Genomic DNA, 53,895 nt, shown 5'->3' on the forward strand with positions numbered 1-53,895 from the left:
ATAGTTTGACGGTCGGTATGTCTCATACGTTGAGCCAATTTTAGCGTATGTAACATAATACAAATATAGTGTAAAGTTATGTACATACTGACCATATTAACACTCAGATTAAGATCTTTCTTAAAGCTGAGTAAATCTTCGTGAGAGATTTTTTACCATATTTACATCTCTTTGAAGGACTTTCAGTAGGCCGATTTGACAGCACATCCCGCCCCTGCTGCCACCCTGCTCATGCCGTTAATCACATTTCATAAAGGAAGTGTAAAAGAGAAAGAGATATCGCAACAAATTCTCTCTATCATACCTGCTTTCTAAGACATGGAGTGAGAGTTGTTCCACCAACGACCCGATGAGACAGCTTATAGAAGTTAAATACATTCAAATTAATACCCCTGTCCATTTGGTTTTTCCTTGATTGCGTTGAACTTCGATGAAATTCTTCAATTTTTTCTGATGGTCTTAGAACTTTTTTTAAGTTCTCAGAACGTCTCTGAGTCTTGTGAGACGTAGAACTTATCAGAAGGACATTGAACTCCTCTGAAGCTCACAAAACGTCCCTGAAGTTGGCAGAATTTTCCTGAGGTTTATAGAGCTTCTCTGAAGATCGAAGCACATCTTTAAAGTTTGAAGAATTTTCCTGAACTGAGATCAATGAACTTCTCTGAAGGTTGTTAAACTTCTCTGATTCTTTTGAGGAACTACAGTTCCCTATAGTTCGCAGAATTTCCTAAAAAGTCGCATAGCCTTCCTGAAAGTTTCCTTAGACAAAATATGGGAACTGCAATGAAACTCTAGCAATTCTGTAGTAGTTAAAGGTGAAGGCTACCTAAACTCACTGGGCAAGAGCAGCTAATATCATGTGAGTTTCATTCCTGTATTATCGGCATTATCTGTTAACCGATTTTCAAACAACTTCGTCATGGATTCCAAAAATCCAAACTAATTATCTATCCCCCAGGGTTGTAAATGCCACCTTCGTCATCAGCTGAGTACGGGACACAAACATTTCAGATACCTACTAACTCTTTTATTGAACTCTGATAAAAATCTTTCAGCAAACGTCGCTACTAAAGTGGCGTGATTTTGTTTTTTTTTTTTTTGACGATCGCTTTTCGAAACACAACAAGCGAACTCTCTATTTTCTTCGAGAGATTCAAAAAACACTCGAAACAGGCAGAAATTCAATGCCTACTATGATTACGTGGCTGTATTGGACTGTCCTGCTCTTTATTTCTCTTTTACTCTTATGAGGGAAGAGACATTAAACAAGAAGTTGTTCTAGCAACAAATATTAATTGATTTTGCGCAAAGTCGACGTAATCAATACGCATCTTGCTTGAGAATCAATGCCATTTGGATTAATTCAATCAACTTTTGAACCTGATTCAACAGCATTTGTTCAATTCACAATAGTTTTGTATCGTCAATAGTCCAATATACGCCTTCGTTATCGGCTTTGTAAACTTCAAAACACCATTTCTCAAAAAAACCCAAGATGAAATATTTTCAAACCATCACAGAGTTGATTGTTAGGATCAATACTAACATCCTGTGAAGAAAAAACTGAGGTACATGAATATTGCAAAAAAAGTGCCTTCAGACATAGCGTGTGAGGTGACTCGCCGTGCAAATCAAATGAAAAGTCACCTCACTAGTGACAGCGAGTCACCTCAGCTCACTCAGGGCAAACAATTCAAAATGAATCTCACACTAGCGCCGCCTGGTGAGTGAATTCTGACCTAAACTCTTTTCCTTAAGATAGGTCTTGTCCATCTGAACAAATTTGCTGAAAACGGAAATCATTCATATGAGCAGGATCTGTAGACAGCGTTATGTAATGTGTGTATAAGATGGCGCAACTTGATCATTTTCGTTTTAGCAGCCTCTAGTGAGTAAACTATCCATAGTTTTGGAGACCTTGTTTTTCGCGAGGGGGGCGACACATCTAAATCTCAAGTTTAGATGCTCAACAAATCTCACACTAGCGAATCAATCTTCGAACAATCTTCTTTCATTTGTCACATCTACTTGCATCGCTCATCAAGTTTTTGCAGGAAATCTTCAGAATCGTCATCAATCTTCTTTCTATCTACTCCCCGTGCGCACAGGTAGCTACAGCAAAACACAATCTTTTATGCATCGTAGATAGAGTCGTCCCCCTCGGTTTTTCGGAATATCTTTGCAGAAGGAAGAAACATCCTATCCTAACTATGAGCGATCCGCCTTCTAAAATAAACTTTGATAGTTTAAACTGAAAGTAAATTAAATTTACGTTGGCATTTTACCATTTGAAATTTCAAAAATCCGTTGAACCTTCGCTGAGATATGACAATTTGAATTTATGGTCAAATTGGCCCCATGGTACAGACAACGTTATTTTTGTTTGGCACAGACGAATGGTTAAATAAAAAAAGTTTCTGATTCTTATTATAAAGATTAATAATAGTATTCACAAATCATTTACAATTGTTTGAGTGGATTTGTGTTTCTAGATTCTTCTAATTATGAATAGATCTCATCTAACCTACTCAGTTAATTAAAAAAGTAAGAGGTTGTGCCCAATACACGACCGTAGATTTGACATATGATTACGCGCTCGGTATCAATATTCGGCGACTGTGTTAGGGAAACCACTTTTTCCCATCACGGAAACGCCTCGTTTTCTGAGAACAAAATTACGCATTTTCGTGCTCGGAATTTTTGGTTTATTCAAAAGACAATTAAAAAACCGAAAATTCAAAGAAGGAATTTCTAAATCATATAAATTTGATTTCTAGCGTCCTGGAGAAAACCTTACCTTAATTGGAAGTGTTTCTGGTTAATTAACAAGGTCATGTCAATACAAGGTCAATACTGTTACGCATTTGACCACAAACGCTTGGTTGCTGGGTACATTATCAAAGAACTTTGGGGGTGATGTGGTTGGCAGCCAGGCAAGCGAAAAAGTCAATGAAAATTAACTCTGTGTAAAGTCTGGCAACAAGAGTTGCGAACAGATGGGAATTCTAACTGTCCAATTGGTGTTTACTGAATCACTAATGATTTTTTTTCAACTCCGTGATTTCGACATTCAAGTCCGTTATCTTCAAAATATGCCCAGATTATATAATTTCTAGATAGACTACTAGCACACTAGCAAATAGACTAAAGGGTGATACGGTCAAAATTTGGTCAAGGGAAAACGCGTGTAAATCGGTGAAATCGTTTACTTAAAAAATCAAATTAAATTTCTTTTTCAAGTTCAATTAGTATAAAATTCAGGAAAAATATTCAGTTAGGCTTCCGCTTTTCCAAATCCGAATTTCCGGGCCTTACGCTTGACCCCTGCCATCAGATTTTGTACAGCCACCTTGTCCACCTTCTTCGCCGCAGAAAGCCAGTTTGCCTTGAACTGCTGCTCGCCCTTAGCAGTTTTTTTGGTCTTCTTTAGGTTCCACTTGACAATAGCCCAGTATTTCTCAATTGGGCGGAACTCTGGCGTGTTGGGAGGGTTCTTGTCCTTGGGAACCACCTGCACGTTGTTGGCGGCGTACCACTCCATGGCCTTTTTACCGTAATGGCAAGATGCCAAATCCGGCCAAAACAGTACGGAACAACCGTGTTTCTTCAGGAAAGGCAGCAGACGTTTATTCAAACACTCTTTCACGTAAATTTCTTGGTTGACAGTCCCGGAAGCTATGAAAATGCTGCTTTTCAAGCCACAGGTACAGATGGCTTGCCAAACCAGATATTTCTTTGCGAACTTTGACAGTTTCATGTGCTTGAAAACATCTGCTACCTTTCCCCTTCCTTTTGCCGTATAAAACTCCTGTCCCGGAAGCTGCTTGTAGTCGGCTTTGACGTAGGTTTCGTCGTCCATTACCACGCAGTCAAACTTCGTCAGCATCGTCGTGTACAGCCTCCGGGATCGCGCTTTGGCCGTCGTATTTTGTTTATCATCGCGATTTGGAGTCACTACCTTCTTGTAAGTCGATAGTCCGGCTCGTTTTTTGGCTCGATGCACGGTTGTAGACGATACACCCAGCTTATTTGCGGCATCTCGGAGAGAGAGGTTAGGGTTTCGCTTGAAACTACCGGCAACCACCCCGATCCAGACTTCCTGGCTGTCGACAAACGTTCCCCAAACACTTTAATTACATTTGTAACGGTTGATTTGGCAACTTTTAGCGATTTTGCCAACTTTGCGTGCGAGTAGCTCGGATTTTCACGATGCGCGAGCAAAATTTTGATACGCTGCTCTGGACGGCATTTTGACAACTGAAGAGTGAATTCCAAAATCAAAATAGGAGCAACATTCTACACACACACACCTTCAAAATGAGGGGTGTTCAGGTTTTTTAAATGCAAAATTGAAAGAAATACGTCAAGTTGATATTGACCAAATTTTGACCGTATCACCCTTTACTAGCACAGCTTGAAAGGCACACTTTTGGAACTTTCTAACGCTGTCCAATATATTGCAGTATTCCTTGATAGCATGGAACATGCATCCAGAGCAGGCAATAAACCTATATGGATATGCAAAAGAACATTTGGAAAGCAGTGGGGACTGATGATGATGGATTACCACCTATTGTAGCAAGGTGCCTGCACATAGAATTGGACTATTCTTACCACATGACTTGATCAAGATTTGTTTTCTGGTCGTACTCATCATACTCCTGTGTGAAGGGCCAAAAACGGTGGGCGGACCCGTAAACAGAGACACTTACGCGAAATCTACGGAAGTGATGGAGAATCTTCTTCCAGAAGTAAGTTCATCCCAATAGGCGAGGAGAAAAGCCCACCCTCAATCCACGAAATGTTAGCAACAGAGAGTTGGCAATCCCACTCTTCCCATCCAAATCGCTTCAATCGGGTCCCTCCTGGTCCCCGATAATTGAAAACTTTAGTTGAGCAAGAAGCACCCAGCATGGTCTTGCTTCGTAGCTGCGCCGTTAACGACTAAGAGGAGGCCCAACTGCGTACTTTTTGATTTAATAAATTTTGAATTAACCTTACACTGAAAAATGTTTGAGTATACCTCACCAACCACTTACCTATGTTGCCATTAACATTTTTCCATGGACATATATCTACTTCGTTTCCGTAAGTCAATAAGAGCTATTCTGCGCCGCGAGTGAATAATGTTTGTATGATGAAAATAGACAGTGCCCATCTCCGGGTATTTTCTTAACGAGCATCACCCCATTGTCGTATCGCATGTGCTCCATTTTGCTTCTCTCCTTTCACTTTTACTTTCTCCATGGTTTCTTTTTCAAGTTCAATTAGTATAAAATTCAGGAAAAATATTCAGTTAGGCTTCCGCTTTTCCAAATCCGAATTTCCGGGCCTTACGCTTGACCCCTGCCATCAGATTTTGTACAGCCACCTTGTCCACCTTCTTCGCCGCAGAAAGCCAGTTTGCCTTGAACTGCTGCTCGCCCTTAGCAGTTTTTTTGGTCTTCTTTAGGTTCCACTTGACAATAGCCCAGTATTTCTCAATTGGGCGGAACTCTGGCGTGTTGGGAGGGTTCTTGTCCTTGGGAACCACCTGCACGTTGTTGGCGGCGTACCACTCCATGGCCTTTTTACCGTAATGGCAAGATGCCAAATCCGGCCAAAACAGTACGGAACAACCGTGTTTCTTCAGGAAAGGCAGCAGACGTTTATTCAAACACTCTTTCACGTAAATTTCTTGGTTGACAGTCCCGGAAGCTATGAAAATGCTGCTTTTCAAGCCACAGGTACAGATGGCTTGCCAAACCAGATATTTCTTTGCGAACTTTGACAGTTTCATGTGCTTGAAAACATCTGCTACCTTTCCCCTTCCTTTTGCCGTATAAAACTCCTGTCCCGGAAGCTGCTTGTAGTCGGCTTTGACGTAGGTTTCGTCGTCCATTACCACGCAGTCAAACTTCGTCAGCATCGTCGTGTACAGCCTCCGGGATCGCGCTTTGGCCGTCGTATTTTGTTTATCATCGCGATTTGGAGTCACTACCTTCTTGTAAGTCGATAGTCCGGCTCGTTTTTTGGCTCGATGCACGGTTGTAGACGATACACCCAGCTTATTTGCGGCATCTCGGAGAGAGAGGTTAGGGTTTCGCTTGAAACTACCGGCAACCACCCCGATCCAGACTTCCTGGCTGTCGACAAACGTTCCCCAAACACTTTAATTACATTTGTAACGGTTGATTTGGCAACTTTTAGCGATTTTGCCAACTTTGCGTGCGAGTAGCTCGGATTTTCACGATGCGCGAGCAAAATTTTGATACGCTGCTCTGGACGGCATTTTGACAACTGAAGAGTGAATTCCAAAATCAAAATAGGAGCAACATTCTACACACACACACCTTCAAAATGAGGGGTGTTCAGGTTTTTTAAATGCAAAATTGAAAGAAATACGTCAAGTTGATATTGACCAAATTTTGACCGTATCACCCTTTACTAGCACAGCTTGAAAGGCACACTTTTGGAACTTTCTAACGCTGTCCAATATATTGCAGTATTCCTTGATAGCATGGAACATGCATCCAGAGCAGGCAATAAACCTATATGGATATGCAAAAGAACATTTGGAAAGCAGTGGGGACTGATGATGATGGATTACCACCTATTGTAGCAAGGTGCCTGCACATAGAATTGGACTATTCTTACCACATGACTTGATCAAGATTTGTTTTCTGGTCGTACTCATCATACTCCTGTGTGAAGGGCCAAAAACGGTGGGCGGACCCGTAAACAGAGACACTTACGCGAAATCTACGGAAGTGATGGAGAATCTTCTTCCAGAAGTAAGTTCATCCCAATAGGCGAGGAGAAAAGCCCACCCTCAATCCACGAAATGTTAGCAACAGAGAGTTGGCAATCCCACTCTTCCCATCCAAATCGCTTCAATCGGGTCCCTCCTGGTCCCCGATAATTGAAAACTTTAGTTGAGCAAGAAGCACCCAGCATGGTCTTGCTTCGTAGCTGCGCCGTTAACGACTAAGAGGAGGCCCAACTGCGTACTTTTTGATTTAATAAATTTTGAATTAACCTTACACTGAAAAATGTTTGAGTATACCTCACCAACCACTTACCTATGTTGCCATTAACATTTTTCCATGGACATATATCTACTTCGTTTCCGTAAGTCAATAAGAGCTATTCTGCGCCGCGAGTGAATAATGTTTGTATGATGAAAATAGACAGTGCCCATCTCCGGGTATTTTCTTAACGAGCATCACCCCATTGTCGTATCGCATGTGCTCCATTTTGCTTCTCTCCTTTCACTTTTACTTTCTCCATGGTACCGGAAAAGATATCCAGCTTTCCATGCTCGGTAATGGCGCCCTGTTGTATGAATAAATGTATCCTTCACTGTGCTTTTTAACACTAACTGCTGTCCACCGAAAAAAGTTTTCATGTAGCTTCCATTGCAAAAGCACATGATTTTCATCCATAATCAAAATTAATGGAGTTCATCTGAATTTCACATAGCATTTATGCGATCACATTAATTTTATATGATTTTTCATATGAATTTCATCGGCCTCATATTATTAATGTGATTTTGTGATGGGGTTTGCAGCGAGGGGGACGACTCTATCTACGATGCAGGAAATATTGTAGTAGATAGAAAGAAGATTTATCACGATTTTGAAGATTTCCTGCAAAAAGTTGATGCGCGATGCAAGTAGATGCGAGAAATGTGAGAAGATTTTTCGAAGATTTATTCGCTAGTGTGAGATTTTTTGAGCATCTCGGTTTGCAGCTATATGATCACAAGAAAGCTATGTGAAATTCACATGGATTTCATCCATTAGATATGTGATAAATTTTTTGAGTGTTCCATTTTCTTCTGTTCCTGAGAGAGGGAAAGGGAGGGGACAAAATCCGAACCTCCAGATAGTGTCAAAAAGCACAGTGAAGGAAACATTCATTCATACAAACAGGCCGCCATTACCTAAAGTCCTCTGAAAAAAGCTGTTTCAATCGAGCATTTTGATGGTCCGTCCACAGACAAACAGACGTAACTCTTTGAAAAAGTTTTTCTTGTAAACATAGTATCTCAAAACATTGGACCTCAGTAACGACATCTCTCGGGCTTTTCGCGGAAAACAAGCTTGCTCGCTAACTCGCAAACAATATTGCATAAAAGTTCTATAGAATGTATAGAAACGTCAAAGTGATCCGATGCCAGCGCTGCGGCGAGTAGTTCGCGGAACTGATAATATTCAAATCAACCGTTAAATGCGTGAACGAAGATACACAATGAAGAGTTACGTCTGTTTGTCTGTGGTCCGTCCATACTTTTACTGTAGGGCTTTACAATGACCGAGCATGGAAAGCTGGATAGATACAGTCAAGATTGAAGATAGATAGTACGATTAATAGGGACCGCACAATAGGAACCAGCATTAACGAATACACGTAGCATATGAGATTAGTTCTTATGGGGGACAACCATTTATTGTAGGGTAATTTGAAGAGGTAACTTTCTGGTGTCTTCTGAAAAGTTATTAACAAGATTATCAACAACCTCCTTTTGGGAAAATTTTGCATTCGGAAAGTCAGAAATCTGGTCCTCCGGAAGATCCAGAACATCGGTAAAAGTGGTCGATTCATGAAACTGATCCTTGAGCTCCGTGGTTGTTTTCTAAACCATTCATAGACGTCTTATCAGAATGAATTCGGAGTTTTAAATGGAATACGGACGCTGGGGACGACGGAATGGTCCAATAGAAGAACATCCGTAAAAGTGGCAAATTACTTAAACAGATCCTGTAGCTCCGTGGTTTTTTTTTCTAAACTACTCAAAGACGTCTTATCAGAATGAATTCGGATTTATGACCGGAATATGAACACTGTGGACCACGGGATGGTTCACGTGTAAATCCGGAACATCCGTATAAGTGGTCAATTCATGAAACTGATCCTAGAGCTTCGTGTTTTTTTTTTCAAAACCGCTCATAGACGTCTAATTACAATTAAATCGAAATTTTGACCAGAATTTGGACTCTGGGAACTACAGGATGATCCACCGGAAGATCCGGCACATTAGTAAAAGTGGTCAATTCATGAAACTGATCCTAGAGCTCCTGTTTTTTTTTTTCAAAACCACTCATAAATGTTTAATCAGAAAGAATTCGGAGTTGTGATCGGAATATGGATCGTGGGGACCACGTAATGGTCGACCAAAAGATCTGGAACATCCGTAAAAATGACAAATTAAAGAAAATGATCCTGTAGTTCCGCAGATTTTTTTTAACCATCCGGAACATTCGTAAAAGTGACCAATTCATGAAACTGATCCTAGAGCTCCTCGTTTTTTTTTTAAACCACTCATAAACGTCTTACCAGAATGAATCCGGGGTTGTGATAGGAGTATGAATGCTGTGGACTACAGGATGGTCCTCTAGAAGATTTGGAACTTCCGTAAAAGTGGTCAATTCATGAAACTGATTCTCGTGTTTCACGTTTTTTTTTCGTAGCCACTCATCAGAAAACGTTATCAGAATGAATTCAGAGTTGTAACAGGAATATGGACACTTGGGACTTCGGGATGGTCCACCGGAAGATCTGGAACATCAGTTAAAGTGGTCAATTCATGAAACTGATCCTAAAACTCAGCGTATTTTTCGAAACCACTCATAGACGTCTTATCAGAATTAATTCGAAGTTGTGACCGGAATATAGACCCTGGAGACCACACGATGGTTCACCGCAAAATCCGGAACATCCGTAAAAGTGGTCAATTCATGAAACTGATTCTAGATCTCCGCGGTTTTTTCGCAACCTCTTAAAAACGTTGTATCACAATGAATTCAGAGTTGTGACCGGAATATTACCCATAAGGACCACGGAATGGTACACCGGAAGATCCGGAACATCTGCCAATGAGTGGTCAATTCTTGAAGCTGATCCTAGAGCTCCACTTTTTTTTTCAAAACAACGCATTGACGTCTTATCAACATGAATTCGGAGTTGTGTTCGGAAAATTTACCCTTGGGTCCACGGAATGACACTCCAGAGGATCCAAATCATCCCTAAAAGAGGTAAATTCATGAAACTGGTCACTCATAGATGTCTCATCAGAATAAAATGGGAATTGTGACCGGAAAATGGACCCTTGGGACCACGAGATGGTCCACCAGGAAGATCCGGAACATCCGTAAAAGTGTTCAGTTTTTGTTTCTTCTCTCCTTGAAATTCTAGTGAGAATTAAATGGTAGCTCTTCTTGTTTGAATTTTCCTCTGAACTAAAGGTTGAACACGAAAATCTTGTTAGGGGTTTAAAAACGTTTTATTTTTCATAGTTCAATGTAACAACTATACATTACTAGGTATTATGCTTATTATAAGACCATTGTTTCAGTCTTCCTTCTTACCATAGGGCATTTTGCTCAAACTTTTCTTCGTACACGGTCCATCATGTTCTGCACGAGCCCTGCTCCCCCTTGTTTGGCTGCCAAACTCCATTTCCGCTTGAAATCCTTCAGGTCAGTTGCAATTCTTCAGTATATGCTTCACAATTGACCAGCATTTCTCAATTGGCCTTAGTTCCGGAGTATAGGCCGGATTCATATCCTTGGGAACTATTGTTACACCATTTTCGCTGTACCACTGTTTGGTGGAATTTGAGTAGTGGTAGCTTGCCAAGTCCGGCCAGATTAGACAATCCACCTCATGCTGCTCCAGAAAAGACAGTAATCTCTTCCGTAGGCACTCCTCCTGGTCAATTTGCTAGTTCATTGTCGCAGAAGTAGCGAAAGTTCCACTTTTCAGGCCTGCAGATGCCTGCTTGCCAGACAAGGAACTTTTCGGGGAATTTCGACTTCTTTTTTATTTTACATTCTTCCGGGGCACTCTTCCGGTCAACTATTATTATAGTCACTTTAACACTCTTGGGTCATTGATTACTTGTCCGGGGGTGAGATTTGAACTCGTGACTTTGGCGTGAGAGGTATGGATGTTAACCACCGCGCCGGGGTCACCCCCAACCGAGATATAAAATTGCTTTCATCGATTTTCATTTCGAGTGTGCAGGATCGTCGCAATGTGCTTGCTCCGGTGAAGCCATGATGTAAACAAATGAACTAATCCTAACAACCAATGCCTACTGTGATTCTATACACTAGCTCTAGCTTGATTCAGTGAAATTTTTAATGGCAGCGCTTTTAATGTGTCTGGGTTTCTCCGTGTTCAACCTTCACTTACATTTTTCTTCGGGGGCACTTTTAGTCAATTTGAGCATGTATTTCTATGGGTCACTTTTGTCTGAGTTCGGTGTATGGAGGATTTTTCCATGTATGAGGTCTCACACATTTCACTGTTACACTTTCTAGAATTTTCCAGCCCCATAATCTTGACCAGCTTTCTTCGATCAGGATCTAAAAAATTGTTATCAATCGAAGTATCAGAATCTTGGAAAATTTCTCAAGCTTCATACCAAAACATATTAGGAGATAATATCGGGATTCCCCTCAAAGTTCCTAGAAATGTTCTCTCTGTGGAATTCCTTACAGAAAACTTGAAATTCACTCTGCATCCTTGTAATTTTAATTATTCTCACGAGACTTTGCTGCCCATAAAATCATAACTGTCCCATATGAATAGGAAATCAAGCCAAGATGAAACAATTATGCGAGTATCGGCAGTTTGCTCTCCATATTTTTCTTTAAAAAATCCCTTGAAATATTCCCCATAAACCTCTTTGTATATATCCCTTAGAATTGAGAAAGTATTCTCCCGAAGTTCTCTTGAAAGTTTCCTTCGAATTTCTCCAGAATCTCCTGTAACGCAACTCAGAATTTCTTTGGAAGTATGCCCTAAATTTCCTTGTGAATTTTCTTTGGATCCCTTGTCGAAATTCCATGAAATTCCCCCAAAACTAACTTGAAATTCTTCAAATTGTTTGTTTGAGCTATAAGGTACACCGGGGCAAGTGGAACCGTGGGGTAAACAAGAACGGCCATTTTCAAATCCCGAATGCTGAAGTGTTGGTGCGATAAAATGGGAAACTCAATTGAGTCAAGAACGTCATCATTAGTACATCATTGGCACCAAGGAGTTTCCTTCGCACCCACACTTTAGCATTTCAGATTTGACAATAGCCGCGAGAACGACCCCACTTGCCCCCTGTACCTTATAGCTCAAACAAATAATTTGCTGTACTTCAAGCTAGTTTCAAGGGAATTCCTGAGAGAATTCATACGAATGTTGAGGAAATTTAGTGGAATTTCTACGAAGGGTTCCCAAGACGAGAGGATACATTCAAAGATATGCTGAGTTGCGTTACAGAAGATTCTGAAGAAATTCTAATAGGAATTATGGGCCTGAATGCCGCAATGTGTCGAATCTCAACTTAAGTTCTGTACCATTTTTGAATTAGTATTATTCACCCGTATTTCCGTTTTCGGATAGTGTATAGCATGGCATGTACGATGATACTCTATGCCCAGGGAAGTCGAGAAAATTACCAACCCGATAGATTCCCTCGACCTGGCCAGAAATCGAACCCACTCCCTTCGGCTTGGTAATATCGTGCCATGAGTTTCACTTGGATGATTTATCGTGCTCATTTCGGTTCAATTCTAGAAAATCGTGTTTCATGTTGCACAGAATGTAAAAATCATAATACCTGATTCGGAACAATTTCAATGAATTCATAAAGTAAAGGGACTCAGAATGCCAGAATGCGGTTTTGTCCGATGATGATCGTTTTCATTGAGGCACCATGATCATGATGTCTGTGCAAGGGATGTTTGCTTCGACAGTCAACACGCAGGATTCGCTCAACTGAAAGCCAGCGATCGGCCGGTACAGTTTGGGTGCATATTGAGGCACTGCATTTAGGCGTATTTTAGTTTAAGATCGCGAAACACACGAAAACAAAAATCTTGTTCGATTTGGTCGGCAATTCGTCACAAACAAAAACGTGAACCACACCAGCATTTAGAAGTTTCATTTCCCGACAACGGAAATCCTTCCGTGTAGCAAAGAAAAAAGCTTCCAAAACCAAGAAAACCCCTACAATAAATCAAAATATCACGTCATCGTTTAACCTCAAAACACTAGACGACAATGGCGAAATATCAGTACATAACTGCTATTCTTGAACAAACAGATGAACGCACGTGTTTCTCCAATGCAAATTATCGAAAAACAAACAACTACTGTAGATAGAGACAGTCGAAGGAAAGGGACAGTGACAAAAGTTGACCTACAATCCAAATTCAAAACTACACACCTACTACAAAACTAAACACAAAAAAAAAAATGTATCGAAATTTTAAGATCTCATTTTAGAATGCCACAAACAAACAAAAAACAAATAAGCAGAAAACAGCAACAAAGAGCAAAATTTTATTTTTTAGCTAAACAAATAAAAGGGGCAAATTTCTGGACAAAGTCGTGCAGAAAAGAAAAGGGCGAAAGCCGGTTATTTTTTCATATTGAGAATACTATTTAGGACGGTGCATAGCGAAGTAAAACCAAATCAGTGAGGAAAATTTATAAATATGTCGAGGGAGGAGAAAGAGGGACACCACAAAATTGCCATGAATGAATGTTTTTGTGTTATTAAACAAACAAAAAAAAAACAAAATTTTGCCGTACATACTCGCCTTGTTTTCTTTCGGGTTTTTTTTTTTAAAGTTAGAACAACAGCCAAAAGGCGAATATGGTTCGACGGAACACTCTGTTGTACAGCTCTGAACTTATTGTGTAGCGCGCCAAGTTAAGTTAAAGTTCTGTCTGTCTTTGTTGTAATGGAAGCGGAACGAAATATGGGATGGATTTTACATCTAAATCTCATAGCAAAACAAAAATAGAAACTACTGAAGCTCTGAACCACAGTGGGCAAAACAAAAAAAAATGAAATTTGTAAATCACTGATGATAATTATTATGACTTTTACTGCCATATTTAAAAGTAATGATTTGACGTGCGAGTGCGATTGTTGGGCAATGCAACAAAGAATCTTTAACAGTGCTTGAGGAAAGTCGTGTGCAAGCAAACGCGTGGTATGCACGAGAAATAAACAATCTTAAATGTAATTTTAATTGGTTTTATATTCCTTAGTTTGATTTTTGTAGCACACACAAACACACACACACACAGACAGACTAACAACAGGCGAAACCAAGTGTATCATTGTATCAAAGAAGAGTAAAGAAAGTAACCGAATATACCTAAACAGACATAGACACACACAAGCAAACAAACAAACAAACACACTCGTACGTGTAAACATATATGTTAGTAGCTATTTGCGTGGGAGAAAGAGACACATGACTTTGTGTATTTGTAAAATAAAAATGAAATGTGTGACTCATCCGTAAGCAAGTGAAACAACGTTATGTGCTTGCTAGAAGAAAGCAAACAAATGAAAGGAAAAAGGAAACGACGACAAACAAGCATTGAAAGAAAATGTAAAGCTATGTTAGAAAAAAAAATACTGAAAGAAAAACAATTGCATAGAAAACAACAAAAACACAATAGAATTATACCGAGTATATAACAAAATATAATATGAATTTATTATTATTTTTTAAAACTGATATGAAATAGGTGAAATAAAAGGCATAAAATAATAAAACAACGAACGGGTTAGTCATCCGAAAAGTTCCATTTCGCTAGGTGATAAACGGACTCACATGGGATCTACTATAAGTAATCCACCGCCAAGAATAGCGCGGTCAGTTTCGAAGGGTAAAAAAAGAGCTCACGAAGCGGAAAGACAGCATTACGGCGATCAATCACTCATCAAGAAAACTGGCAACTCTTCCATTTTATCATATGACCGCTATGAGACAGAAACAATCGCGTCATGTGCTGCTCAAAGGTAAACGCTTCGAACGAATTTGATAGCAAAGATTACAACATCAGAAGAAAGGTACTATGCGCTAATTCCACCTTCACCCAAGTGCAGCGCTACTGTATCTGTCGCTTGGATTCTGGCAAAGTTGCCAGTCTTCTTGATATGATGTCTTCGATTACGGGTAATGTGCCTGTAGAATGGACACTCCACTCTGGAGTGGTACATGACCAGTGAGAATAACTCATAGCAGTGTTGGCAAAATCATCAATCAAATAATATTTTTCCCCTCTCATACGCTCTCAATATCACGCTTGATATTGGAACAAAATATCATGCTTGATATTGATTTTACAAGCTCCTTTTTGATATTGCGAGACTATTCACAACGCGCAAAAATCAAGCTGAGAACTGACTCGACACAAACGGAATCATGTTCTACATCGTTTTCTTAAGGTTCAATAAACCATCATTGTTTTTTCTATCATCATCAAAAAATCAAAAGCAGTTTTTTTCGTTCAAACTCAAAATTCTTCCTACGAAAATGTCATCATTGTATTCTACTGGCCTACCGGAAAACAGTGATGACATTTTCATTGACAGAATTTTGAATTTGAACGAAAAAACTGCTTTTGATGATTGAAAATTCAATGATGGTTTGTTGAATCTTAATAAGAGAAAGTATAGTTTGCTATCTCTTTTTAATCTTCACCGATGGCAGACACAAAGGGACTGCTGCCAACCGTTATGGAAGTTTCGGTTCCATTCGGCAAAGCAAAAATCATTAAACTCAATCTCACCACAGTTTGGTGAGATTTGCAGTTGGTGAGTTTTGTTAGCTTGATATTCCGAGCTGCGATATCAACCGCAGATGCTTGCTTGTTGATTTTTGTCTACGAAAATCAAGCGTGATCTTGGTCATTGGTGAGATTTGATTTTTTGATATTTTTCCAACACTGACTCAGAGCGAGAGTCACTTCTACCATAGAGATAACTCTTACACGTATCCGGTATCCGGGGCAACTGTGAAGCAGATCATCTCGCTGCCACAGATCGCTCCGGCCGGATGGCCACCACAGTTGTACCCAGTCAGGACGTAAAAAAATGGGTGAAAGCATCCCTCCGAGACGCCTGGGCCCGGGAGTGGTTCGCAAAAAGGAGACCGTTCCTGAGAAAAATAAAGAGCGACACCTCCAAATGGAATGACATTACGAGCCGATGGGAACAACAGGTCTTATCCCGGCTTCGATCCGGACACACCCGAGTGACCCACAACATGGGTAGTGCTGCCTCTTTTCGGAAGTTTTGCGACTCCTGCAACACGATTATGACAGTCGAACCTGATTGTTATCTGTCCCTGCTTCCATAACATCCGGCTCCTCTATGGAATACCGAACAGCATACGTAACGCCCTCTCTAACGAGCCGTCCACGGAAGCAGCCCTAATAGTTTTCCTAAAAGATGCTGGACTGTTCGATAAAATATAATCAATATATGATTGGAGGCAAGTAAGAGTTATCGCCATTCGAAAACCAGGTAAACCCGCGTCGGATTATAACTCGTACCGTCCCATCGCGATGCTGTCCTGTATACGGAAATTGTTGGAGAAAATGATTCTTTCTCGTCTAGACAAATGGGTCGAGTCGAATGGTTTACTTTCAGATACGCAATTTGGATTTCGGAGAGGCAAAGGAACGAGCGACTGTCTTGCGTTGCTTTCAACTGAAATTCAACTGGCCTATGCGCAAAAACAGCAAATGGGTTCAGTTTTCTTGGACATTAAGGGGGCTTTTGATTCTGTTTGTATCGATGTCCTTTCGGATAAACTCCACGATAGTGGGCTTTCACCAATTATGAACAACTATTTGAGCAACTTGTTGTCTGAGAAATATATGAGCTTTTCTCATGGAAACTCGACAACTTCACGAATTAGTCACATGGGTCTCCCCCAGGGCTCATGTTTAAGCCCCCTTCTTTATAATTTTTACGTTAAAGACATTGATGGTTGTCTTGATGAAAATTGCTCGCTAAGGCAGCTTGCAGATGACGGGGTTGTGTCCGTTATAGGGCCAAGTGCACCGGACCTTCAAGGACCATTGCAAGATACCTTAGACAATTTGTCTACTTGGGCTATGAAGCTGGGTATCGAATTCTCTCCGGAGAAAACTGAGTTGGTTGTTTTTTCTAGGAAGCATCATCCTGCACAGTTACAGCTTCAACTAAAGGGTAGAACAATCACTCAAAGTATATCTTTCAAGTATTTAGGTGTCTGGTTCGATTCCAAATGCACATGGGGAAAACATATTGCGTATCTAAAACAAAAATGCCAACAAAGAATCAATTTTCTTCGTACAATTACCGGAACTTGGTGGGGAGCACACCCGGAAGATCTTATCAGGTTGTATCGAACAACCATCTTGTCGGTTCTAGAGTACGGTAGCTTCTGCTTTCAATCCGCGGCGAAAACACATATCTTGAAGCTGCAACGAGTTCAATACCGTTGCCTCCGAATCGCGCTTGGCTGTATGCACTCGACGCATACGATGAGCCTCGAAGTACTCGCGGGTGTTCTCCCACTGACAGATCGTTTCGCTGAGCTGTCTTTCCGGTTCCTCATCCGTTGTGAAGTATTGAATCCTTTGGTAATAGAACACTTTGAGAAGCTGCTCGACCAAAATCCTCAAACAAGATTCATGAGTTTGTACTATGAGTACATGACGCTGGAGGTTGGTCCTTCTTCATTAATCTCCAATCGTGATTGCTTCCAAGCCTTCTATAGTTCCTCTGTAAATTTTGATCTGACCATGATGCAAGAAATCCATGGAATACCAGATCACCATCGGTCGATGGTTGTTCCCTCAATTTTTGCAATCAAGTACCACCATGTAAGTAACGATAAAAGATTTTTCACAGATGGGTCAACCATAAATGCTTCCACTGGATTTGGTGTATTTAATCCATTTCATAGCGCCTCCTATAAACTGCAGAAACCATGCTCCGTATACGTTGCGGAACTCGCAGCTATATTTTACGCAGTAGAGCGAATTGCCTCACTACCTTCTGACCATTATTTCATTTTTACGGATAGTCTTAGCTCATTGGAGGCTATTCGTTTAATGAGGCCGATGAAGCACTCCTCGTATTTCCTGCCTGAAATACGAACTAAACTGAGTGCTTTATCTAACTGCTCCTATACTATCACCTTAGCTTGGGTCCCATCTCATTGCTCAATTCCGGGTAATGAGAAAGCGGACTCATTGGCTAAGGTGGGCGCTATGGAAGGCGATATTTTTGAGCGACAATTCGCCTTCAACGAATTTTTCTCCATTGCTCGCCAGCAAGTCCTCATCAGTTGGCATCAAAAATGGAATGATGGTGAATTGGGAAGATGGTTACATTCTATTCTCCCACAGGTGTCGAACAAACCATGGTTCAAAGGGTTGGACATGAGCCGCGACTTTATACGCGTTATATCAAGGCTTATGTCCAATCACTGCTCGTTAGACTCGCACTTCTATCGAATTGGGCTCTCAGGCAGCAATTTATGTGCGTGTGGCAGTGGTTATCACGATATCGAGCATGTTGTTTGGTCGTGTACCTTACACCGTGTTGCCAGATCTGAGTTATCCACATCCCTCAGGGCCCGAGGAAAACAACCCGCGATACCCATTAGAGATGTCTTGGCGAGCCGAGACCTTGACTATTTGAATTTAATTTATGTGTTTTTAAAGCGGATAGATTTGAGGATTTAGAAGTTAGTGTCATCTTGTGTTCTCCCAAGTTGTTAGCTACCCATCGGTGTACCCCCATGTTTGTCTTTTTCATCAGAGTGTCGCCTAGTTCGAGATCAAGAGCACATTGCTCTCCAAATCTTGTGTTCACAATCCCTACCCTGCCATCCATTTGTTACAATTTGTTACCCCTAACCTCGAGATAGCCGCGAGTAATCGGCCCCGCTTTACTAACGTTAGTTTTAAGTAATTTTGTTATCTAAACAATGAATATCGGCTCCGCAAAGCTACAGCAAATGAGCCTGGAAAAATAAACGAATTATTAAAAAAAAAAAAATGATCAATATATACAAAATGACTACACTTCGAACATGGACACCACTGGAGTAAGCCTGGATATCACATGACGATTACCTGACTGCCTTCGACAACGACCACCGCCATTCACACCATGATCCGCCAACCACGCTAAGAACCAAGACAGGAACTATAATGAACTCTGTTTAAAAATACTCTGTACTAAGGGGACTCCCTTCTGGAGCTCCACCAACCTCTAGGAGAACCCCTTCTGGGTTCTCCACAATATCAACTATGTAATTAGGGAAGCCCCCTTCTGGGGCTCCCGGAGATGAACCAGCCTGCGGCTGAAAATCTCCTAAATAGAGATAATAATAATAATAATAATAACTCTTACACTAGAATGTCCCGAAAAAACGTGCTCAACTTTTTGGCTCAGCTCTAATACCATAGAGGTAACTCTAAGACTAGAAGGTCCCGAAGAAACTAGCTCTACTTTTTGGCTCAGCTCTGGTACTATCTTCGGTCCCAAGCTAATCGATTCACCCCTCGAAACATAGGAAATTCCACTAACCCCTCAATTTATCTGTCAAACTTTCATAGCGAATCAAAACAAACATTGTGTAGGACTAGAATTTTGACTAGAATGGGGTACGTTAATCGATTTGCTTGGGACCAATAGGCTAGTCAAGTAGTGAGCCAATTTCAAATCGATAGTTTCGTATTGATTGTTGCTAATACCATAGAGGTAACTCTAAGACTAGTAGGTCCCGAAGAAACGTGCTCAACTTGTTGGCTCAGCTCTGGTACTATCTTCGGTCCCAAGCTAATCGATTCACCCCTCAAAACCTAGGAAAATCCACTAACCCCTCATTTTATCTGTCAAACTTTCATAGCGAATCAAAACAAACATAGTGTAGTACTAGAATTTTGACTATAATGGGGTATGTAATCGATTTGCTTGGGACCAATAGGCTAGTCAAGTAGTGAGCCAATTTAAAATCGTTAGTTTCGTATTGATTGTTGCTAATACTATCTTCGGTCCCAAGCTAATCGATGCACCCCTCGAAATTTAGGAAAATCCACGAACCTCTCATTTTATCTGTCAAACTTTCATAGCGAATCAAAACAATCATTGTGTAGTACTAGAATTTCGGCTAGAATGGGGTACGTTAATCAATTTGCTTGGGACCAATAGGGTAATCAAAGAGTTTAATCGCTAGTTTCCACCGGTTGTTTCTACTCAGTTGTATGAAAAAAATATAAAAACTACAGGTACTCAGCGCAGAGTTGCTGCAGTTTTAGAAATGTTTCCATACTTCTGAGTACAAGCAACAATCAATACGAAACTAACGATTTTAAATTGGCTCACTACTTGACTAGCATATTGGTCCCAAGCAATTCGACTAACGTACCCCTTTCTAGTATAAATTCCAGTACCACACTATGTTTGTTTTGATTCGCTATGGAAGCTTGACAGATAAAATGAGGGGTTAGTGGATTTTTCTATGTTTCGAGAGGTGAATCGATTAGCTTGGGACCGAAGAGAAATACTCAGAGAGATAGGCGGAGAAAACAAAATACAATTCGGCAGCAGGGATTTGTACCTAAATTATCTTGCAACCCTTGCTAGAAGCTAGCATTTCAAATTACTTTTATTTTTGATTCGATTTACGTGCAAAATAATAATTGATTGCATTGCAATATTTTGCACATTTCTTGGTGCCATTTATTAACCAACGAAGATCATTAATCAATAGAGTTAGAATATTGTTTTTGGTTCCAAAAACTAGTTGAATTTGAGAAGCACACACTGAAACAAATCGACATGTACCGTTTATTGGATCCATCTTATAACATAGCAATGTCAGCAGATTTATTCATTCTATGTGATGATTGATAGATTCCATTGGATTATCACTTAAAAACTATGACTGCGATATGTAATGATTTCTATCGTAATTTCACATACTTAGTACTTGATAATACTTTGCTTCCAACGTGGTTAGCGAAGGTAAGAAGTATATGAATATTGTCTGATATATTTCATGGTGAAAAACTGTTGATATGTCATGGGTGGGAACAGACATCTAGAAACTAATGGAAAATCATATAAGTTTGCACTATGAGAAAATTCAGTAAAATATACCTGTTTTCATGATGAATATTGCTCACTAAAATATATATCTTATAAGATAATCATGTATATTTTATTGGAGTTGCTTTTCCTGATTTTTGACGTTTGTTGATATGTCGCGTGTAAATAGACATGTAGAAACTATTGGACTGTCATTTAACTTTGCAGTATAGGAAAACATGTATATCTCATTGTAATAGCTTGCTTTGATTGTTGACGTTTAAAGATTGTAAACAGATCTATCCCAATCATTAAATAGTCATATAGAAATGCCTTTTAAGAAATCCAACAGCAAGCATTTGTTTTTGCATGTTTTTCTGGGATGAATATCGCTCCCAATAAAATACATCTTACATGATTGTTCTTTATAAATTATTGAAACAATTTTCAACGATGTTAACGTACACTCATTCATATGATAATTGGTTCCAGAAAAGAATGTATTGAGATTGAAAAAAAAAATTATTCTACTGTAATATTTACTTTGCTATGATTCTAATTGTAAGCCTTCTACACGGCTAATTCAGATTCCAGCCCTAAGTAGTACTTGAACTTCATGAGCCAGTTCTATCAAATCATATAATTTAGTCGTTGATTTATTGCACACAGGTGCATTAAGAAAGATTTGAACAAACCACACCACCGAAACGGAACATAAATTTGTCAGTGCTATTTGTCTTCACTCTAGCAAAACGAGCATAAAGTTGCACTACATTCCATGTCGGGAGAGCTGTTCTTACTTCATGCTATTTGAACGAGCTCAATCTTGAAGTCAGCCGTGGCCCAGTGGAATCGAGCACAGACACCGAAAGCATCACACCTCAACAGATCTTGATCGAATCCCAAATCAGCTACAATAAAAAAAAGGCACAACTGTGAAAGCTCACACTGCCTGATGTTTATTTTTCGAATTTATTTTTAGAAATCGATTAAATATATGTGTCAAAAGAAGAAGTAAATTTCATGTTATTTTCACATAAACTTTACTTCGATTGATTTATGACACATATATTATATTGTGGTGAAAAGTATAGCTTATGCTTATGGGTTTCAAATCCATTTCAGTTAATTATTATAATTTAATCGATTTTCATTTATCATATGACGATCATATAAAAGTTACCAAATTATCAGCATTGTAAATGTATCAGATATTCATATATAATTTACCTGACACATTTTCAATCATATCATTTTCAATGGATTATCTTATAGCGCAAATTTATTAGACTTCCACATAACAGGAATATGTCAAATTCGTTCAGTGCACAAAACATAATCAAATTTATTCTAGTAAGAATAAGAAATCCTCGGAAAAAATCTAATTGGAATGTTCGATTGGCTCAGATTTTGACAGTTCATTTGGCTCAAAACATTTTCTCCGCCCATCTCTCCCTCTGAGTATTTCTAGGATCACATATGCAGTACGGAGAGTGCTTTAATCGATGCCTGAAGAATTTCGCAATGCCATGGGTATTTTTTTAATTATCGGACAAGGTGGGCCGAAGGGTCTCCGATTTCTATGAAATTTCGCCCATAGGTAGAAATTAAAAAGATATAGGTTGCCGATTTTCCTGGAAAACTCAAATTAAAGTTTTCCGCTTTTTTCGGACATCACAAACTTCAAAAAATCATAAGTTAATAAAATGAATACCTGAAAGTTACTTGAAATTTTGGTAGCTATTCATTAAACATTCAATTGCAAAAAAAAAAAATCGCATGAAAATTTATACCAGTAAAGAAAATCAAAAAGAAAAGTCATGGAAAATATCGTCTGTATTATGGATTTTTTTTTTCAAAACAATGTGTTTATGTTCGGAAATTTATAAGCTTTTTTCGATATATCCGAAAAACTGACGAGTGGTGTACACTCAAAAATATTACAATACCAATATTGATTAAATTTTATGCATTTTATTATTAGTTAAAATTTATACATTGGACCGCTTAATATTTTCTTTAAAACTATACTAAGTCCGATTATCGGAGTGGAATTCGATCAGTGTATACTAAAATGTTCAAAAATGACAATGTCAAACACTATGGCCATAGAGGTAAGTCTAAGACTAGTAGGTCCCGAAGAAACGTGCTCAACTTTTTGGCTCAGCTCTGGTACTCTCTTCGGTCCCAAGCTAATCGATTCACCCCTCGAAACATAGGAAAAACCAATAACCCCTCATTTTATCTGTCAAACTTTCATTGCGAATCAAAACAAACATTGCGTAGTACTAGAATTTCGACTAGAATGGGATACGTTAATCGTTTGCTTGGGACCAATAGGCTAGTCAAGTAGTGTGCCAATTTAAAATCGTTAGTTTCGTATTGATTGTTGCTATGGCACTCGTAGTCGTTTTTCAGTTCACGTTGAAGGTGGTAACGTTCTCGAATTGTTCTGCAAACATCGTCCGCTCATTGATCGAAAGAAGCATATAAGCCTGGAAGTGGAATCGAAGCCTGCCATGAATGGCAACCCTGTATAGATTAGCCAATAAACTGCTGACGGATTTGACTTAACGGCCAAAGCGTTGAATATGACCATTCCGGGTGGACCCAAGCTGCTTATCAAAGATCGAAACGTCGAGTAATGATAAACCTGGGTTTCTATAATGATAAGTGTATGGTACTGCTTTTGCTTTAATTACAACTTTAATTTTTATTTGAAAACAATAATAGTAAGCATTAAACGAAAAAGATGCAGAAAATACATTCCCTCGAATAAACAGTATGTATGCATTGTAAGCATATTTCGATTTTATACTATGGCAGGCACAAATAATTTTTATACTAAGTCTGTATTCTCTCCCTTTATACCGACCTTAGCGTCGGCACGGAGAGTTGCGATTTAACGTAACTTTTCTAGTATTAAGCTTTCAATATTTTTTGAGTGTAGCGCTCCTCTTGAAAAAAATTCTTTGTCTTCGCACGACGTCCGTACTATAGTGGCTATATTCATAGTCTGGCGGATAGAATCTCGGGAACCAATTGAGCTGTCAAATAGCGGAACCAATCGAGCAAATCACGACCAACAGCAGAAAAGAGCACATCAGCTATTGCGAACAAAACTTCGGAAACCGTTTTCTCGTAATTCAAGGCTCGCCTACACAAACTAAAGTCATCTTTAGGTTGTGGAAAGTTCCCCTATCCGATGATGCTGGTAATTTACCTTCGATTGGCGAGGAAAGAACAATCAACGTTTTTTTTTTATAAAAGTTCATAGTCTTTTCAATTGTTGGTCTACAAGGTATTGAATTGGTTCCGCTTTTTGATAGATCGAAATTCTATCCACCAGACTATGAATATAGCGACTAAACATCCGTACACCTACACTGAACCAATATGACATATTCCTCCTTTCTTTTTTTTTATTTAACGTCGGTCTCTGTTCCGAAATCTAGTGCCAATCACCGACGGACATCGAATGCCATCCATTGACATTGACGGCAATCGAATGTGCAGGAAGGCCGCTTCCACACCTGCGTAGGATATCGCACCCATTCAAACACACATGGGCCGGGACCAACGGCTTTACTTCCCTTCCGAAGGAAGACGTGACCAGAGATTTTTATGCCTCAGAAAAATCCCACCGACCTTGGCTGGGATTGAACCCCCAGACCCATTGGGGTGTTAGAAGCAGTCACGCTTACCACTACACCAACGGCGCCGGCATTTCATCCGTCAGGTCATGGTAATTCTAACTATATCAAAATTTCTTCATTCCATCCATCAGGTAATGAAAATCCTTATCTACCATCCATTAGGTCATGGTAATTATTATTTACCATCCATCAGGTAATTCTAACAATTTTGTTTGATTACTCTACCATCCATCAGGTCATGGCAATCATTTTACAAAATTTCTTCATTCATCATGGCAATTCCTATTTACCATTCATCAGGTCATGGTAATTATATCTACCATCCATCAGGTCAAGGTAATTTTTAACTATTTCAAAATTTCCAACCGTCTTGAATGTATAGCCACAGACAAACAGACATAACTCTCGCAAGTTGTTCATCGAACAAGCATTTTACGGTCAATTTAAAAGAATGCTAGCTGATAGTACCGCCACCTGAGGCGCGCATAGTCAATTCCTTTGCGTTTGACGTTTGCACACTACCGCCATCTGTAATGTTTTAACGACGATGTTTTACAGTGAGAAATATTCAATTTGTTATGTCTCTTTGTTTGTGACATAGCTGTTACATTGAACTACGAATAATAAAACACATTTTTGTATGAAAAATACGATTCGAATGAAAACAAAAATATGGGTGTAAGTCTCTAAAATGATGGCTTCTCTTTTCCATAAAGTTACGATCTTTAACATTTGGAAATGAAAAACATAAACTTTGATTCGCTTCCTTTATTTCACTAATACAATGTGACACGATAACAAAATACATTCACTCGTTTACTCTCTTCTCAATACAGAACAACAAATGTACGCTTCTTACAAGCGGAGCTTCCTCATCGCTTGGGACCGCCCTCGAATCCCTGGATTGATGCCGTTTCCGCCGCGCTAAACTTCAGAACAGCCGCGATGGCATTGATCATGTGCTTCTTACCGTCGGCATCCTGCGAGATAAGAAAGCTGAGAACCACATTCTTCAGGTACTCCAGATTGGCCCCTTCGCGCGATTTGCAACGTTCCCACCGATCGATTTGCTCCTCCAGGTTGACAATCTTATCGTGCAGTTCCTCCTGCGAGGAGACCTTATCGTGAAGCGCTTGCCGCAGAGCGGTTTCCGCATTATTTTTCGCCGTTCGTAGAGCGGTGATTTCGATCTCTTTGCGGGCAAGTTCGTGAGCATAGTGCAGAATGTGGTGCGTCTCCGGATTCGAGTTGGGTTCCGTTTTGAACACTGAATTGAGAGCGCTGATTTTTTTCGACAGCGCCAACGGAAGGTTATCAATGGCATCTGGATTGTTGGGATCTGAGCTGGATTGTTGCTGCCCCCCGCTGGAGTCGTGCATCAAAATGTCGAACGACGTACGGAGGGATTTGATTTCTTCTTCCTTCTCTTCGAGCAGCTGAAGTGACCGTTCACGTTGCTTCTTGAGTTGCAGCTCCAACTGGGAAAGTTTCGATTTGAAATCAGACTCCAGAGCGCTGATCAGCTCTTGGGTACGGATTTTCTCCCCCTTCAGTACGTTGTTATGCTCAATCAGCTTGTTCTTGTACTCCACTTCTAGATCGTCAATGTTCCTATTCAACACCTTGATCTTCTCCTGTAATGTTTTCGTATTGTTTTTATGAATTTGGATGTTAGCTTTCAGGGCTTCGTTCTCTTTCATGGTCTGCTCAAAGTTGCGCTGTAGATCGCGATAGTTGGCCAGTTCACTGGCCGGGTAGCTGACAATCTCCTCGACAATGGGCTGGATCGAAAATAGGGAAGACAAATCCAGTGGCTTCTCCAGTTTCTCATTTTCCGCTAGAAGCAAATTCTTCAAATAGCTTATCTCCTCTACAATCCTTTCCACATTGCTTTCCTGACTAATGCGCCTCGTAGATGCATTATCCAGACTCAATTTTGACAGCTTGTCCTTCAATTTGGAGATACTGTCCTGATCGTGCTGTCGCAGTCGATCGTACGTTCCAACCACCTCGCTTAGTTCAGCCAACCGTGCCTCCAGGTTTGCAACACGTTCTTCGTGAACTTCCTCCAACTTTTTGCTTCGGTCCTCAGCGATCATCACCCGCCGTTGTTCGTTCCGAATAGCCGCAGCATGCTGGCGCTTCAAATTATCTATTTCACCCTGAAACTGCTGAAGCAAAGTCGACAGCGCAGCGTTTTCCTTTTTTGAACTCTCCAACTGCTCCGCGCTCAGCTTGGTAAACTCAGAAGCCTGTGGCATATCGCTTACACGTTTATCGGAATGTTTCTGATTGAATTGAATCTTTAGATCCCTCAATTGCATCTCCAGTGTCTCATTCAAGTGCCTCTCATCCAACAGTTGCTTCTGCAGTTCACAAATCATCACCAGCTGTCCATTACACTCCTCCTCCCGATCGTGCTTTAGCTTCGTCTTACAATTCTCCAGATCCGTTTTGATCGTATAGTTCAAAGCTTTCACTTGATCCTCCAGATCTCGAATTGCAGCCTCCTTATCGGCGATCACCTCCCTCAATTGCTTACGCTCGCTCTTGAAGGAAATTTCCATCCGACCCTTTTCCGCGGTTAGTGTCGCCAGGGAATTCATCAATGTCGCCACCTGCTCCCGCAGGCCTTCGCCGCCCTCCCCATCGTTTGGAGGAGCCGAAGCTTGTTGCTGTTGTTGATGCTTTTCCACCGAACCGTTGCTAGTAAAGGCAGCAAGACTCGATTCGAGTGCAGTTTTCTCCTTCAACAGGCCCTTGTAAGCGGTGACAACATCTACAAAGCAGACAATAAATTACGTAAATTGCAATTAAATTCATTTGAACTCATGAAACATGCAACTCGGGTAAATTACCTTTAAGGCGTTTTTCGTAACGTAGCAGTTGTTCCTTTTGGGAGTTGACCACCGCTTCCAAATCCGGATGTTTCTCCATTGTAGCGTTTGCAGATCAGCACCTTCACAGTGTTCGATCACATAGCTTTTTTTTCACATAAAAATCGATATTTCGGCTGGGAAATACTGGAAAAACAATGCACGGAAGACCACTTTTTGCATACGCAACACAAAAATGCAATATTTACATTGCATGTGAAATCTGTCATTTTAATTTTATGCACACGAAAACTTTTATATACCCATCGATGATTAAAATTTAACCACTTTTTGCATTTATTTCAGGAGCAAATTTTCATTACGTCGAAAGCATCGGAAGTAACAAATATAAACAAAATCAGCATCTGAAACTGGACTACTCAAAAATGTCAAAAGTGTGACAAAAGTGCACGTCTCCGTCAAATTATTTTGGTGTCTCCGGAGCACTCATAGCTTCCCGAATAAACCCCAACCATTCGTGAAACTTCTTCAAAGTTCTTTACACAAAAATAAAGATTAATGTCGGTAATTCTTTACTTTCAAGTTTTTTTGATTTCGATGAATATATTTAAAAACCTTCATTGATCGATACTTACATTTAAGATAATTTCTTTATCGGTCACATGATAGTAATCTATAAAGATGCCATGCTAAATATCTTCTAATTTCAATGTGTCACAAGGACTATAGTTTTCTTTATAAATATTCATCTAAAAATATTTGAATACTGATACCATCGTAACGTTGAACTTTGGCAAAGAACAACAAAGATTGCCATCGATGCACATTTATAATCTCCTTGTTATCGATTTGCATCGCTGGGTAAAGAGAGTTTGATACACACTAGATGACAGATGGCAATGTTTATATTAGTTATCGACAAAACTTGATACTTTGGTTATGGATATGACAAATAAATTTTGAATTCATAGTTGAAGATGCTAACTTTCAAATAACAGACTGTAGTGGTAATTTTTATACGATAGATGGAGTAGATGAAAGTGTAGAGTTGATACACACAAAGAACAAAAATTGTTGTAATAAAAATAATTCACTTTCAAATTGAAAATTCCTCAAACTTCATAGTTTCAACAACGAATATTTTCAAAACGAAAGCTATTTTTTTGGTTTGAAAGTTTTTCGTTCATTTATGACTCGTAATTTTAAAAGTGCATTTTTTTTAAATGAAAATTGGTTTACTGTCAAAAATACCTCTAAACACCAACACTTTTGGCAGCACTGAAATTTTGCCGCTAAATTTTAAGATAAAACATGCAAAACAAAACAGAAGCAGCAGCAGTAGTGTCATATCAATCCACTTCCCAAACATAGATTCTGCCCGTCCCTAAAATTGGCTTCCGGTTTTAGATTTCCGTGAATGGTTTTGAAATGTTGGATCAAATCAAATAGGCCCTACTCGACGATCCAGTAAGTGTTTTTTTTTTATATTTTTAAACAACCTTTATAAATGCTTACTACTTTCGCTGTTTACAGTATTACCTCAAAACGACCCAAAATGAACGTTTCTTGGTTCGCACCATCTGCTGGTCAAACTTGGCCTGGAACCGTTCATATTATCCCAAGATACCACGATCGAGTGCCGCACCGATTGAACTTTAGCAATCAATTACTGCCAAAATAAATGCGAAGCCCGAGGCCTTTGCCGGATTCGTTTCCCAGATTTAACTGTTCCTCGGACTGTACAATGTGCATCATATTTACTGTAGGTGTAATCTATTTTCTCAATGATTTTGAATTATAGACCCTTCAACATGTTCACAGGTTACAAGGATTATCAATCTTCAAGGAAACCTGGGAGCTGGCCTGGAGACTACTGGCAGAGATAAAAGCAATGCTTACAGTGTGCCAAATGCATGATATCTAACGATCCAAAACCGTTGATACATACTGTCTGAGTTCATCAGTTCATCACGAGCCATGATTTGATATCATAATAAAAATAATAGATATAAAATTGAATAATAAAAAAAAACTCTACATGTCATACTGACAATGCTGGTATTTAAAATGAAAATATTTTAATTGTTCAATTCAAAGTGAAAAAGATCGTTTCAATTAGACCACACTTTCATGATAAAAATTTGTTTTGAATTTAAAATAATCCACTTTTTATTCCAACACTGCCATGCTTTTGTTTTGACAGAAGTACAATTCGTTTTGAAAGTTTGAACTTTTAAAAGTAGGGAGCGGTTAACTTTTGAATTGATAGTAGGCGAAATTTTATTTTAAATTCTAAAGACTTTCTACCAAAAAGAACCAACGCAAACTTTTAATTCTACCAATGGTTTTTTTAATTTTATTAACGATTATTTTTGTGTGTAGTTCCGTTAGAGTACGGCAGTGTGAAAATTGCATATAGATAGTAGAATCAACAATCAATACGAAACTAACGATTTTAAATTGGCTCACCACTTTAGTAGCCTATTGGTCCCAAGCAAACGATAAACGTACCCTATTCTAGTTGAAATTCTATTACTACACTATGTTTGTTTTGATTCGCTATGAAAGTTTGACAGATAACATCAGGGGTGTGTGGATTCATGCAGAACATGCAGGGGTGAGTGAAATAGCTTGGGACTGATTGGGACCGTTGTTCTGGTACTGAGTGAGCCAAAAATAATAATGATTTTCTTCGGGACCCAGTGGTCTTAGAGTTACCTCTATGGTAGAATAGCGAGCTAGGACAACTTTAAATGAAGGTACGAATCGGTTTTTTCATCTCTCTTTACCAAACTCCCCATTTGGAGAGGGATGGTGAGGGGTGTCCCCCCCCCCCCCACCATGCTTGAAAAGATGTACATAAATTTCAAAACACCATATACTAGAGTGTGATTGCCAGTCGTTAAAAAGCTCATCAATAGCAGCTGTAGACCCGAGGATTAGCTATCAACAAAGAAATCAGTACACCCTAGATGGCACGGGATCGAAACGTAGCAATTATGCAGATAAAAAAAAATCCCAAAAATATCAGTACCGTGTATTGTTATTTTGACCTGACAAGAGAAATCGATATTTTGATCTGGCAACACGAATCGATATTTTTACATAGGTAACGATTAGTAGCAACATTTTGATAAAGATGTTTATAAATGATTCACGATCAGGCTTTTAGTATCTTTACATTTATTCATTAAATGGTGACGATCGCTATCGATTTTTCATATGAATGTCTTTGAAGATCGATATATCGAAAATTAAAGAAATTTAACGAAATGGTTGGTCGGGGCCCTGCCAAAAATGGTTTATAACCCCTGCTAAACTTTAACCACAGGCAAACAGACATAACACAATCACATTCTTCGCAAATAAGGTTTTAGTTGGGAATGTGCTTGCATTTGTCATGGTGGCGCCACTGAAGCGTTAAGCAAGCCAGTATATAGTATATACCTTTGCGTGAATCCTCGTGCTACTAGCCTGGCTTTGTAGCGATCCTCTCCGTTGTTTTCACTCCGCTTCAACCGGAACACCCACTTAATCGAGACACGACCTTTTGAGATCTTCGTCAACGACCAAGAGTTGTTCTTCTCCCCGCAGCTTCTGCACATCCGGCTTGTGACCTTCCCAAATTTCGAATGGGGTCTTCTTCGACTCGAGCGCGCTCGTTGGACTTCGGTTCGTCAGAAACGCCGCAGTCTGAATCGCCGAATCCCAGAATTTCTTGCTGATTCCGGAATCCTCCCGCATAGAAAGAGCTTTTTCTGTATTCTCCGCCATTGTCACAGCAGAACCGCGAAATCTTGCTGCCAAATTTGGCCGAGGAAGATCTTATCCTCTTCAGGAATTGGCGGCTCAGCATTGGCCAATTCTAACGATTCATTTTGAGTCTATCAGCTTCCTCTGGAAGTTTCTTTTAACTTTCTCTGTAAGTTTTTTTTTCTGACAGCTCTGTAAGCTCTTTCCAAACACTTCAAAAAATGTCCATCAGCATCCATTGGAAATTTCTTCTAATTTCCCGGGAATGTAATGTTTAGAACTTTACCGGAAAGAATGTATATTTAGCATGCTTTTGTTTTAACTGTTTCGTCTCTAAATCGAAATAGCTTCCATACAATTTGGTTAAATTAGTAGAAATTGATTCCCAGAATGCCACTGGGACTACAAAAAATATATGTTTTTAATTACTTTAAAACGAGGTATCTTTGATAATGCGGGTAACTTTGATCGTATAATATAAAGATTAAATTTACACGCTGCGCTTTTTCCAAATTAGGAACATTGGTTCCATATTGTAGCTTAGGGCATTTCCGTTGATATCGTATATAGTTTTTATATAGAATGTGTTACACATTTTACAAACATATTAATAAACAATTTTCGTGTTTTACGCCTGTTTGAAAAAGCACTCAAACCATCACTTATGAAATGTATTACCAATACAGCCATCACAAATTCAATGTTGTATTCTTATTGCTTATGATGTTTTATGATTATATACTCATTAAAAGTTTCATATTTAAAGAACGAAATTGTTTGAGTTTCAAGCATTTTTTTCTACATGCATCGAGCATTATCAAAGTTACCCCAAATCAAAATACTGATGTTCGGTCAGAAAACTAAAAAAAAAAAAATAGTGCAAATGGGTTCTATAACATTTTCCAGAAAAGATGATGCAATTGGGTTGTTTAGCTTCGAAAAATATACAGATTTTTATACATCATCTGGTAGAGCTTCGTTTTCTAAGCATAACGATATTTTTATCAATCCCGTAGACATTCATCTCGATTTTTAAAGCAAGATTTAAATTTTTGATCGTTGACACTAAATCTATTCGTTGACAGCTCGTTCCCATATTGAGTCCCACCAAGGGGCGCTAAGATGGTGATTTTTGCTAATGTAATCGTACTTATTTAAAATAGTTCCAGTGTACCAAAATTGATGAAATTTTGGATTTCGGTTCCATTTTTAATGCAGATAACGAATATGTATTTATCTCAATACCCCTAAACAACCCAATTAGTAATTTTCACTTTTCTTTCTTTTTTACTATTGATAACACACTATGTTTACTTTTATGGAACTATGCTGGGGGCAAGACAGCTTTCGATCACGAGTAAAATCGGAGTTAATTTTGAGTAACTCTGAGCAACTCGCGTTGGTCAATATATTATACACATAGCAACTTGAATGCTGTATTGAAAACAATTTTGAAACTGATGCTGTCAAGCAAATTAAGTTGACGTATTTTCCAGTTTTGATTGATGAGCCTCGAAGTAAGTATTAATTAAAAAGAAAACTTATTATTTATTCGAATTATATTCCAAAAGTGCAGAAGATTAATTTGTCGTTTCACTTACGCAGGATTACTTCTGGGAAAAAATCCAACGAGACGTTGGAAATGTTCTCCCCCACATAAAAAAAAACATTCTGAAGCTAGAGGGGCTAGCAGAAAACGGTGCGCTTGCAATGCTCACCCGGGAAGACATTTCGGCGATAGAATTGCAAATGCGTTTTCGTATAGGACGTGTACGAAATGAAATGCAAGCTGCCCCTTCAAAGTCAATGGAAGATTTTTATGGCGATTATGCCAAACAGCCAGAGATGTTCTGCTTTACTGCCGGTGACGTTCGAGTACTGCAAACGTTAGCAGCCACAGTAAGCAAGAACGGGTTGAGTAAATACATTTCGGCAGAGAATCAAACTGCTGATGATGAGCATGGAGTTCCCAGCCAACAACGATATGTTAAGATTATAAACCAAGCAAATGAGCAGACTGAGCTCATCGGTCGACTCAAGCAGCATTATTCTAATTGGTATGGTTTTAATAGTCGTAAAATTTGCCATAATATGTACATTAACCAATCTAAAACAGTACTCTAGATTATGAAGAATTGGAAGACATTACGCATTTACTGAACTCGATAACCGTAAAATTTGAAGGAGCCTCCGGTGATAAAACTATCGCCTTTGTTTCTTGCCCAGTTTACCATAAAAAAAACAAGCGGAAGGAACTGAAGGTGGTTAAAGAACCTGCAAGGAGCTGGCCATTGTACAACATGTTGCGGCATTTTAATTCACATTTCCGGATAGCTGACATAACATCCAACCGAAAGCGAAATCAAGGAGACTATTCGGCTCATCTGAGCAAAAGGTACCGCAATAAAACAACAGCCGTAGATTCAGCTACTACCATTGAGCCAGTTAGTATCGAAACAACTACCGTTGCACCGGTAGAAATTGAAGAAATTGAATGGCTTAACAATGCATGTAGTGATAACGAATTTGAAGAAGAATCTATTGTTCAATCATTCATCGAAATAGGTATGGTTTAATAACAATAAAATTTAAACACATACAGGCATAAACAAAGTTTATTATTCTAGAAAGTGAACATTGTATCAACAATTGACCACTTTGTCAAGCAGTTTTGGCGTGACTTTCTACCAGCGATTTCACATAACTGGACCAAATAATTTCTATTTTTTTATGAAACGCACAAATGTTGGCTACTTTTCTCGAGGTTCTAGAAGAAAAAGTCTCAAAATAATGTTTTATTTCAAAGTTCGAGTGGTAGTAAACGTCATGTTAAGTGCTCGAATGAAGTGGTTAATTCCATTGATCAAAGCTCAAACGATACCGTTCTTTTCCGGGAAATAAGTTCTATGCATAATAGAATCAGTGGATCAAACCCACATGCTAGAAGGTATACCGAAATAGAAAAGGACATTATGGCGTTTGAATACCTCACAGCTGGTAATTCATACTACGAATATACTACTGGGTTGAAAAAGTATCTTGAAGACAACGATTATCCCTTGGTAGTGGCATTGTGTGAAGATGCTACAAGAATAACCGCAGCCACGGAATATGATTATTTGACGGATTCGATTAGAGGCTTGGTAGCACCATTTGATTCGGACGGGTTGCCTAAGCAACACTTGTTCAAAGCATCAACACCTCAAAAAATGATGGAGGATGTGAAAAGTTATGCTTTTGAAAACTACGCATACATTCAGTTCGCACTGCCGCTAGCTAACGAGGCAGCACCGTATGTATTATACCACGCATGCTCAGATAATAAATTCGGATACCACGATGTTTTGAATAGATGGAAGCGCACGGAAGATTTGCTACGCCAAGAAGGCATTAAAGTTGTCGCACACGCATCTGACGGTGATCCTCGCTTGTTAAAGGCTATGAAGCTACGGTGTGGATTAGATAAAGAAGCCACAGCATCGCCTTGGGGATGGTGGTTTCGGGTTGACCAGGTAGAAGGAATGCCAGTCAGTGTTGGCAAAATCAGAAATCAATTGATATTTTTCCGCTCTCATGCGCTCGCAATATTACGCGTGATATTGGAACAAAATATATTGATTTTACAAGCTCCTTTGATATTGCGACGCTGATTGTTTACAACACATTTTTGTCTTGTTACAATTAATATGTATTTCAGGACAGCTAATTTTATTGTACGTGCTTGGAGAAATTGGTTGAAGGATCATTACAATAATGTCAAGCTTTGTGTGTCAACCAATGCCTATCATTGTATGGAACTAAACGCCCATAGCCTTATTATGTTCATGCAAAATTGTCGAAACAGTGGGGCTTATTACGGATGTCACTTCACGGTGAAAACTTGTCACTTGTCGTCACGGTGAAGTGATTCCCATTTGATTTGTACGGCAATCACGGTGCTTATTCTGAGTATCACTTCCTTATCACCGTGTAGTGACACCCGTAATAAGGCCCAGTAATGCACCTGAGCAATTTGTTGTATCTTATTTATCAAGCCAACCGTGCGAAAAATTATTTCGACAGCTACGGTCAATGGGTACTACTCAACAAACGGTTATCAACTTTACTGCAAAAGAGCTGACGGAGAAATTAAAGAGAATTCACACTAAAATGCGAATAATGCATACTCGTAAATAATACATAAATTTTTCATCCATGAAACGACTACAAAATAAGCGAAGAGAGGCACACATTCTTCCTTCTGATGAGAGCATAATACAAACAATTGAAAAAGCTCAAAAAACAGCTCGTGTCGCCTTGTTACAAATAGGAATCAATGATGGAGATATAAATATGACTGATTCAATCAATTTCAAAATGAATGCACCAGGAGACATGTGGAAGCTGAAAATTTTAACATGGAAGATCATGAAGAACTTGGAACTGGAGGTGACAACATGGATAGGGAGGTTAATATTGGTGAAATAGAAGATGCATTCTTTAGTGAAACTGAAGATCAGAATGATCCGGAAGATAATGAGGATTATAATAACATAATTTATGATGCAGGAGAATTGATTCCTAATTGCAATGACTCTCTAAATTTGAAGAGCAGTTCAGTTGGAGGGAAATACTGTTTCCGAATTCGAGACTGCACTGGAACAGTAAAAGTTGTTAAGAAATCAACCTTTTTATGGTTGCTTACAACGGGCAAATATTCTTTTGTCAAATGATAGGACTCGACGTTTTGTCCAAACAGAATTTAAGTGATATATTTAACATGGTACCAATACTTATGTTGTTTCTTTTACTAACATATTTAAAAAGAAATGCAATACAATTATTTCAGTAACTTCTCATATGTATAACATATTCACATTTAACAGTATTGGAACTGCATTGGATTTTGAGCTCAACATCGACGATCGCCACCATCGATAACACGTCGAGTAACACGTAGCAACTACATTCACGCAGTTGACGACGCAGCATATACCTAACAAGAACAACGAAGAATCACCATCGTGGACCTCGGACCTGGACGACTCAGCAGAGCAGCAGTGGGTTTAATTGGAATTTCTGTGTAGGAACTTGTAGTGCGGTTCGATAGGTTCGAATTAAGCTAAAATTATTCAATAAATTCATTCTTTGTGTAACGTTAGAGCAGTGTAGTTCGCATTTATATTTTTTTATAAATCCAGAAACTAGGTGAAAACGTAATTTATACAAATACATAAATATAATAGAATACATTCCTGTATGTTATTCAAAAAGATCAGAATCCAGTGCCTTCCCATTTTTGGCAACATATGATTTTTGTCTATTATGCAATCTATAAATTCATAGAATGCTCTATTCGATTTATGATGTTACTCGACCATTATTTAGGGATTAGACGCTGGATATACAGAAAACACGGGCGAAAAATTGAGGCAATAAACAGATGATGACGACACTGTATTTAGTTGTTGGCCATGGCATGATTTTTAATGTTAACAAACTCCACGAAGCTGGCCAGAGCTGTCCTAATCTGGTCTGAAATTAGCAGTTATATAATATACCACAATCAACAGCGTTTAACTTGTGCAAAATATCGAATCTTGTGGATCACTACAACAAAACCTAACGATTATATCATTCCTGTTTATCGTTTTAAACTTGTATTGAAAACCAAATATGTTGTCAGACGATATTTTCTTTGATTAGAAAATCGAGACTACTTTGTTAATTTTTGAGTAAATGTGAGTAACTCAAATTTACTCGCTGCAAATATATTTACTCTGAGTACAGCTGTCTTGCCCCCAGGAACTATGTATTTATCAATACCAAACCATTTTTTAGCTTTTTATAAAATGACAACCTTCAAGTTTTCGAGCACTTCGTTCATCATTTAATAAGTCAAAGGGTCTATTATGCAATCCAATTCAACCAGTCGGAAACTGTTAAACCTTATCGAAGAATTGTTTGACCTGAGTTGAAGAATTTCTCGTGATGGATTAAAAAATCGGTGCATGGAACGTTGAACTACCGATTACAAATTTACAACATTATTCCACTCGTTATTATCCCAAATGGTCATTACCCCGAATCCCTTGCGAAAAGCTATTGATTATATATTTTCCTTATATAGGGGAAAAGTTGTCTTCGGCAATACCTTAACCTATTATCGTCAGGGGGGTAAACAAAGTCCTTGAGAGCTCAATTTTGATATGTGGATACAATGTGTTTCAAATTGATTCTTTTTCGGTCAGAAATAAATTTGATAAAATGCAGTGTTATTTGAAAATTTTCCATCTGTCGAATTCAGTTCACCAAATTATGATTTTGAGTTCAATTCCATCCGGAAAATAATATTTTTCTTGAATTCAGTATTAGTATGTTTGGCATAGACGGATTTCAGCAAAACAGGATAATAATGTCAGAGTATTTGCTGATAATTAGACAGATGTTCGAATTCCTGAAAGTGTCAGAAACATTATTTTACAGGATCTTTCGTCAAGTCCAAAATCAGCAAAATTTTGCTGACTTCTAGCGATTTAAATTTGGTGATAGAGATGTATAGATTGATGAGAATACGTAAATTCCCCTACAATCTAATTTAGTAAAATATTTTACAGGAATATACCGTTTGCTGAGCTTCTGAACACTCTAACACAATCTACCCTATTAATGCCGAAGGCATCTTCAATATCGGCTGATTTCACTTCCTACCCATAGTAATTTCTGTCGATCCGGGCTCGTTTTGAATTTCATTCATAACAACAACAAAACAGATCACAGTGTGCCCGGCCAAACAGCAAGAGTGTTTATATTTTTATTTTGAAGAACAGAAAAGTGTATCTGACAGCTGAAAAAGTAGCATCAGAAAAAAAGGAAGTCCTTCGCTCAGCAGCAGTAAGAAACAAAAAACCCTCTCAAAATGGATCTTCTGAATTCTATTCTCGGATCGATGGACAAACCACCGTCCAGGGATAAAAAGGAGAAAGAGCTGATTGAAAGTAAGTCGCTGTGAGGTACCTAATTATTGGTGTTTTCGGTTTTACTCACCCGCGAAATCGCGGTCTAATTTTAGAGCAAAAGAAGGAGCTGGAGCAGCACCGGAGCAAGGAACGGGACGAGTTAAATCGCTTCCGCAAGTACGCCGAAGAGCGCCTGGGCCGGTTGATCAAGGATCCCAATCGACCGTACATGGAATTTCAACCGTTGGATAAAGTTCACCGTTCCGTGGTGTAAGTTTGACGGTGTTGGATAAACTGCGCATGATGAAGTGTAATTGAATGTAGAGGAAATTTTCAGACATGATATTGCTGAAATTGGTGGACTGGCTGCCATGAGCTTCGGCGTTGAAGGCGTAGATAGGTACATTGTAGTCTATAAGAAAGAGCATCTACCTTCGGAAGAAGAGCTGGCAGTTCGACGGCACGGGGATCCTTGGAATAAGCAAACTGCTGAGGAATATGTCGTGAAGCGAAAGCATCAGAAGCTGCTCGATGAAGAGCGTCAGAAGAAGCCCTTGGACGAGAAGAAAGTCACTGCTCCGACAACTAACTATAAAAACAAGTACGTCCATCTGATTGGTCAGGATGCCGCTCTGGAAGCGGCGAAGAAGACCGAGACGAACAAAACCTACGGTTATGGTAGAACGCATTGTGTTCTGGAAGAAATGATAGGGAGATTAAAGGGCTTTCTTTTGCAGTTCCCAGCGAGAATAAGCGCGACATCCGCTCGATCGAGCAAACCATGGCCGACATCCAAGCGAAGAAGAAACTCAAAATCCAGCACGTGACGCTATGTGCGGAACCGGATGTCGACGGTGGCTCGTCCGGGCAGATTTAAGGGTTCATGTTGAAGCCAAAGAATTTCGTTTTAATCGACCTGCTGTACTGGACAGATGGACAGTTGAAATTTTAGCAAATAGCTTTATACTTTTGTGTAAGTAGTCTTTAGAACTTAGTTTTAGTTCAACGTCCACCGAAAAGAGAGATTAGGAATCGATTTTTAGATTGCAATCAGCTCAATTTTCACAATCACAGCATGTCCCGTCCCGGACATGAGTTAGCAATAAATTATCCTGAATTAGACTTATCAGAGTCGACTGACTCTCGTCGTCGTTCTTCCACGAGTTCAACGCGATTACCGTTGTAGGAATCACTTATTATTACTTAGAGAAAAATGAAGTGCAAACATACTTACTTAAATAAAAAAAAAAATATCTGTAGACTACCACATGAACACAGCTTTTTCGCGCAGTATCCGAAGTCCGTAGCGGGACCATTCGGCCTCGGTTAGCCACAGTTCGGTGGCACTTTCCAAACAGGACATGATGGCCGCTCCCTTCCAGGCGGTAATCTCCGCGTCGATGTCCTTCGAACTGGTCACGATGTTGTGCTCCGAGCGGTACATCAGCGGAATCTTGAGAGCCACCCGGTTCTGCAGCCAATTGCTAATACCGGTGAATTTCATACCGCCACCGACGACCAGAATGCAACCGTACATTTTCCGCTTCAGTTCGTCGTTAGCTGGAATGAAGATTATAGATATGTATGTGTTTAATTGCTAGCTAGCATTCCGTAAAAAGAAGTAAATACTTACGACACCGCTCAATACTCTGCAGCACCGCCTGATCGATTCCAATCATCTGTCCACCGGGCAGTATAAAGTCCTTCTCGTTCAGCTTTCCCTCCTTCTCCTGCTCCAGTCCTTCGACCACCATATCTTCGTCCTGATTTTCCGCATTCGCAATCCCGCTCTCGTTGGCCGTCTGTTCTAAGTTCTCCTTCCCCCGTCGACCGGTTTCGCGTAAATATTCTGCATCGAAACAATCCTCCGGATTTGGCTGAGCTCCGGACGGTTTCTGCGTTATGGGGACGGACTTGTTTGCTCCCGTTACGGATAGCAACTCCGTGTGGAACAACCCTAGCGGAGCAACGATTGCTTCGTCGCCGATTTGCAGGGTGAACTTACGCCTTTCCTGCTGAGGTTGATTCACTGTGAAAGTCTTTTCCTGCGCACCACAAACATCCAAGTTAACGTGGCAAAGATCTTCTTTAAGCTGCTTCAGCAGAAACGCATCCTGGGGACGACTTTGGTCGCATTCTTTGTACGGAAAGGTGCACTTTTGCAGCATCCAGAAAAAGGCTTGCGTTATATCAGCGCCTCCGTAAGCCAATCGTACCCTTGTGTTGGGATGGGAAATTCCATCTTCCACGCAGGAAACCGACGTCTTCTGATCTCCAACGTCTACGACGCAAGCATAGCCCAGACCTGCCCCGAACGTAGCTGACACATGATCCTGCACCAGGAAGCAACATCCGAAACCTATCTTGTTCAACAACAAAGTCGTCAGCTCTTTCAAATGTGCCCTATTGTAAATATCCGGAATTACCAAAACCGCCTTGTACTGTTTCAACTGTTTCAAATCGATTCGCAACCGATGTCTCAACACGTACTCCCAAATGTCTTGAAGGTCGCACATAACTCCGGACATGGATCCACCAATATTCTTGTGCAGATTCAACTCCCCCCGCTTAACCGGATAGTGTATATTAAATTCTCCACTGGGATTTAACCCCAGCACTTCCTCCCCAAATACCGTATCACCCGGTAGGTCATCTTTCCAATCAACTCTGGATCCTTGCACGACTTCCGGTGTCGATCGCCGGTTGAATGCGGATATCTGCTGTGGCGGAGTCGCATATCTTCTTCGACCATCCGATTGAACACATGATTGCAACGTATGCGATACCTAGAAATAGAAAAACAATTTTCAAAACATATAAACTACCACCCCGGTACGGTTCAACACTAACCTGTAACCGGCACTCATCGAATTCCGACAACGGTTCCTTCGGTTTTGCAACTGGTGTCGGGAGAATTACGTCCCGATAGACTTGACCATCAGGCTTGCGCCGGCGGCCAATGGCGTGCAGTATTCGACAGGGATTCACATCCGAAGCTCGACCTATCCGCAGGTACAGCGACCCCGGATGAATGACGATGATGTTTTGGGCTTGGAGGTGCTGATTATTTCAAGGAAGTATGTTCGGTAAATTTAAAGTTTTTCAATAGGAACATTCTTACCTCCGGTGTTTCTTTATTGTTAGACATTATTTTCAAGAAGCTTACTTTATAGTGCAGAAATAATAGGAGAAACTATTTTTGAAATAGCATACCACCACTTTCCTTTGATTTCATTTTAAACCCAAAAACAAAACAAATGTGTGTAATGTTAGCCCTTAAAATGCTACACAGAAAAATAAAACTAACCAAAGTTTTAGTGTTTCAAACCCAAATTTTAGTTTAGCGACCTCTTTCCGTTTCATTCCCTCTCACTATGCACACAGCAAAAAAAAAAAATACAAAAAAATAATATCGATCGTCGTAATTCGAATGGATCAAATGGATCGAGCTAAAATTTTACCCGTCAAAAATAAATTTGGGGCTGTTCATAAACTACGTAGGCAGTTTAGGGGAGTTGACAATTATCCACGGCCCATACAAATTTACGTAGTTAATGAACAGCCCCTTATTGTGTTCAAAAATCCCTCTGGTTTTGATCGTCCGATTATCAAAAATGTGTTTGTTAAATTTTATTCATGTCAGAAAAAAATAGTGCATTTTTTTGTTGCATGAAATGTAACGTGTAATGTGTATCCTAGCCACGAACACACATACTAAATGTATGAGTTGGTTCGTGTCTAATCTATTCCAGGCAAAATATTTTTATCTAGATAAAAAAATTCTATGGTTTTGACAGATGGGATCGCTGCACATTTGAATCCGCCGTTATGGATTCTCGATCAAGAGTTAAGTTTTAGTTTCAACAATTTCAACAATAACATTTCTAACCAAAGCACACTACTGACATCTGGCTCCGTGTTCGCCGGGAATATTTGGCTTTGCCATGAACCCGCATGCAAAAGTTATGAATTGGTTCGTGTCTGATCTATTATGGACAAATTATTTTTATCTAGATCAAAAACTCCCATGGTTTTGACAGTTCGGATCACTGCATATTTAAATCGGCCGCTTACGATTTTCGGGCATGAGTTAGAATTAAGTGTCATGTCGGTTTGTCGGTGGTATTAGCAACAATCAATATTTTTTTTTTTTTTTCCTTTGGTTTGTTTTTTCCGTCGATCTTGTTTTCCGTGCTGAGCACCAATGCTACCGACGTGCCAGGAAGGCAGCTCCCACACCTGGACCCTACCTATCGACCCATCAACTCATGAACTGGGGGACCAACGGCTTTACTTCCCATCCGAAGGAAGGCGTGATCAGAGATGTTATGCCTCAGAACATCCCGGCGGCGCCGACTGGGATTGAACCCAGGCCTTCTGGGGTGAGAGGTAATCACGCTTACCACTACACCACCGGCGCCGTTAGCAACAATCAATATGAAACTATGGATTTAAATGGGCTCACTACTTGACTAGCCTATTATTGGTCCCAAGCACATCGATTAACGTACGCCATTGTAGTGAAAATTCTAGTACTACACAATGTTTGTTTTGATTCGCTATGAAAATTTGATAGAGAAAATGAGGGGTTTGTGGATTTTCCTATGTTTCAAGGGGTGCATCGAATAGCTTGGGACCGAAGATAGTACCAGAGCTAAGCCAAAAAGTTGAACACGTTTCTTCGGGACCTACTCTGCCCATAATCGCAAGTCAGTCCGATCTGTAAGAAACTGGAAATGAGAAAACGGCGTTCAAAGATTTTTCAAGTTTTCTGATTTGACACTTATTTTGAAGGGATAAATTTAAAAATTAACATACAATGTGATAGAATGTATCTATGTTTACCCAAAAATATTGGAAAAACATCGTGAAATTTTTATATTACGGCCAAAATCTGAGTGGGACTGACTTGCGATTACACTTAACGTCAATGAGAAAAAAAAAACTGCAAGTAAGTCACAATCCATGGTCCCATAGAACGTTATTGAATGTTTCTGGATTTATTCCGCTGGTTCCAGAGCAATGGCCGAAACATATTCCGGTGAGTATGGGTCTTCATCAGACCAGAGATTTTCATAAACGTGCCAAACCCACCATGCGATACATCAATTCACATGAGCATTCAAAAATAAGATCAATAAGAGTCATGATGAGTGACCAGAACCAAGTTGGCCACACCCGGAAATGTTCCGGGTATCCCCGAGGAAGTGATACATCCATTTTAAATCAAAATCCATCAAGCCAATCACATGAGAATTCAAAGCCATATAAATTGGCGGTCAAACTGAGTTTCGTATAAGAACTACATTGGCCGCATCCAGACATGTTCTAGATACCCTAGGGGAAGTGGTCATAATCTGTCTTGACACAAATCTCATGATGCGATGTGTTGTCTAACATTTCTAACATATTTTTTTTCTAATGGGACTGACTTGCGGTTACTTTTCGCTGTGGGACAATTTGACTTGGTATTGTTTTTCATTTTTCTAGAACAAACCATATTTGTTCAATAGTACATCTCAAAAAACATAGAAAGATAAACTGAATAATGATGCTAACTCAAAATTGATAAAAATGCAGATGGTACTGACTTGCGTTTACCGGCAGAACTAATCTTATGGCGGTAAGCTCCAACTTGGATTAACTTTTAATACCGTCCCTGTTTGGATGATCTGTGAATTGTTTGCATAGCATCGTGCTGAATAACTCTGATGTCGACATCAATGCAGGTGGACATTCTTGATCGGAATTTAATCCGAGGATAATACCGATTGGAGCTTACAGCCATTAGAGTTACCTCTATGGTGTTAGCACCGACAAACCGACATGAAACTGAAACTTAACTCTTGATCGAGAATCTATAACGGCCGATTCAAATGTGCAGCGATCCCATCGATATCTGTCCATAGAAATGTTTTATCTAGATAAAAATAATTTGTCCAAAATAGATTACGCAACTACGTGGCTAGGATAAATATTTTCCGCGAACACGGCGGCAGATGACAGTTTTGTGCTTTGATCAGAAATTTATTTGTAATTTGTATAATCATTCATGTCGGTTTGTCGGTGGTATTAGCATGTGTGGACGAGCTACCAGTTACGCCAAATCAACGATCAAATGCATTGTTTTTAAAAGCTGATACGTCCCTTCGAAAAAGTACTCGAGATTTTATTCGATATAATCGCGCTCAAATCTTTAAAATTATTCTCGAAATTAATAATATCGTTTTTTATCGATCACAGAATTTTTTTTTAATTTCAACATATTCAACAATATTCTGTATTAAATTCAATAAAATAAATGTTGTCTCCCAGCTAACGATAAATATTGCTTAAACCAATATTTTGTTTTATTGAATTCAATGAAAATAATGTTTGCTTCTATAATATAGATACCCTAATAAAAAAATACCATACCCGAACGATAAACCAAATTAAAGAACAATTCCAAAAAATGGTTTGGATGATACCACAGAACAGAAGGGGAAGTGCAAACAAATCGGTGAATCAAAAAGTGGTTCGTTTTTCTGCTCAACAAGCGATGTGTGTGGTAGCGTTCTACACGGGATTTCTATGTTCACTCACACTATCAAAGCATGCTGCCTATCTTAACTGCAGGCAGACGATGCCTTCTACCTCTAGGTGTGCTAGTGTTCGCAAATGACAAATGGAGCCTTTTTCTGATCCGAAGTTCCACTCCTGTGATGATACCTTGAACACGTCGTTAAGCAAAATAACCATACGCATATTATATTAGGGTATCTCATGGACCAAAACATATTTTCTTTGAAATGGCGAAACAACAATTTTTATTTGTTGAAACAAAAATATTTGTTTACCGAGTAATCAGCAATGTTTTCTTTTAATGGCCAAAAAATCTTTGAAATAACATGTTTTATTTTTTTAATAAAAAAAAAAATGTTGAATTAACCATTTTTCGAGAATTTTAGTGTAAATTCTCCAAATGGAACACAGTTTTCTCAGTTTTGAGTAACTTCAAACAAGAGTGTCTGTCGAAATAGCGGATGTTGATTCTGTCAAAAGTGGAAGCGTCGCGTCTACCATACGTCAAACCGTAAACGTCAACCGCACGCCATCTTGGTCTCTTTCTATCTCTTTTTCCGGTTGCACATACTAGTGAAGGTACGACTTTAACATTTAAGGAGGAATATTTTTCGAAAAATTCGCTGTAAAACTTCGCAAATAAGGTATCAATTTGTACTTTCGAAGGCCCATCACTGCAAACTGTTGACGAAATATGAAACCGTCCTGATTGTGCTGTGTTTTCGAGAGAAAATCGGTGAAACTTTGGCTTGTCCGCGAGGTTAGGTGTCGGAAGACGATTGTACACAAAAACTAATCGGATCGTTTTGTCTGCGTTTTGTGCTCTTTCCAGATGCCAGGAATTACCGTGAAGGACGTCGATCAGGACAAAGTTGTCCAGGGCGTTGCCCTCTTCTTGAAGAAGTGAGTAGTTAAGTGATTTTAGTGGATACATTCAATAACAACAAATCGATGATTTCTCGTAGGTCCGGTAAGCTGAAGGTCCCCGATTACATCGACCTGATCAAGACCGCCAAGTTCAAGGAGCTGGCTCCCTCCGACCAGGACTGGTTCTACGTACGCTGTGCCTCGATCCTGCGTCGTCTGTACCACCAGAGCCCGTCGGGTGTTGGTTCCATCTGCCGTGTCTACGGTGGTCGCCAGCGCAACGGTGTCCGCCCATCGCATTTCTGCCGCGCTGATGGCAGTGCCACCCGCAAGGCCGTGCAGGCTCTGGAACAGATTAAGCTGATCGAGAAGCACCCCGAGGGAGGCCGCAAGCTGACCAGCCAAGGCCAGCGGGATTTGGATCGTATTGCGGCCCAGATCGTGAGCAAACAGCGAGCTGCCCTGAAGAAGGAAGCCGCTGCTCTCGTGCTGGCGTAAGGATTCCGGGGCGAAACAGTTTTTTTTCGAGGATGTAAGCATACTAAGTTAATATAACAACAAATTCCCACAACAATATGCGGTGTGCATGTGAATTGTGATTGATTTAATCGGAAAAGAAACGCCGGCTGAATTGTTTTTTTTTTTAACGTTAGTAGTGTCTTGACAAACTGTAATGTTCGTTGGCTGATGGAAGTTTGCTCTTGGGGCTTATTGTGATAATGGACATCAGGGTGTAGATCAGTGAAAGAGAAATGATCATGATTAAGGCTGGATTTCAACAGTATCAACCTCTTCGATTTATGGAACTTTGCGAATAGTGAGGGTCGCTAGGATAAGAGCGTTCCTAAAAAAAAATCTAACAAAAATTGTGAGTACATTAATTCACCAGGTATTGGATTTCTTGAGGAAAAAGAAGGCCTTCCCTTCTATGTTGGACAACAGTACCTATACTCCTGTTTTGGGAATATCGCAAAAATATCAGGTTAAAACGAATTCTTTTTGAATGTTATACCGAAGACAACAAATCAAGAAGACTGGCAACTTTGCCAAAATTCAAGCGACAGATACAGCAGCGCTGTGCTTGAGTGAAGGTGGAAGCAACGCATAGAAAAATGAGCAAATACACAAACCCTTCGTCTGAGGATGTAATCTTTGCTATCAAATTCGTTCAAAACATTTACCTTTGAGCGGCAGATGACGCGATTGTACCTGTCTCATAGCGTTCGTATGAGAAAATGAAAGAGTTGCCAGTTTTCTTGATTTGTTGTCTTTGGTTATACCCAAATAGGTCCTAATGGACTAGGTTTTAGTGATAGCAGGTTGTCTACTATGGAAAACCGGGAATTTCACTTTGTCCAACAGTTTTGGCTTGAATTTCTACCAGCGTTTTCACAAAACTGGACCATCAAATTACATTTTTTTTATGAAACGCACAAATTTTGGCTACATTTCTCGTGGTTCTTGAAGAAAAAATCTCAAAATATTGTTTTATTTCGAAATTCGAGTGGTAAATTGTCAGGGTTTCTTTTAATTCTCTTGACCTGCAAATTTTTAAGAAAGGAGTATAGTTATTGAAGTATTTAAAAACAATAATTTCAGAAATGTCAAAACACCTTCAGAGTGGCCAGTGAATTTTCATTTCTTTTAAATTCTCTCCGGTTTAAATCTTTAAAAAATCCCGGTTGATCCTCGAAGCGTTAAAATGATTGCAATATTACGTTATTTAATGGCTCTAATGTTGGCCTTCACCGAAAATTCTCATGGACTTATGCATTGAATTCCATTTCTATGCTCCCAGAAATTTCTTGGAATTATCCTCAGAATTATTCATATAATCGAGCAGTTTTTGCCACTGATTTCAAGAAAATGAAGCAATCAATTTCGGATTTTTTAGGCCTATTTTAAATAAAACCCTATTTTCTCGAAGATCTAGAAGAATTTTGTTTTTCAAAATATTGCTCCATGGTCAAATTCGAGTGGTAGGAAACGTCATGTTAAACTGCTCGAACGATATGATCCATTATCGTCAGAAATGTGAAATGTGCATGCAAAGTTTCCTCCGGATATCTTCGCAAAATTTAATTTGAATGATATTCAGGGTTCCATTGGAATGCTACTCAGAACTACGTTGGAATTCTCCATAGGTATAACCTAAAATTTGCAGTTCATCAGAAATACCTTGAAAGCAATCCATAGATTTCACACTTCCCAGAACTCGCTTGGAATTCTCATGCGAATTCTTTTGATATAATCTCTAAAGCTCCATGAAAATTCTCATCAAATTCATTCATGACTTTGTTTTAAAATCTGGAGTCTTAGAAAATGTTCAATGTACTCGACATTTTAAATACTTATCTTTGTTCAAGATTCCAGAAAATGTCTCTATGTTTGATTTGTTAAGCGAGACTTGTCGGTTTTGATTTCGGCGTTGATTGCGAGTTTATTCGATCGGTGAGGAGCTGGTGCGTCTTACAGACTGTGTACTGCATGGCTGGTAGCGAGTTACTTTTTAGTGACTTGGTCACTTTTTTCAAGCTAGTCACTAAAAAGTCTCTTTTTTTTTAATGCCAAGTCACTAAAGTCACTTTTTCTTGTAATAAGTCACTATTTTAAACTTTTTTAAATGTGAATTTATTTCAAGATTGATCAGGCCTACAGTCACCCCAGTATTATGGGCCAGCTAGTCAATATTATGGGTCAGTCAGTTCTGTGAGTTAATCAAATGGAAGTGGCCCATAATTGTGGGTGACCCATAATACTAGGGTGACTTTACATTTTGTTCTATTTTTCGAACATTTCGAAGTTGACGACCTTGTATAGAGTTTTTTTTATGTTTAATCATTCTTGTCTATCTACAGGGTATCCACTCATTTGACTAAATAAAGTTCCCTGAGTTTTCCAGGTTTTTCCATAACTTTGGCGGATAATTTCCAGGTTTATAATAAGAATGCGATTTGAATGTGTTAAAAATATGTTTTTAAAGCAAACGTTCTTAAGACTTGACAATCAGTTTAAAAAAAAAACAGCTTTACTATCAAATCCATTAATTGTTGAAGTTGAACACTTACTTCATTTTAGTAAGTCTAAGATCACAACATTTTTAATGTCTTGACGTTTCTAACTAACAAAAAATTGGAAAACTTTAATGAAGTTCTATTGATCTCAGAAAAGCTAGATCTAGAGATTTTTGGTGAATTCCAGAGATCTTAAGGGGAAGTCCCCAAAACTTTAGCCCAGACTATTGAATTTGTTCAAAATTCTTTAAGCGTGAGTAGCGAAATATTCAGTACAGAGACCTTCAGAAAATTTATGAAAACTTCATAAATATTTCAGGAACTTCACAGAAATCCAGATAATCCAAGGAAGTTTAAAGGTATTTACGAGAATTCCATTTATTTTAAAGAAGACCCGATATCTTCATTAGAGTTGAGAGTTATAGAATAGCTCCGAGAACATCAGAACAGATCAGAAAATTGAAGGGCAGTTCTAAAAATTTCAAGGAAATTGCAGAAGCCGGAATTTCCATCTCGGGAATTCTATGATTGATCCGAAAACTTTAGAAGTTTCAGGGAATTATAAATATATATCAGAAAATTTACCAGAACATTTGATTAATTTAGAGAAATTAAGCTAAGCATAGAAAACTTCTGGGATGTTCAGGCTTTCCAAGAAAAATTTGTGATTTAAGGCAAAGTTCCGTGAGCGTTTATAAACTTTATAAAATTTAAGGAAAATTATAGAACTTAAAGGCAATTAAGTAAATGGTGGGTTCTTTTAAAAATATTTAGATATTCAGGGAAGTCTACAAAATTTTAATGAAATTGAGAAATATTTTGGGTACTTTTAATAACATCAGAAACTCTAGACTATTGAAGAAGCTATGAATTAGTTTCGATAATTTGAACTTCAGACAAATCTTGAGAACTTCAGTGAAAATCATAGAACTATATTGATTACTTAGCTGCGGAACATTAAAGAAGTTCTTGAAATTTCAGAATATCTTCGAAAACTTCGCAGAAGTACAGAGATTTCAGAAAAAATTCGAGAGCTTCAATTAAATTCATGGTAGTACAACAAGCTACATGAGAACTGCTGCAAACACTTGCTTAAAAAGCTCTAAACAAAACAAAAACTTCAAGAAAGAACCGAGGGGGGCGACACATCTAAATCTCAATTCTAGATGCTCGCTCAAAAAACCTCACACTAGCGAATCAATCTTCGAAATATCATCTTTAATTTCTCGCATCTACTTGCATCGTGCTACATTTTTTTGCAGGAAATCTTCAAAATCGACTTTAATCTTCCTTCTATCTACTCAGCGTGCGTGTAGCTAGCCACAGCAAAACACAATCTGTTCTGCATCGTAGATAGAGTCGTCTCCCTCGGAAAGAACAGATATCCTCAGAGCAGGGAAATTACATAAATTTTAAAAAAGTTTCGAGAAATTCAGTGAATTTTTAACACTTTAGAGAAGATTCATGATCGTTAGGAAAAATTTTGAAACTTTAGGAAGTCCGAAAAAGTTTAGAGAAGTTTTAAAAAAAGATAAGAAGTAATGAGCATCAGGCTAGTTTCTCAAACTACAAAAGAACTTCAAGGCAATTTAATTAACTTCAGGAATATTTTGGGAACTTTCACGTAGTTTCTGAGGTCTTCAGAATAGTCCATTCCATGTTCAACAGAGATTTCTCTAGAAAATTCACTTGGGCTTCACATGAAGTCTAAAATTCCTCAGAACTACCATGAAATTAGATTGCAGTTGATGTTTTTCTCATTAATTTTTCCCCAGAACTCTCGTAGAATGAGGTCCTTAGAAATTATAATAAAAATCTTTAAAACTTTGCAAGGAATTTGACTCCAGATGCTTGACAATTTCTTGAAGTATTATAACGTTGCAGTTAAGAATTTATAAAATTTGTGGGAAATATGCACATTGTATTTTTTTCCTTGATTTGTTTTCCGTCGATCTTGTTTTCCGTGCTGAGCACCAATGCTACCGGCGCCAGAGAGGCAGCTCCCTTACCTGGACCCTACCTACCCTATCAAACTCATAAACTGGGGACCAACGGCTTTACTTCCCTTCCGAAGGAAGGCGTGATCAGAGATGTTATGCCTCAGAACATCCCGGCGGCGCCGACTTGGATTGAACCCAGGCCTGCTGGGGTGAGAGGTAATCACGCTTACCACTACACCACCGGTGCCGCTATATGCATATTGTAGAACAAAAAAAATTATCTGAAGCCTCTGAATTTTAGAAATTTGTTTGTTACTGAAAATTAATCCATTCTGGATCTATAAACTTTAATGTGTGAATGAAAATAACTAAAAATATTAAATGTTTTTATTTTAAAATGCATTCTTAGTAAGAAAAATATTTAATTTCTTTAGTAATGATAAGACTCCCTGAGACTTCCAGGTATTTCAGGAAAAATAAAATTCCCTGATAATTGGCCACTTTGTCAAGCAGTTTTGGCGTGACTTTCTACCAGCGATTTTACAAAACTGGACCAATTTATTTCATTTTTTATGAAACGCACAAATGTTGGCTCTTTTTCTCGAGGTTCTAGAAGAAAAAATCTCAAAATAATGTTTCATTTCAAAGTTCGAGTGGTAGTAAACGTCATTTTAACTGCTCGAATGAAGTGGTTAATTCCCGGTTTTTCGACAAATTTTCTACCCTTATACCCCGGACAGACTATGGCTTATATCATGTAATATAGACTGGCTTGCAATGAGCACTCATATATAGGATTTCCAGTGAAAACTAGATGTATGAATGCTCATTGTAAGCCAGCCTATATTAAATGATATAAGCCATAGTCCGTCCGGGGTATTAGGTCACTTTTTAGTCACTTTTTTACAACTATAAGTCACGATTTGGTCACTTATTTCTTCAGCATGGTCACTAAAATCACTATTTTTGACAGCATTGATCGCTACCAGCCTTGGTACTGGCAAACTGAAGCCGTTGTGTCGCGAGTGGTTGGTGTTGGAAAGTGGACGCAGTCCTTTTCTTCTTCTGCTGAGATCCCTCTACTTGGAGCAGCTAGGGTGTTTTTCGAGGTTGATGGGGATTTAGTGCTGTTTTAACACCGGTTGAAGAAGTAGCGGTAGCATATTTATGGGAGCTCTTCGAAATCATCGTGATGTCATGGATTCCTTTGCAACATATCGGGTGAGATCTTTCCCTTATTTTTCGCTTAACTTTCATTCAATTATTATTTGAAGCATTATATGCTGGGTACGGGACGGTCCACCATTTTGTGAAAAGAGGGCGGGCTCTTCTTCCCACTCATTGGGACATCCTCCTGTTGGATGGTCTGTTTTTTGACCGGTTGTATGATCTTGTTTGTTGGAAGGAGATTATCATTTATCCAGTGGATGCACGTGGGCGATGTTGCCCACGTGTTCACCCAAACCGTTTTTAGCCCTTCATACAATGGTAGGTTGAGTACAATTAGAGGTTATTAAACTTGATCAAGTCGAACAGCGAGGATAGCCCACAGTCTATCGACAGTTTTCTTGCTACAGTGGGTGCTAGTTCCATATCATCATCATCATAAATCATTGAATATCAAAACCAAAAGAAAACAATTCAAGCCTCAGAACTTTAAAAATCCATTTTGTTACTGAAGATAAAAATCGTTCCGGTATTATTAAGTTCAATAAGTAAAATAATATACATAGGGGAAATGGCTCTAATGTTGGCCTATGGATCTAATATTGAGCCCATCGCTTAAAATCTGCTATTTATCAATTTTATCTAGATGATGGTACTAATGGATATTTTTGGTTGCTATTGAAAATTTAGTTGATTGCTGAATTTATGTATGGACCCAAATTAGGGGCATTTAGGCCGACATTACATCCATTTCTCCTATCATATACAGGAAGGTATAGTTGTTTGCAAATTATAAAATTCAGGGTGTGTGAACCGGAAAAACCGGGAATTTAAAAAGTAGCCGGGGAAAACTGGGTAAAGCACGGGAATTCGACGAGAAAATATACCCCAACAAACATTGAAAGTTGAACTTGAGCTTATTCAAGCAAACATATTCTTCTACAGCTAAAACAAATGGGTTATTAAGCTATTATCAGTTCAAATTGTTTGTTGGGACGGGCACTCAAATTATACAAAAAAGGGATGATTGCCGATTTGCTCATGTATCTCCGATGTGCAATAGCAGCACCTGCCCTACCCATGTCTCCTTGAGATCGATAAATTGGTTTGTTAAATTGTCGCACGTACAGTGGTAGAGGCAACAATAGGTGCAATTTCAAATCCTATCGGCGAGATCAGTGTTTCTCAGTGTGTCACGAGCCTCCGGTGGGTCACGGACTGCCCTCAGGTAGGTCGCATAAATTCAGACAGCTCGTGTTACAATTAATTTATAAAAATATAATTAATTAATGGGCCGTATGAATAAAAAGAGTTTACTTTACTTTCCCGTGCTTTTCTTACGGGAAAAGTAAAGTAAACGCTTTTATTCATACGACCTAATATCTCCATAATACTAACTTGATTCGTGATGTTGCCTTCAGCAAAGTTGTTCCTTATAGTTTAAGCTACGTGTGCTGATATTCTGAGCTTAATCGTGTTTGCTGATCCAGTTCTATGCACAAAAGAGTGTAGGAATGTTATTTCTCCATACATTTCAACCAATATCTCCATATAAACTTTAAATCAAAAGCGCCAGCTCGTGTTACATCCGAATGACCTGTAATTTTCAGAGAGTGGTTTTCTCACCTAATGGCACAAATCTAGAGGTTGGCCCGTTGAAAAAACTGATAAAAAAAATTCCCCCATATAAATGTGGGCCAGTATACAGCCTAAATCTTGATTTAGGCTCTGAACCATTTGGTGGATTATTTTAACTTTTGGTTAAAATTTGACAGATGGAAAGTTATCGATTAATGCTCTGAACCATTTGGTGGATTATTTTAACTCTTGGTTAAAATTTGACAGATGGAAAGTTATCGATTAACCCTGCTATCCGAGCGTGGTTACTTTTGACAGACAAGAAGTTAAATTTTGACAACCTTGGCTCGAAAACCGGTCGATCGACAGCACGGGGATTTTCGAACATAGAAAATAACTTTCGAAATGTCACTTTTAACCACGAGTTAAATTTAACTCGGCAAATGGTTCACAGCCTTAAGGCTGTGGCCCATTTGGAAAATGTTCACTTAAATTTGACGCTTCGAAAATAAATTAAGATGTTCGAAAATCCCTCTGTTGTTGATCGGGCGATTTTCAAGAAAGCGTCTGTCAAAGTTGATTCCTTACTGTTGAGCTTTGTTTCAATTTAGTTATTTTACCGCACGTATAAATCATTTCAAGATTTCACGACCGTACCGAACAAATTTTATACTACAGAAGCTCAAAAAAACTT

General features: G+C 39.1%; 4 protein-coding genes across 4 annotated transcripts; 2 read left to right on the top strand and 2 right to left on the bottom strand.

The window, feature by feature from the left end:
• Nucleotides 1-25,315: 25,315 nt before the first annotated feature.
• GCC88 (GRIP and coiled-coil domain containing 88 kDa) lies at nucleotides 25,316-27,620 on the bottom strand. Its single transcript, XM_065231616.1, has 2 exons — nucleotides 27,402-27,620; nucleotides 25,316-27,322 (listed from the first exon to the last, which is right to left on the bottom strand). Exons 1-2 carry the CDS (start codon nucleotides 27,478-27,480, stop codon nucleotides 25,416-25,418), a joined length of 1,986 nt encoding a protein of 661 aa, XP_065087688.1. The 5' UTR covers nucleotides 27,481-27,620; the 3' UTR covers nucleotides 25,316-25,415.
• Nucleotides 27,621-37,968: 10,348 nt separating this feature from the next.
• Nucleotides 37,969-38,963, top strand: LOC135709308 (sperm-associated antigen 7). The gene is made up of 4 exons (XM_065231618.1): nucleotides 37,969-38,110; nucleotides 38,185-38,341; nucleotides 38,409-38,749; nucleotides 38,809-38,963. The coding sequence occupies exons 1-4, from the start codon at nucleotides 38,032-38,034 to the stop codon at nucleotides 38,946-38,948; spliced, it is 717 nt and encodes a 238-aa protein (XP_065087690.1). The 5' UTR covers nucleotides 37,969-38,031; the 3' UTR covers nucleotides 38,949-38,963.
• Arp8 (Actin-related protein 8) lies at nucleotides 38,952-41,286 on the bottom strand. Its single transcript, XM_065231617.1, has 4 exons — nucleotides 41,193-41,286; nucleotides 40,922-41,131; nucleotides 39,705-40,857; nucleotides 38,952-39,631 (listed from the first exon to the last, which is right to left on the bottom strand). Exons 1-4 carry the CDS (start codon nucleotides 41,217-41,219, stop codon nucleotides 39,333-39,335), a joined length of 1,689 nt encoding a protein of 562 aa, XP_065087689.1. The 5' UTR covers nucleotides 41,220-41,286; the 3' UTR covers nucleotides 38,952-39,332.
• A 4,119-nt stretch (nucleotides 41,287-45,405) lies between these two features.
• On the top strand, nucleotides 45,406-46,091 carry LOC135709205 (small ribosomal subunit protein eS19A-like). The gene is made up of 2 exons (XM_065231431.1): nucleotides 45,406-45,538; nucleotides 45,601-46,091. The coding sequence occupies exons 1-2, from the start codon at nucleotides 45,468-45,470 to the stop codon at nucleotides 45,998-46,000; spliced, it is 471 nt and encodes a 156-aa protein (XP_065087503.1). The 5' UTR covers nucleotides 45,406-45,467; the 3' UTR covers nucleotides 46,001-46,091.
• The last annotated feature ends 7,804 nt before the right edge of the window (nucleotides 46,092-53,895 follow it).

Source organism: Ochlerotatus camptorhynchus, unplaced genomic scaffold, assembly GCF_037179485.1.
Source record: "Ochlerotatus camptorhynchus isolate MF236.1 unplaced genomic scaffold, CSIRO-AGI_Acam_v1.1 ptg000357l, whole genome shotgun sequence".
Lineage (NCBI taxonomy): Eukaryota > Metazoa > Arthropoda > Insecta > Diptera > Culicidae > Ochlerotatus > Ochlerotatus camptorhynchus.

What these genes read in the sequence shown, in the direction of transcription:
- GCC88 (XM_065231616.1), bottom strand. Translation starts at nt 27,480, where the DNA reads ATGGAGAAACATCCGGATTTGGAAGCGGTGGTCAACTCCCAAAAGGAA. An exon ending in TTACGAAAAACGCCTTAAAG is followed by an intron (nt 27,323 to 27,401) that starts GTAATTTACCCG and finishes TCTGCTTTGTAG; the next exon opens with ATGTTGTCACCGCTTACAAG.
- LOC135709308 (XM_065231618.1), top strand. Translation starts at nt 38,032, where the DNA reads ATGGATCTTCTGAATTCTATTCTCGGATCGATGGACAAACCACCGTCC. An exon ending in GGAGAAAGAGCTGATTGAAA is followed by an intron (nt 38,111 to 38,184) that starts GTAAGTCGCTGT and finishes GTCTAATTTTAG; the next exon opens with AGCAAAAGAAGGAGCTGGAG. An exon ending in GAACAAAACCTACGGTTATG is followed by an intron (nt 38,750 to 38,808) that starts GTAGAACGCATT and finishes TTTCTTTTGCAG; the next exon opens with TTCCCAGCGAGAATAAGCGC.
- Arp8 (XM_065231617.1), bottom strand. Translation starts at nt 41,219, where the DNA reads ATGTCTAACAATAAAGAAACACCGGAG. An exon ending in ACAATAAAGAAACACCGGAG is followed by an intron (nt 41,132 to 41,192) that starts GTAAGAATGTTC and finishes TGAAATAATCAG; the next exon opens with CACCTCCAAGCCCAAAACAT. An exon ending in TCGATGAGTGCCGGTTACAG is followed by an intron (nt 40,858 to 40,921) that starts GTTAGTGTTGAA and finishes TTCTATTTCTAG; the next exon opens with GTATCGCATACGTTGCAATC.
- LOC135709205 (XM_065231431.1), top strand. Translation starts at nt 45,468, where the DNA reads ATGCCAGGAATTACCGTGAAGGACGTCGATCAGGACAAAGTTGTCCAG. An exon ending in GTTGCCCTCTTCTTGAAGAA is followed by an intron (nt 45,539 to 45,600) that starts GTGAGTAGTTAA and finishes GATTTCTCGTAG; the next exon opens with GTCCGGTAAGCTGAAGGTCC.